The 64,762-nt window shown below is 54.5% G+C and overlaps 3 protein-coding genes across 4 annotated transcripts; 2 read left to right on the top strand and 1 right to left on the bottom strand.

The window, feature by feature from the left end:
* The first annotated feature begins 8,033 nt into the window (after positions 1-8,033).
* Positions 8,034-21,751, top strand: HHATL (hedgehog acyltransferase like). Its single transcript, XM_061997263.1, has 11 exons — positions 8,034-8,166; positions 9,089-9,156; positions 9,822-9,935; positions 10,086-10,280; positions 11,147-11,356; positions 15,770-15,941; positions 17,637-17,781; positions 18,147-18,182; positions 18,704-18,905; positions 20,358-20,499; positions 21,630-21,751. The coding sequence occupies exons 1-11, from the start codon at positions 8,061-8,063 to the stop codon at positions 21,749-21,751; spliced, it is 1,512 nt and encodes a 503-aa protein (XP_061853247.1). The 5' UTR covers positions 8,034-8,060.
* A 5,361-nt stretch (positions 21,752-27,112) lies between these two features.
* KLHL40 (kelch like family member 40) lies at positions 27,113-36,468 on the top strand. The gene is made up of 6 exons (XM_010201336.2): positions 27,113-28,258; positions 31,706-31,866; positions 33,302-33,409; positions 34,722-34,907; positions 35,257-35,403; positions 36,357-36,468. The coding sequence occupies exons 1-6, from the start codon at positions 27,113-27,115 to the stop codon at positions 36,466-36,468; spliced, it is 1,860 nt and encodes a 619-aa protein (XP_010199638.2).
* A 4,349-nt stretch (positions 36,469-40,817) lies between these two features.
* On the bottom strand, positions 40,818-63,532 carry ZBTB47 (zinc finger and BTB domain containing 47). 2 transcript variants are annotated; one of them, XM_061997211.1, is made up of 6 exons: positions 63,105-63,532; positions 50,794-52,155; positions 46,511-46,658; positions 45,903-46,018; positions 44,517-44,661; positions 40,818-44,364 (listed from the first exon to the last, which is right to left on the bottom strand). In XM_061997211.1, the coding sequence occupies exons 1-6, from the start codon at positions 63,105-63,107 to the stop codon at positions 43,997-43,999; spliced, it is 2,142 nt and encodes a 713-aa protein (XP_061853195.1). In that variant the 5' UTR covers positions 63,108-63,532; the 3' UTR covers positions 40,818-43,996. The 2 variants fall into 2 exon arrangements, with proteins under 2 accessions (XP_061853195.1, XP_061853196.1); XM_061997212.1 differs by lacking the exon at positions 63,105-63,532 and adding an exon at positions 56,874-56,951.
* Between the last annotated feature and the right edge of the window lie 1,230 nt (positions 63,533-64,762).

The following is a 64,762-nucleotide window of genomic DNA, read 5'->3' as shown; positions in this document are numbered from 1 at the left end:
AGAGTCCTGCTTTCATCAGTACACTGATACCTGCCTGTCTCAGGCTTTCTGTAGTACCCAGGTGCTGAGGGAGTGGATGAGCCTGACCTCTGAATATCTGCAAGTGAACTTTGGGGAGGGGTGAGGGGGGACTCCACTCACCATTCCAGCCTCTTGCTTTGAACATACTGGCAGTAGAGTTTTCTGAAACCCAGTGGAGTTTCCACTGAGAAGGTAGGCAGTGCAGATGACCCCTGCAGTCAGCCAGACCTGCCTTCTGTTCAGCTCATTCCTTGCTATCCAGGTTCTGAATTCCCTGTTTCTGTCTCTCTACTCACCCCTCTGGCTGGGAAGCAATGCCAACAGGACATACAGGCAGGTCCTCACTGCAGGGCTGGAGGGACTTCTTGAGATGCTGAGAGCCCTTGGATCTCTCTCCTTTTCTCTTGCAGCATAGTGAGAACACCAAGTGCAAGCTAATAAAGCATTAAGCTGCAGCCTGCCAGCAGCCAGCCAGCCCTGGGGACTGTGAGCAAATGCAGAGCCTGTCCTTTTTCCATAGTGCTGCTTTGTTTCTTGGTTCAAACTCTTGAAAGCTCTTCTTTTTCTGCTTTGCTCTGTCAGCCTCTCTTTGTGCTTGTGCAGTTTGTCAGACTTTAACCCCAGGCAGCACTGGGGTGAAGTGGGTTTGTGGACAGGCAAGTGGCTGCTCCCTTCCCCTGAACAGGGGCTTCTTGCCTCCTGATTCCATTCCTGCCTCCATAGGGTAGAGGGAAAGGAGGGTGGGAGGTGCTCCAGGTATGGTGAGAGTGGTGTCACTCCTGTCTTCTTCCTGCTTGGGATCACAGAATCATAGAATGGGGGGGTTGGAAGGGACCTTTAGAGATCATCCAGTCCAACCCCCCTTCCAAAGCAGCTCCCACCTAGACCAGGTCACACAGGAACGTGCCCAGGTGGGTTTGGAAGACTTCCAGAGAAGGAACCTCCACACCCTCCCTGGGCAACTTGTTCCAGTGCTCTGTAAAAGAATCCAGGATGTGTCTCTTCACACTTTTAGGGACATGAAGGAGAGAGGGGATCACTCTGAAAAGCTGCCTGAGCAGTGGTGGGGATGTGACACAGTGGCTGCTAAACTCTGTCTAGTGGGTTGCAGCTGGAGATTCTCATTTCACCCAGGCAGAAGTGGGAGAATCTGGGATATTGTGTCCAGCCCTGGGCCCCTCAGTTGCAGAAGGACAGGGAGCTGCTGGAGAGAGTTCAGTGCAGGGCCACAGAGATGATGGAGTGGAGCATCTGCCTTGTGATGAAAGGCTGAGGGAGCTGGGGCTCTGGAGCTTGGAGAAGAGGAGCCTGAGGGGTGAACTCATTCATGGTTACAAATCCATCAAGGGTGGATGTGAGGAGGATGGAGCCAGGCTGTGCTCAGTGATGGCCAGTGATAGGACAAGAAGCAAAGGGGACAAGCTGGAACAGAAGAGGCTCCAAAGAAACATGAGGAAAAACCTCTTCCCTGTTGAGGTGAGGGAGCCCTGCAGGGGCTGCCCAGATGGGCTGTGGAGGCTCCTTCTCTGCAGACATCCCAACCCAGCTGGATGAGTCCCTGTGTGCCCTGCTCTAGGTGGTGCTGCTCTGGCAGGGGGGTTGCACTGCATGAGCTTTCCAGGTCCCTTCCAACACTTAAGATTCTGTGCTTGTGTGATCTGCTGTCCTCTGTGACACAACAAAGCACTGCAGACCATTCCCAGTCCCCAGCAGAAGGGCAGCCCGTGAAACGCAGCGAGTAGCCTGGGAGTGCTGCATGTTACAGATCACATATGGCTCACCAGCACGTGCTGCAAACCTCTTAAGTGCTGCAACACCCATTTCTTTCAGCATATGCTTGTTTGGGGTTGCACAGAAGCATTTTCTCCTTTTTTCCTGCACAACCACAGAGCAGCACTGGCTGCTTTGACAGAAGAAAGGAAGACACTGTAAAACAGTTGATTTAGAGAGCCCATAGGAAGGAACTGTTTCTCCTGGAAACATGCAATCTGTCTCCCATCATAGAGCACTGAACACAAAGCAAAACATCCAGACCTTCTCAGTTTTCACCTTAGTTTTGAATCACATTCACTCTGCCCTTCCCCAGAGTGACCCACCTCTGAAGGCTCCCCACGCTGGCCCTGGTAGCAGCCACTGCCCCGCTTTTCAAGGTGTCAGACTCATTTTCTCCCAGTGCAGATCGTTTTGTTGCTGAATGTGAGTAACCCTGACAGGGCTTGGAAGCAGCAGCCCTGCTTCTGCTGGCTGCAGCAGCCCTTTGTCCTCCAGCCCATCCCTCAGACAATACAAACAAGGAAAACAGTTTTCTCACTGCCTGCAAAAAACCCCTCAGCCTCTGGTTCTCACCCACAGGATCCCTCCAGCACGTTTCATGGGCTGCTTGGAGCTACAGCATTTCTTTTAGGGATGTATCTGAGCTTAGTCTGAAGCTTCCACAACCCCCTGCTTTCCTTGAAAGTTTGTTCCTGTGGGTAATTACCCATTGAGGGTCTCATTTAATTCCTCTGGCCTCAGTTTGCAGCTAGTGTCCTCAGTGCTGTGGGTAGCCAGCATTTCCTCACTGGCACAGCCTTCATTCAGCACAGAGTCATGGCACTTTTCATAAGCTCTGAGTTTTTCTCAGCCTCTCCTTGTAGCTGATGGTGACAGGCCAGTGGGGCCAATCCCCTGCACAGGGTTTGGGATGAGTTAAGCTGTGAAGAACAGAATGAATGTCATTTTGCTGTAAGTATTTGAGGCTGTGGATACTCCTTGTGAGGATCTGGCCAGTTTAAGGGGTGTTAAGAACAGGAGCCTAAGGCTGGCTCCTGCCCTGGAGATGGGCAGAGCACTTCCACAAAGCACCTGAGGGATGCATCTCATTTGTCAAGCACAGCTGAACTGCTGGGAATAAATAACCTGTGATGAATTGCCATAGCTTTGCAGGAGGCATCTACCTGCAAAGAGGAGGCTTGGCAAGAGTGTGGCATCCCAAAGGGGCTGTAACATAAAGTAAGTGGCATTAGTGCAGTTAAATATAGAGTAGCAACCCAGCGAGCTGTAGGAGGAGCAGCCAAAGGGTCAAAGCCCTTCCCACTGAAACATCTCCGGTCTGGAGCCCTGGCTTGGGGCTGTGGGTGGCTCCTGCCCTTCCCCAGGCTCCAGAGTGCAAAAGAGGAGCCAGATTTCAGTGCCCCAGCTGGGTGAAGTGGGGAGGGAGGCGCTGGCAAACGCTTGGCTGAGCCCTCGGGCGGCCGCAGCTGCTCCTGCCCTGCAAGGCACAGAGCCCCTGCCCACAGCCCTCCCCGGCATGACAGGAGGAATGAGCTTCAGCTTTACATGGAAATACACTCTAGCAGAGCCCCCGTGCTCTAAATTAAGCCCTGACTGAGCCAAGAGGGCTATTGGGTTTCTCCCCTCCTCCTCTGCCCTGCAGGCGACAATCCTCCTCTGTGGGAGAGGGGCCAGGCTCCTTCCACCCCAGCTCTGACCTAACTGGGGCCCTTTCTCAGGAAAGGGAGAGGATGATGATGAGAAGTGGAAGGCAGTGGGCTCTGACCTGAGGCTGGGGTGGGTTGTCCCTGCTAGGTGGGGAGGAGCTTGCTTCAGCATCCTTGCCCAGGGCAGCAGAAGGCGAGGTTGGGGTGTGCCGTGGGGGACAGGCAGAGTCATTCTGAGGGTGCTGGGAGGGTTCAGAGGGTGACCTTGGCTGTGTGGAGGGATGGATGGAGCACACTCTCCTCTCCTGAGCCATGCTGCCAGCAGCCAGGTTCCTGCTGAGGTCCTGGTGGTGTTGGCACTGGAAGGCTGAGGAGGCAACCTATGAAACAAGCCATGGGGGACTGGCACCTGAACATAGGCCAGCTGCATGGCCAAGGAGGCCAGTGGCATTCAGTGTGACCTGCAGGCCCAGGGCAGTGCCTGTCCCCTGTGCTGGGCCCTGGGGAGGCTGCAGCTCCAGGGCTGTGTCAGTGCTGGGCCCCTCACTCACTGCCACAGGGACACTGAGGGGCTGCAGCGTGGCCAGAGCCGGGCACAGAGCTGGGGAAAGGGCTGGAGCACAAGGGGCTGGGGAGGGGCTGAGGGAATGGGGGAGTTCAGCCTGGAGAAGAGGAGCCTGAGGGGAGACAGGAGCACTCTCTGACACTCCCTGACAGGAGGCTGCAGTGGGAGGGTCTGTCAGGACAAGAGGAAACAGCCTCAAGTTGCACCACAGGAGGTTTGGATTGGAGATGAGGAGCAATTTCTCCCCTGAGAGGGGTGTCAGCCCCTGTGCCAGGCTGCCCAGGGAGCTGGGGGAGTGCCCAACCCTGGAGGGATCCCAAAGCCGTGGGGCTGAGGTGCTGAGGGGTCAGTGCTGGGCTGGGCAGGGTGAGGGCAGGGCTGGGACTCAATGATCCTAAAGATCTTCTCCAACCACAATGTTTGTGTGATCCCCAGCATGGGCACCCCTTGGGTCAGCCCAGCTTTGCTGCTGCACTGGCCATGAACAAAAAAGGCTTTTTAGCATCATTTTTAAGCTGGTGTCCATAGAGAAGGGCTCATAAACAGCCTTGGTGATGGCTGTGTGAGCAACAGTTTCAGCACTTAAGGAGCCACTTTAAAGTCCAATCCCCTGCTCAAGCAGGTTCCTCTCCATCAGGGGCACAGGAACGTGTCCAGGTGGGGTTGGAAACCTCGTGAGAAGGAGCCCCCACAGCCTCCCTGGGCAGCCTGGGCCAGGGCTCCCTCACCTCAGCACTGGAAGAGTTTTTCCTTATGTTTGAGTGGAACTGTTTGTGTTCCAGCTTGTGCCTGTTACCCCTTGTCCTGGCACTGGGCACTGCAGAACACAGACTGGCTCCATCCTCTCAATGCCTGTCCCTTAGGCATTTGTGTTAATGAGATCCCAGCTCAGCCTTCCCCAGGCTGACCAGCCCCAGGTCCTGCAGCCTTTCCTCCTCACACAGATGCTCCAGAACCCTCAGCATCTTGGTGGCCCTGCACTGGCCTCTCTCCAGCAGTTCCCTGTCCCTCTTGAGCTGGAGAGCCCAGCACTGGACACAGGACTCCAGCAGAGGCCTCAGCAGGGCAGAGCAGAGCAGAGGGGCAGCAGAACCTCTCCCCATGCTGGTCTCTGCAGGAACCAAGCCCAGCCCCAATCCCTTCCCTCTGTGTGCTGGAGGCGCAGCAAGCCCCGCTGTGGCCATGGGGCTGGAGGCAACACAGATCCTGTTTGTGGGGACATGAGGGGTGCCAGGGGAGCTGCAGGGAGCAGGGCCCTGAGGGTCACAGCCCCATGGTGCTGCTCTCCCCACGTGGCATTGGCAGCCAGAGAGCTCCACTTGCATTTCTCTTCTGAAACCCCCAGTAATGAGGGATGGAAGCACAGTGTAGCCCCAGGGCTGGTGGTGTTTCGCTCCTGAGGCTCTGGGAGCTGTGCTGACAAACCTCAGTTAGCTGTAATTTACAGATATTATAAAGAGGAACAAAATCCTGCTCTTGCTTTGGAATTGATTTTTAATGGCAGCAGCACTGCCTCCTCCCTCAGCTCAGGGGATGCCTCTGGGTTTATTGCCCCAGTGCTGCTGCTTTATGATGAAGGGGCCGCTCGTGGCTCCCAGCTGGATGAAACGATCCTTTGCATCTCAAACATTTGGGGGGTTGCTGGGTGTTGTAGCCCATGAGCTGAGGCCCCTCTGCAGTGTCTGAGCAGGAAGGTGGTGGGGTTCAACAACAGGCTCTGTCCCAGTGAGACATGGAATGAACTGGAGATGATGGGTGGGGATGCTGCAGCCTCCTGGCTGCTTGCAACTGCTGTGTGCTCAGGGAAAGTGTTTGTGGGAGCAGAAAGGGTTCTCATAAACCCACACAGAGTCCTTGAGCTTGGGAAAAACCTTTAAGATGATGGAGTCCAACTGCTGCCCCAGCACTGCCCAGCCCAGCACTACCCCATGGCCCTCAGCACCTCAGCCCCATGGCTTTGGGATCCCTGCAGAAACAGTTCTGCCTCAGCTCCAGCCTCAACCTCCCCGGGGCAACTTGAAGCCATTTCCAGCCCCTTCCCCAGCTCCAGTGCCTGGCTCTGGACACACAAGATGTTCCCTAAGCCCAGAACATAACTTGTCTCAGCTCAGAGTGGACAATCCACAGAGGGAGTTACAGAATCTAGTGCCATTTGCCTCGTTTCTCTCCCCTGACCCTACAGGCAGCCCAGGAGCTGCTTGGGGACATGCACCCCAGCATGAGCTCTCCCCACATCTGAGGGGTTTGGTGGAAAGAGCTTGGTACAGGACATGAAGACAGGCCTGGTGCTGCATTGGCTTGCTCTTGGCTGAGTTACATTTGCCTACCCCCTAATAAGAGAGACCACAACCCAACCCAGCCCCTTGCTGCCTCCTGTTTTGGCTGCAGATGCCAAAAGCAGAGAAGGAGGCTCTGCAGATGGATTGCAGAGATGTTGCCAGGGAGGACCTGCCCCTTTGTGCTCCTTGCCTCAGTTTCCCCATCCCCTCACAATGACATCTGCCTCCTGTCTCACACAAAGTGATGGGGGTTACCCCTTCCCTGACCCCCCACCCCGGGAGGGGGCTGGAGGGAGCTGCCGCGCCCCGAGGCTCCCACGGCCAGCCCTGGGCCAAGCTCCCTGGCCCGGGGTGAGCTTTGGCAGGTCCTCTCCGGCAGCTGCCGTGACAGACAGCTCCTGAACCAGCCCCCCTCTGCAGTGCTGCTCTAAAATAAAACTACCTCCCTCCTGCTCCGCTCCGCTCCCAGCCAAACTTCCTCCAGGGGCAGGCTGGGGGGGGAACGGGACGGCAGCCCAAAAATACACCCGCCCGACCCCCTTCCCATCCCCAAAGCCGGGCTGAGAGATGCTGTAGAATAAGCCAACGGCGCCCAAAATCCTTTTCACCCCCCTGCTCCCCGCTCCCGCCGCGGTGCCGGGCGCTGGATCCCGCGGGGCTCAAGGTCAGTACCGGGGATGGTGCGGGGATGGTGCGGGGATGGGGGACGGACGGCACACCGCAGCTCCAGCGCTTCTCATCGCCTTGGCTGGTCCCGCCGCCCGGCCTGGGGAGGGGGGATCCGGGGGAGCGCCTGTGTGCGTGTGCAGATGCTGCTGGAGCCGGGGGGGCTGTGCTGGGGACCCCTCCGTGCGCCCGACTGAGCAACGAGGGAGCAACCCGGCGTTGTACAGTTGAGAAGCCTTGAGCCTCCAGCCTTGAGAAGCGTGGAAAAGGGGGGGTGGAAAAAGCTTCTTAAAGATGGGGGCACCCCGCACGGCTGCTGCCAGCCCCCGCAGGGGATGTTCGGAGCGGGGAGGGGATGCCCCGGGTGTGCCGTTCCCTCCTCAGCCCCAGCCCTGAGCGGCTGCGGACACGCAGCGAGAGGCTGCAGAGCTCGGGAGGGGGGAGCGGGAGAGCTGGGAGGCACGTCACGCCGGGGTTAATTAGCCTTAGCAAGGAGTAATTAGCCCAGAGTTAATTGCGGGGCTGGGCGCCCGCATCCCCCGAGCCCCGCGGGTGATGCTGGGGGGGCTCAAGTGGGGGGGTCTCAGGGGTCATGGTGGGGAACGGTTTGGGACCACCGGGATTGAGGAGTCCCCTGAGAGCTCAAGGTTGGGCAAAAGCCCAGCAGAAGGTGAGCAGCAGCCCAGGGAAGAGAAGGGGCATCCCCCATCACGTCCCCTTCAGCACCTGCAGCTTGGTGCTCTATCCTGGATCCCCTCCAAGGATCAGAGACCCCATCCCAGGGCACTGGCATCCCAGAGCATCTTACTGGATGCATCTTACTGGGACGAGAGAGCCCTTTATCAGGACCACCTGGCTGAGCTGCCCCAAAACCTGTCTCCTGCAGCAGGATTCAGCAGCAACTTCTTTCCCCACCCTTGAGTTCAGCCCCAGGTGTTGCCATTCATTCAGCTGCCAGCATTTAAGGAAGCCTATAAAACAGCTGTGGAGGAGCAGAAGCAGTTTGGGGGTGTTTGAGAGGTAGAAGGTGAGCTCTTAGCTCTGTTTTTCTGCCTTTTCTCCTTTCCCAGGTCTGGATCCTGGACAGCACTGGGGTGATAACCTGCAGCCATGGGGGTTAAAGCAATGCTCCCCAGCTACGAGCTGGGGTTTTATGCTCTGGTGGTGACATGTGCTGTGGTGTACAGTGGCAGTGAGATCTTTGGAGCATCCAGAGGTAACACTCCCCATTGCTCAGAGGGGCCCCAGGAGGGGTGTAAGGTGGCTGCTTTTAGAGCTCTCAATACCCCCAGCAGCTCTCTGGCTGGATGGGGTGAGGGGAGCTGGCAGAGAACAGCTTGGGAATCCTTTGCAAGGTCCCAAAGGATTGTTTTTGTTGCCTCATTGGCCCCTTATCCCCATTTCCGTGGCTCAGGGTAAGAGGCTGTGGCACATCACAGTTGTCCAGCCAGTGCCAGAATGTGCAGCCACCTTGTCTACACAGGGCTGGTTCCCAGCTGTCTTGTCTGCAAGCCTAAAAACTTCATGAGGCAGAGGGGTGATGGAATCATAGACTCGTTGTGGTTGGAAAAGACCTTTAAGCTCGAGTCCAGTTCCTCCTCTCACCTTGACAAACCCAGCACTACCCCATGGCCCTCAGCACCTCAGCCCCATGGCTTTGGGATCCCTCCAGGGCTGGGCACTCCCCCAGCTCCCTGGGCAGCCTGGCACAGGGGCTGACACCCCTCTCAGGGAAACAGTTCTGCCTCAGCTCCAACCTCAACCTCCCCTGGGGCAGCTTGAGGCCGTTTCCCCTTGTCATGTCATTCAGTACTGGAGAGACTGACCCTCACCTGGCCACAACATCCTGTCAAGGAGCTGCAGAGAGTGATCATCTCTCCTCAGCCTCCTCCAGCCTGAACTCCCCCAGGGCTCTCAGCTGCTCCCCATCAGACATTCCCCAGAGCCCAGAGTCCCTGGGATGTCTGCTGCAGAAAGGCTTTGCTGGACGTTCCCGACTCCTATGGCTGTCCGTGGGAATCCAGCACGTTTGGGATGGGGTGGTTAAGCCCTGATGGCTCATCACCACAGGGAGGAAGGCTCCTTGCCTTGCCAAAACCTGAGCCCTTTCTCTCCCTGTGCCTGTGTTTCTCTTGCAGACAGCATGAACAGAAAGGCGTTTCGGGATGGCATAAAGCCGGGCTGGCACTACTTTGGCAGGAAGATGGTAAGGGAGGGTCTTTGCCAGCTCCTGCTGCTGTGGTTGCTGCTCATGGCAGGAGAAGCAGAGCTGGTTTTTCTGCTGCTGACACACATTTGTAAATTCCATGTGACTTGTATTTTTTGTCCCTAAAGAGCTAAAGGAGAACATCAGCCCTGCAGTGCTGTGGATGCTCTGTGTTGTGCACACCCAGATGAGCCACCTCTGCCCGTCTCTCCTGGGGGGTTTATCTTAGGATCCCAGAGTGGAAGAGGGGGTTGGAAGGGCCCTGCAGAGCTCATCCAGCTAAAGCAGGTTCCCCTTGCTCAGGGGCACAGGAATGTGTCCAGGTGGGTTGGAAACCTCCTGAGAAGGAGCCTCCACACCCTCCCTGGGCAGCCTGGGCCAGGGCTCCCTCACCTCGGCACCAAACGAGCTTCTCCTCTTGTTCCAGTGGCACTGCCTGTGTTCCACCTTATCCTTTGTCCTGTCCCTGGGCACTACAGAAAGCAGTGCCACCCCATCCTCCTGACACCCACCCTTTAGGTGTTGATAAGTCCTGATGAGATCAAACCCATCTAAAGAGCCCTTGGGTGGAAAACAGGAGGAAAACGCTTTGGAAGTGATGTGGTTTCCCCTGCAGAGGGGTGCTGGGGGCTGGGGACACTGAGGTGCCTGTGCTGCCCCCACAGGACGTGGCTGACTTTGAGTGGGTGATGTGGTTCACCTCCTTCAGGAACGTCATCATCTTCGCCCTCTCGGGACACGTCCTGTTCGGCAAGATCTGCTCCATGACGCTGCCACAGGTGAGCCAGGCACGTGGGGGATGCATTCTAAAGCACCAGGGTGAGCTGGGATCCGTGCAAGGGGGCTCAAGGGCTGCTCTAGGATGAGGGGAGCAGGGTTGGGGGCTTTCACCAAGCTGACCAGGGGTTGGGGCCGCTCTCTTCTCGCAGCACCGGGCCGTGGTGTACATGGTGTACGGGCTCATGGCTGTGCTGGGCAGCATGGGGCTCGTCTACCTGATGATCATCCTCTCCCACTGCCTCATCCTCTACTCTGTGGCACTGGCCAAGCAGAAGTGGCTCTGCTACGTGGCTGGGCTCTGCTGTCTTGCTTCCTTCAAGGTGGAGCCATTCAGCATTTGGCAGGTAGGTACTGTCTCGTTTCCAGCCCACTCATATCCATCTCCTGGGTTTTACCTCAAAGAAAGGCTCCTGGGGCACCCCCAGACCCTGGGAACTTCTCCTGGGTATGTCAGATCTCCCACAGAGTTTGGGAGGGAGGGGACTGTTGTGCTGCTGTGCTTGGGAACAATCCCATGGGGCTATGTTGTGTTTTGGTGGCTTCACATTGGGCCAGAGCTCAGGACACCCGAGTCCTCCTGCTGCTCAGCAGCTGCTTGTCAGCCCAGCGAGGTGTGGTCCTGCCCCGTGCCTCAGTTTCCCCATCTACAACAGCATTGGGATGGGTTCAGCCATGCCCATGTCTCTCTTGGGTCCCTGCCCACTTGTAACCTCTTCCATGTAACCAGTGACAGGACAAGAGGAAACAGCCTCAGGTAGCACCAGGGGAGGTTTAGATTGGAGATGAGGAAGAACTTTCTCCCTGGGAAGATTTAGACAGTCCCAGGCAGCCCAAGGACAGAGATGCCTCTCCTTGCCTGCTGCTTACCTCCTGAAACACGTTCCCCTCCATTGTGCTTTCCTTCACTCCCTGGGGAGGGTCATGCCCTTGTGACAGGGTGACATTCCCAGCCCACATCAAAGCCTGTATGGCCCACAGCTGCTTGGTGAAGACTTGGCCAAGAGGATTTACCACTTCCCAACCCCTCTGGGACACAGAAGCCAGCAGGGAAATCAAGACCCAGTTTTCTCTTTCCAGCAGCAAGGCTCACTAGCTCCAGGGACAATGAGAGCGTAACCAGAGGCTGCCCCAGGGCTAATGTCCATCCCAAAGTGAGGGAGCAGAGAAATGACACCACATTCCCCATGGTAACTCTTCATTTCTCACTCAGAGCGGGTTTGTAACGGGAGCTTTTGATCTTCAAGATGTCCTGTTCTACGGCGGAAGCAGCTTCACCATCATGCGCTGCATGAGCTTTGCACTCGAGAGCTCGGAGAGGAAAGAGGGCATCTACTCCATCTTCGACCTCCTCAAGTACAACTTCTACCTCCCCTTCTTCTTCTTTGGGCCTGTCATGACTTTTGACCAGTTCCATGCCCAGGTGAGTGCTCCTGAGGCGAGGCTGGAGCAGGACCTCTCCCTGTCTTTGTTGGGTTTGATGCCTACAGGACCCCACCTTCCACCTCAGCGAAGGTGCAAAGGGTTGTAGAGCTTCTTGTGGCCACCTAGAGCCTGTGGGCATCATCTGGGCTGAGCAGTGGTGCTGTCATTTTTGAAGGGGTGAAGTTTTGACCTTCCCTTTTGGGTTTTGACCTTCCCTTTTGGGTCTGGGGCCATTTCCACTCATGAGTTCCAAAGGGAAGACATTGCTGTGGTGAAACGTTGGGGTCCATCTCTGCTCCCAAGCCACGAGTGACAGGACAAGAGGAAAGGGCCTCAAGTTACACCAGGGGAGGTTGAGATTGGAGCTGAGGAAGAGCTTTTTCCCTGAGAGGGTTGTCAGCCCCTGTGCCAGGCTGCCCAGGGAGCTGGGGGAGTCACACAGCAAGGGCAGTCTCGCGTTTCCATCCAACTGGCTCACCCAAGGAGCAAGAATTGCTGGGGATGGTCCTTGTGTCTTAAGAGGAAGCTATTTCTCTAGAAGTAAGAAAGACTGGGTGGAAAGCTGTGTCTCAGCAGCCAGGGGCTCCCTCTGCTCTCCCTGGTGCTCCAAGTCTTTGCCTGTATCACACAGAGCCAAGGGAGCAGACTCCAAACAGCTCTGGAAAGCAGCAGCAGCAGCCTGGGCTGGGACCAGCCCATCTCTGAGGCAGTTTCACAGCCAAAGACCAAGCAAAACAGCAGTGCTGCTCTCTCCCTTCTCTTTCTATCTTCAGCATCCTTTTACATCAATGCTCAGCCTTGGTCATCAAAGAAAACAGGTCCCTACTTGCTAAGGGAAGGACCTGCTGCTTGGTCAGCAATGGTGCTGGGTGGGATTACCACCACCCCTCTTTCCTTTTAACGAGCAGCTTCCTTGCTGGTTCATCCACCTGGGGAGTTAACAGCCTCATGCTGCATTTTGAAAGGAACAAGATCCCTTGGGTCTTGCAGGATCTGTTGAAAAGGACTTGTAGAGAGCATTTGATTGCAAGATCAGCCCTGGTGTCCCCCCACAGGGGATGCTTGTGGTGCAGTGAGTGTGAGCAGCCCATTCTCAGAAGACAAGCACCAGGGATGGCCAAGCTGCTGGTGGGCTCTTCTCCCCATGCTGCTGGGAGAAGTGGTTCATCCTGAGGGTTCATCTTTCCAGTTGTGTGAGGCTGAAGGATGGGCAGGGCTCCAGCAGCCCCACTGTCCAAGCACCTCTGGAGGGGATACAGCTCCCTGGGGTGCCCTCCTCACCCTATATTCCTCTTCCTACCCCAATTCCATCAGCCTTTCCCTACAAAACAGGCAGGTTTGGCTTCTCCTCACACTGCAGTCATGTATCTGTAAACCAGAGAGTTAAACTCACATCTCCAAGACCTGAACTCTCACCTCTCCTACAAGATCTGGAGGGGGGTTATTTCCTGCTCCTTTGCAGTTTAACGATTAAACTAATGAACAATTCCCCTCTCTGCTGCTTAAAACACTCACCCCAAAGGCTTCTAGAAGAGGGAAGTCCCCAGTCCCCTTGACATGCTCCAGCCAGGGGTCCTGTCTTGGCCTGGCCACCACTGCCATCTCCTGGCTAGATGCCCTCCTGCACTGCTCGAGCTGCAGGGAATTGCAGAGAATTCCTAGTTGTCCCAGCAGCAATTCTAGGGGCAGGCAGATGGAGATTGGCCCAGTTAGGGAATGGGGCTTTCTGGTTCTTACTGGTGTTACCTGCTGGTGGAGCCCCTGTGTGATGGGAACTCATCTATACCAGCCCCATTTGAGCTGAAAAGCATCTTCCTTACTAGGATCAAGGGAACCAATTCACTTCAGTGGGGCTGGAAGTGTTGGGAGGACAGCCCTGATGCCAAGGGGATGGTGGCAAGGGCAAGAACAAACAGCCTCAAGGTGAACCAGGGGAGGTTTAGGTTGGAGATTGGGAACAATTTCTTCCCTGAAAGCCCTGGCACAGGCTGCCCAGGGACATGGTTGAGTCCTTATCCTTGGAGGGATTCCAAAGATGTGTAGATGTGGCACAAATGGTTGGACTTCATCTTAAAGGTCCCTTCCAAATGAAGCAATTCTGTGAAAGGGGGGGGGCTCTGTGTCCTCTCCATGCCACAGTCTGTCCTCCCTTGGCTTCCCCTCCAGCTCAGGCTCCAGTAGCCTCTTTGTATCCTTAAAGCACTTGGCATATAACAGATGTGAAAGGATCTGGCAGAGGCTTTAATTCTCAGGAATCATCTGGCTCTGACAAGGGGGCTGGTGCAGCAGCCTGGGGATTATGTTGAGGGAGCTCCCACCTCTCGCAGGGAATAAAGGGAAAGTAATAAACATAAGAGGATTTTGCATCCAGCAGCAGTTTTTACAGCAGTGCAGGGAAGCAAGGACACCAGGCTGCCCAGTGTAATCCTGAAAGCTTGCTCTGATTACTTCTTGTGTTACAACACCCAGAGGCATGGCAGCTCCTGCAGGCAGAGCCCCTCCCCTCCTGTACAAGGCACAGCAGAGACAGATTCCACATCCATCACATCCCAGTCCACCCAGGGAGCAGCTCTCATGGAATCACACAATGGTAGGGGTTGGAAGGGACCTTTAGAGATCAACCCCCTAGTCCAACCCCCTGCTACAGCAGGTTCCCCTGGCTCAGGGGCACAGGAATGTGTCCAGGTGGGTTGGGAAACCTCCCAGGAAGGAGCCTCCCCTCAGTCTCCTCTTCTCCAGACTAAACAGCCCCAGGTCCCGCAGCCTTTCCTCAGAAGGAAGATGCTCCAGTCCCCTCAGCATCTTGGTGTCCCTGCACTGGCCTCTCTCCAGCAGTTCCCTGTCTCTCTGCAGCTGGAGAGCCCAGCACTGGGCACAGGGCTCCAGCTGAGGCCTCAGCAGGGCAGAGCAGAGGGGCAGCACACCCTCCCTGGCCCTGCTGCCCACACTCTGCTGGATGCCCCCAGGCTGCCATTGGCTTCTTGCCCACCAGCCCACACTGCTGCTCATGTTTCTCTGCTGCCCACCAGCACTGCCAGGTCCCTCTCCTGGAGCTGCTCTCCAGCAGGTCCCCCCCAGCCTGTGCTGGGGCAGGGGCTTGTTCATCCCCAGCTGCAGGACTCTGCCCTTGCCCTTGGTGACCCTCAGCAGGTTCCTCTCTGCTCAACTCTCCCTTTCATTTACAGTAAGAGTCTACAGCAGAAGCTCCAGATATCACCATTCACCCTCCTCCCAAATGACCTAAAATACACCTCTGTCCCTGGCAGAGCTGTCAGATGGGATTCCAGCCCCGTTCCCAGCCTCCCCTTGGGCTGCAGGCTGTGCCACTCTGTGCTTGTGAGGGATATGGGCACTTTCTCCACCCTCCTTAATGACCTGTTACTCTTGACCAAAGCTGACTTTCTGAACATGTTCCAGCAGAAAGAGCCTCAGCCCCAGCTCCTTGGTCAGGGCAGTTTTCATCCCACCTGAGGTCTCTGAAGTACAGCCAAGACCTGTCACTGCTGTGTCACACCATGAACCTGCTCTGCTGGAGACCTGTGATGGGCACAGCTTTTGCTTTTTGCCTGGAAGGGTGATCCAGGAGCCACTGGTAGGAGTTAAAATGACTCACTGGTCAGATGTTAGAATCCCATTGTGCAAAATGGAGATGAATGCAGACTTTCTAAAACTGAAGAGCTGTGTGAGTGCTGAGGCCACACACTGCAGGGTGCCAAAGCACTGGGAGCTCTCATGCAAAACCAGAGGTAAAGGCAACTCTTGTAAGAAGGGGGAGGTAACTGTCCTTCCTGAAGTTAACAAGAGACAGCACCTGAGTGCAGATAAGAGGGTTGTAAATCACCCTGGGTTGAAACAGAGAAAGGAGCAAGACCTCAGCCTAGACAGCCTCAAATATCACTGTTGGGTGAAGCCTTCACAAGAGGGGAGGGGAATTTAGATTGCCAGGGTCCAGTAACCCAGAGATTCTTGCTTCAGGAGTGCTCTCCTAAGAGGGAATCCAGCTCAAGCTGTAATAAACTCTGCCAGAACCCAAAGCCTGAGCTCTTCTTTGCAGTCAGGGCTGAGATCGGATGCAGCTGCAGCCAGACTCCTGTCAGAAGGAGTTTAGAAGGCAAAAGGGGATCTGTCTGAACCTCACAAGTCAGTGAGAGAAGCCTTGTTGGAAATGTCTGCAGCAGGCACGTTGCTGCTGGGGCAGGGGAGCTGGGGGGATGCCGTGGCTGTGTCCTGCTCCTCACCTCACCTAGTCCCTGGAGTCATCTTTAATCAACAGAGATGTGGGTCAGGTAGCCCATGGTGTGATATCTAGAGGAGAACATTGAGTCCCCATTTGGAGCTTGACCATTTCTCTGGATGGAGGAACGTGCTGCTCAGCCTCAGCCCAGCCCTTTGTGCTTTGCCATCCCGTCAGGTGAGCACCCGAGAGCTGAGGCGCAAAGACGACGAGATGAGGGACATCCGTGCCCGTGCCCTTCTCCACGTGGGAGCCATCCTTGCTGTGGACATCTTCTTCCACTTCTTCTACATCCTCACCCTCCCTTCTGACCTGAAGTTTATGAGCCGCCTCTCGGACTGGTCCTTGGGTGAGTGGCCGTGCTTGGGCGTGCTCACACCTGTACTCAGCCCCAAGGCAGTGGGGAGTGACTCACATCTCCATCCCTCCCTCCATCCATCCCTCCATCCCCACTGGGAGGCTTTGACAATGCCTGTGTTGGACAGGTTTGAGCAAAACCCCTCACTCAGGCAGCCCTGGAAAGCTGATGGTGCTGGTCTGACATTCTCAGCATAAACTCTTTATGCCAGGGTTTAAGAGACTGAGCATCAAGCCTTTGCCTGGAATGGAAAGGAGCTCAGCACCTCTCAAAAAAATGAGCCCTCACGCTGCTGCAAAAGGCACATCTGGTATCTGAGCTGCCTTCACAGGTTCTCACCCTTGGTGGGTGTTTGTGATCCACTGAAATGGCCCCGGGGCAGCAGCTCAGGGGAGTTGTAGCTGCTGCCTTCAGCTGCCAGTTGGAGGTTGCAAAGAAGGTGAAGTCTTCTTGGAGGCTGGCAGGGAAGAGGCAGGACACAGCTAACAAGGTGCAGCAGGGCAAAGTCTGACTGCATGTAAGGAAGGTTTTTGTCATAGAGTGGTCAGACACTGGAACAAGGGGCCAGAGGGGTTATAGATTCTCCAGACAGGTGCAGAGCAACTTCAGCTCCGTTTAAAGTTGGCCATTTTCTGGCCCCTAGAAGCCAAACTCCCAGGGTGAATCGTGGTAACAGTGCTGGCATTCAGCTGGCAGCTGTATGGAGGATTTCAGCTGGCCAAATGCACATCTGATGGCACCACTTGAGATGCCTTAGGGCACCTGGCATCCTCACTGGAAGAGGACGAGTGTGGGCTGGAGAAGCTCAGTGTCCCTCCAGAGTGGCAGCTGGAGAAAATGCTAATGCAGCTGGAATGGCACTGGCAGTGATTTAGGGTGCCCCAAGAGACCTGGGTGGACTGGGCAACAGATGCTACTCCAAGAGGGAGCTGAGCCCCTCTGCAGGCTCTCCTGCTCTGCCTGGTCCATGCTGGGAGCTCAGGCACTGTGCACATTGTGACACTTAATCTGTGAGCTGAATGTCACCAAGAAGGGGGCAATTAAAAGCCATGTAGCTGAGGTTCTGAGGGCCATGGGTTAGTGATGGGCTTGGCAGGCTGAGGTGAAGGGTTGAGCTCCATGATCTTAAAGGTCTTTTCCAACTGAAACGATCCTATGGTTCATTTTAGCTCCTGTTTGCACAGAAATTGGCAATCCTTGCTTTGTTCCTGCAGGATTTGCTTCCAGTGTCAGACACCTCTCCAACTGGGACACAGCTTTTGGCCCTGGCTTTGCATCACATCTCTGGCCACGAGCAGCTGAGGTGGGGGAGGCATTTTGATGGAGGTGTCAATAAAACCTCAGAGCTCAGAGTTGAGAGCTGTGATGACTTCATTGTAGGTTTACAAGCCTTAGAGGGAAGGAGTAATCTTGCACTGGAAGGAATGAGATCTGTGTGATTTCGTTGCTTGGATTACTAAGATAAATAGTTTGCTTCCAAATTCCCCCAAAAGATATTATCCTTTGTGCAAGCTTCTTACAAAGCTACTCAGCTCTAACAGCTGATCCAAGACAGTGTAGACTGTCGTCTAGATGTGATGCTTGTTGCAATGAACTACACTCTCCTGTGGGACATGACCCCCAAAGTCCTGAAGGTTGTTCATCCTGTGCTCCTCTTCCCTCACCTGACTCTCGTTTTTGCTCCAGCTGGCCTGGCCTACTCCAATTTGGTGTATGACTGGGTGAAAGCTGCTGTCATGTTTGGGGTGATCAACACCATGGCCAGACTGGACCACTTGGACCCACCCCAGCCCCCCAAATGCATCACCATGCTCTACGTCTTCGCAGAAACGTGAGTAAGCCCGTGTGCATCAAGGCAGAGAGGCTGTGTTTAACCTGGAGGAGATGTGGGCAGAGGGGGAGGGGGTCTGGCTCTGCTGCTGAGCAGTTGGCCTATGAGTTGGAGATGACCTACACTGAACAGTCTATCCTGAGCCTACAGTCTAGACCTGGCTGTAGCTCAGGGAAATACTCTTGGGTAGGATGCAATAGATAAAGAGAGAGGCTGCAGCAGCATCAAGTGTGTGAAGGAGCCTGGGGAGCTGCTGTGGAGGAGGTTTCTTGCCAGGGGACTGGGGGTCTTCTCTGTCTGACTGCTGTGTGGAAGGGTGTCATTGCACTGTGTGCTTTAACATGCTTCTATCATCTCTCTTTCAGGCATTTTGACAGAGGGATTAATGACTGGCTGTGCAAGTAAGTGTCTAATCAACTGTGTCTAGTCTGGTTCTGGGTCTTCTCTTTCATCACATACAGATGAAGCACCAAATGCTGTTCATCCCAAAGCTAAGGTGTCCTCTCTTCTGGGTGAATCCCACTATGGCCTGAAGTCATGTTCAGTCTGCTTATCCCTCAGGTCATTGAATGAAAACTGCTCCACCAAAAAGTGCAACAACCCCCCAGGCTGGGAATAAGAGAGTCCTAAGGCAGAAATCCCTTGAAGTGTGGTGGGTTTAGCATTCCTTTACCTGCAAGAGGGTGGAAAGATGGTATTTTGTCCTCAAGGGGCTCTGGGTTTGTGAGGAACACAAGCCACAGGCAGCTGGGCAGCAGCAGCACTCAGCTTGTTGCTACAACACGTCAGCCAAAGCATCCTTCCTGACTGAGGGATGATTGAGCTACCTGTGAGGAGCTTGTGGTGGGTGAATGTGGGGTGAGGAGCTCCAAAGGGGTCTCCTTGACTGCAGGGAGCACTGACCCCTTTCCTTGTCGGTTAGGTACGTGTATGATCACCTTGGAGAGAACCACGACAACATCATGAAGGAGCTCGTGGCCTCCGTCGCCACCTTTGCTGTCACCACGTTGTGGCTGGGGCCCTGTGAGATCGTTTACATCTGGTCTGTCTTCAACTGCTTTGGCCTCAACTTTGAGCTCTGGGTGCAGAAATTCTTCCAGCTGGAGCCCTTTGCCAAACTGGAGGTGAGGAGCAAGTGGGTGGGGGAAGGTGAATGGGTCAGGGACCAAATTCTGGTGCTGGCAAAGCTCCACGACTGTAGGGAGCTCAAACTTGGTTATGTCAGTGAGATCCATTTCCAACTGAGACTGGAGAAAATCCCTGATGAAGCCAGGCCTCCTGCATGGAGACCTCTCTCCTGTGCCCTTTAACACCCTTGTGATCAGCCACTTGGGGTGCAAGGGAAGCGCAGTCGTGGTGCTCCTTCGCTTAAGGACATGGATTAGTGGTGGCCATGGCAGTGATGACTTAATGGTTGGACTTGATCTTAAAGGTCTTTTCCAACCTCAGAGATGCTGTGGTTTTGTGCTCTGTGTCACCTACCCAGAGCAAACTCCCACCTGCCTATAAGATGCTTCGTGGGAAATGTAGGTTGGATGTGGAGCTTTCAGAGGAGAAACAGAGGTCCAGGAGAACCAGGAGTGCAGCCTCGGTGAGGCATCAAAGTACCCCAGGTGGGCACAACGTCTGAGATCTGTCCTGGGGAAAATTTATACATTCCCATATGGAAATCACTTTCTGTTCTGCAAAAGGCCTTGCCATCCTGAGTGGCTCTGATCAGACCTGTGACAAAAGCAGATGTTTAGGTACTAAGATGCACTATCCAAACATTCGGTGCCCTGTCTCTGTTTGGGATCAAGGTGCCTCAGGGACAGGGTGGGAGAAAAGCTTAGCAAACTCCATCCTAGAGACAGTTATGTTGCTCCTTTGTTTTGCCCAGTCTGGAGACCCTAAAATGGTTCAGTAAAGACCCTTTTTTGATTAAAAACTTCAGAGAGCAATCCCTCCATTTGCTCTCCTTGTTGAACTTCTAATCAGATTAGAGCAGTCCCAGGCAGTGAGATCTTCCCTGGGGCACCACAGTTCTCAGCACTAAGTGGCCTGGGGATTCATCATACTCTTTGAAGATTGCTATAAACCTCTTCCTTGCTCCACTCACAGCAGCTGCTCCTGAGGATTATGTGTCAGTGGCAATCTCACTCTGCTGCTCTCACTGGTTTTCAGCTCTTTTCTTTCTTAAACAATTTCTCCCAGGAGCTGGGAATGATTTGCACAAAGGGCAATATACATCCTGGTGTACAAGAGCATTCAGCTGCCTTGAGGAAGGGGTTTCCCAAGGCAACAGAGGAAGAAAGCAGTACTCAGCCGTTACAATTAGCATGAAAGGCTGTGTAACAACTTCTCTCTCCCCGTGGGACTTTGAAACACCAACCCAGAGCCCCAAATGCATCTTGAGTCCAGCAGCAGAGCACAGAGCAGAAGGTTTACCTCATTCTTGTGTTTCTTCATCCCAGAGACACTAAAGGCTGCTCTGGCTTTTGCCTGCCCCTCTGGGATCCCAGCTGGGGTTGGAGCACTGCATCTCCTTTGCTCACAGCCCCGTTTTCCCTCACTGTCTGCTCCTCTCCCCTCCACAGGCCAAACTGCCAGCGGCCATGTCTCGGCGGATCAGGGCAGCTTTTGGGGCCATGAACTTCTGGGCCATCGTCCTTTACAACATCCTGGCCCTCAACAGCCTGGAGTTTGCACTGCTGGTGACCAAGAGGCTCCTCCTGACGGGTAAGGGGCTGCCAGCCTCACTCAGGGACCCTTGTCTTGGTGCTGGTAGGAGAGCTGACAACTGGCGTGTTGCGTGGCTGCTCCCCACGTGCTTAACTCTCACACAAAAGGTGCAGACAGGGCTTTCTTAGCTCCAACCCTCCTCATGTGAGCTCTCTGGGGTATGAGCTGCCTCCCAGGTGTGCTTGTACATCCTTGTAGCCATACACAGGTCATGCTCACCCTCTCAATGTGGACTGAGTCCCTGGCTGGGAAACGGTCTCCGTGCTGGGGAAAAAGGGATTTACCCATCCTACCTCCTCTCCTTTTGCTTTAGCAGTTCCTCCTGTGTCAGTCTCAAGGTGACAGGTACAAATCCTCATGCTACAGTCTTACCTGTACATTTGTAATGAGGGGATGGTGACCCTGTTTTGAAGTCTTCTTGAGCAGGGTATAAATAGCCATCAGGAGCCCACGTCCTTCCGCTCTCTCTGGGACAGGGCTGGCGTAGGAAGGGGATAATGTGATGCTGTGGGCTCAGTGTGCCAGGAGTGCCTGCCCTCTGAGCTAGCTGCCTTTTGCTGGTTGCATTATTCATTTCAGAGGTCCTGTTTTAGCACATACAAAGCCTGTGTCTCCCCTCTGCTGTGGATACCGGCCTCGTGGTTACGAACGTCATCAGACCCTTCCTAAGGGGAAAGAGATCTCCTGGCTGCCTGTGACAAAACCTTGTGTTCCCTGGGTGCACAGTGTCCCCATGAGGCACGGGACAAGGCTGGGGTTGATCCTCAGCATCAGCAGGGCACAAAGCTTCCAGAAGGTCCCAGTGCTGAACAACAATGGACGTGGGCAGGTTAAATGGGCAGAAAGTCAATCCACCAAGTCTTGGGGAGCAGTTTTGGGGGTAAGAGAGTGCTCAAAGCCACTCCAGCACATCCCTGATGCCTGGGTGGGCTCAGGCACAGCTTCATCTAAAGTCTGACACTGGGCATTTCTCTCTGTGAAGCTGTAAGTCTGGATCCAGAAGGGAAAATGTCATTGCTTGTTTGGAGCTCCCAAACCCACCTGAGAAGCAGCAGTGCTGGAGAAGAGCTGATCTCATTAGGCAAGCAGCCACACCAAGATGACCCATGTCTCCCTCCATCTTCTAGGTTTCCCTGTCAGCACTTTGTCCATCTGGTTCATCACCTACTGCGGAGTGCAGCTCATCAAAGAGCGGGAGCGCCTCGTGGCCATCGAGGAGGAGAAGAGTGACAAAGCAAAGGTGGAGTAGAGAGACAGAGGGATCTGTAGGCTTGTCCCAAAGCCTCATCTCCCTTCCAGCTGCTGCTGCCAGACTCCAAGCACTCCTGACAATCAGACTGCTGTAGCTCACCCGTGTAGAAGTCACCTGGAAGGCACAGGTCAGCCCTTGCTGCAAGACACAGTGGATGTTTCACAGGCTCCCTGTGCATGGCAGACTGCTGAGGTAGGCTCTCAGGACATTAATGCCAGAAAGAGCTATCCCCATCATTTTCCTGACTCCTCTGATCTCATGCAGGCCTAAAGATTTCACACCCTGCTTCCCATAGCACTTGGTCCACCAGCGCTCGCCTCTCCCACGGGACCTGCGGCCCGAGTCTCTCAGAGGAGGTTCTCCAAGTCTCATGGCTGGAGGTTTTATGATGGGCCAGACACACAGCTATGAGAAAAGGGTAAGCTCGTGCTGAGCCTGCTCTGAGCAAGACCCTCTCCAAGTCTTTTCCAGCCCAAGCATCCCACTCCTCCTTCACCACAAGCAATGGTTCAGCATCCACTGTCAAGTGTTCAGCACCTACGGGTGTGCAGTGAGGACTGTACCATGGCCCAGCACAAGAGGACAACAAATAAATAGTACAGTGTTCATAGCAAAGGGAAGGAGGAGCAGGAATGGCACAGTGAAGGGTCATTGTCTCCCCAGCAGTGTCAGCAGTATGGAGCAATAGCTCTGTGACGGGGTCCCTTCAGTGCTAAATGTCTTGGGAAGATGCTTTAGTGCCACCAGCAGTGTAGCTAATGAGAGTGCCAGAGCCATACCTGCTTCACAGGCATTGCCATCAGCTACAGATTGCCTGGGGAGCTGGCATGCTGAAGAAACACAACCCATGGCTCACAACTACTTGGCTCCCAAGTCCCAGTTCGGACCCAAAGGCCCCTCTGCTGCTGGGTGTGAGACTGATGTGGTCACCGCGACCATCCTGCTGTGACATGTGTCCTGGGACTCTAAATCCTGCTGATGTTCCTTTTGCACACTGTGGACAAAGGTTTCAGCTCACATTCCTGCCCAAGGCTGAAGAACAGAAGATGCTGAACCCAACTCTTGCACATCTCTATCCATCCATCCTTCTGCTCAACTGACTTTGGGCACACACAGCCTAAGCCTGTAATGAATGAGCACACACACACACATCCAACCAAAGGAGAAAGACCCTGAATGAAGGGCAGTGACTTGGGTCTGGGTGGTAAGATGGAAAGCCCATGATAGCCTCCTTTGAGAAGAAGCCTTTGGGACATTGCACAGGGAATAAATGTACATGGTGCCTTGGGGAAAAGAAGAGTTAATACCTGAAAGAACAGCTCTGGCTCCCTTGCACTTTAGAGCACCTTTCAGTGGCCTTATGTCTGAGTTGTGTTGATGTTGGGTGAGGGCAGAATGCTGACCACTCTGCAATGTGGGTTGAGATGCTTGGTGCTGTTGTGTTCTGGCTTCCCTGTGGATGAAAGAGGATCAGTTCCTAGCCAGCTTTCAGCTCTGCCAAAGTAATTGGTGAAGTCTCTGATGAATGTCATTTGTTTATGCAGGAAATAAATGTTGGGCATCTGTGGTGTCTGTGGCTCATCGCTGCTGTAACGCAAGGGACGCCCTGGGCAATGCCTTGCCATCAGAGCCAGGAGCCACAGGGATCTGTTGGTAGGGTCCTCCCCTCCCACCTCTAATAGTGACATGTGATGTCGTCAGGTTGAATGGAAACTCACCCTAGTGGCATCACCAGAGTGGAGGCTTGGCTGCATCTTGATTCATACTCACCTTTATTTAGACTCTGCCTTCATGCTTATGAAATCTCAAGAGCCATCAGGCTGTCATCCATGGAGTCTTGGAGTTAGAAGCTGTGTTGGTTTTATTTCTTGGAGCCTGACCAAAAATGCTGGAAGTAAGGGCAGGTGTTGTGCTTTGGTGGCATCTCCAGTCACGTCCCCAAAACCTCTTCAGTTGCCAGGCATGTCACTTTTTTAACACAGCTCTTCTGCCTTTGTCAAATGTTCCTCAGCATCTCCATTACTTCAGGTTTGCTCTTTGGCACGACAACAGCTATGGCATGATGGGCTTCCTTCTGGGGTAAGCTTCACCTCTTCTCCTCCACACGGGTGTCCCCACACAGCTGAAGCCACCCTGAGCTGCCAAGACCAAGAGCTCTGTCTCTGTGGGTGACTCAGCTCAGGTCCCTGGCTGCCTGGGAGCACAGGGTCACCCGCTTCCCAGTGTCCAAGTGTCCAAGAGGCCAGTGACTCTGCACTGCCTTCTTGACTTGGATACTCCAGGAGAGAAAATAACCCATTCACTAAGGATCTAAATTTACCCAGCAGCTGCATCTTCTGGAGCTGCCAGAAGGAGCTAATCTTAGACACCCTTTGCCTGACGTTATCCTCTCAGCTCTCGCTGCTGTTACAAGCCCAGAGGGCTTGGTGGGCCAGGAGCACCCAAGTGGTACCATCTCAACCAGCTCAGCCCTGGGCAGGAGACACACAGCCTCTGTAGAAAGGCATTTATCTACTGCTCATCTCTCTCTTGTGGAAGAGAATCTCGTCTAATCTGGTTATTGCTTGCCTCAGTAAAACTCAGAAGCCACAGACTCGGTGATCACTTGGGAGCTCCTCTGGGGAGGGATGGGCTGCAGCTTCACTTTAGCAGTGGCACCTCATGGCACGAGGAATAGGGAAGCAAAACTCAGATGGCAGCATAGCAAAGAGGAAAACAAGCCAGGGCTCAAGGGAGATTAAAGGCAGATGGAGGGGGTGGGAAATCCCAGCCAGCAGCATGACAATCAGGATTAAACCTGGGAGAGTGCAGAGCTAATGCAGAGTGAGGGGAGAGGGAAGGATGAGGTTGTCCAGCCCCAGATGTCTGGAAGCAGAGAGAAACATTTCTGAAGTTCAACTCAGAACTCAGCCCTCATCTGATTCTGTCACGGAAAAGCTTGTGATGTGAACTCCAAAACGGCCTCGTGATCATTTCCCTGCTCTACTGGTACCTCCCAGATGCTGCTGGAAGCTCACCGGTACAGAAGGGCTTCACACCAGCAGAGCTCCCTCTTTCACTTAGGCAGGTAACCATCCTGGCACAAAGCACCTTTACAAACACATCCATGCTGGGATACAGGGTTGTGTGGCTTTAAATGCAGCCAGAAGAGTGGCTGATATCTTTGCACAGACTTAATGAAGTCATTAATTACATCTGTGCTGCCACTGAATGTCAGGCAGCCCAGAGGGGCCATAGGAACGGAGATAAAACAGATTCATGGCTAAGTTTTACTATAGGTGTAAATAATTCCAGCTACTCTGCTCAGCCCCATCTGCCAAAGACTAATTTTCTTCTTTGTGAGCTCCATGGGAAGGGCTGGACCTGAGTTGGCTGTTTGAGGACCCATGGGGCTTCCTGGATGTCTGTGGGCATGCAAGCAGGACACAAGACCCACTGGAGACCTCAGCCTTCCTGGAGCATCAGCTCAAGGCCAGGCAAGTTGTCCTGGATTGTCCAGGTTGGCTCTAGGTTTCAACATGATGGTGTTGAATCTCCATTGACCTTAGCAGGAGACTCTCAACTTAGAAGAAGAAGGTAACCTGTGTTTAGATGTATTAATCTGTGAGTTGAAGCTCAGTGTTGTGCTCTCTTTGCTTGTCCTGACTTAGACCCTCTCTCTGTCACCAAGATGTGGAGCTGTCGTGGTTTTACCCAGCCAGCAATGAAGCACAACAGTCTCTTCCTCGCTGCCCATCCACCCTCATCTTCCTTTCTTCAAGGGCTCAGCTCACTGCTCCCCATTTCTCTACCTTCTCCCACTTCAGCAGCTCAAGGGGACAGGGAATGGGGGATGTGGTCAGTCTCTGACAGATGGGCTCTGCTGCTTCTCTCTTCTCAGAGGAGGATGACTGCTCACATTCTTCCCCTGCTCCCATATGGGGTCCCTCCCCTGGGACACAGCCCTTAATGAACTTCTCTGGTGTGGGTTGTTCCCAGCAGCTGCGGCTTCTGGGAGAGTTTCAAGCAACTTCTTACAGGAGGCATCTTTACAGCCCCTTGCCAGAAATGACTCCATGTCAAACCATGGCAGGAGGAGATGGACTTGTTAGTGACAAGGTGTGCAGAGACTGTGACATCTGGGCCCACACACAGACTGCAGGCAAAGAGAGGAGTCTCTTGCCAGGCTCCTCGAGTCTCCTCCTTTAGTGAGACTTTAAGTAACTTTGAGCGTGGGTCTCATATCCCATGAGTGTAAATGAATAGAATCATAGAGTAATTTCTGTTGGAAAAGGCCTTTAAGATCATGGAGTCCAACCCCTCCCCTCACCCTGCCCAGCCCAGCACTACCCTCAGCACCTCAGCTCCACGGCTTTGGGATCCCTGCAGGGCTGGGCACTCCCCCAGCTCCCTGGGCAGCCTGGCACAGGGGCTGACACCCCTCTCAGGGAAACAGTTCTTAGCTCCAACCTCAACCTCCCACAACTTGAGGCCATTTCCTTTTGTCCTATCATTCATTACTGGAGAGATCAACCCCCACCTTGCTGCAGGTCCCTTTCAGGGAGCTGTGTAGAGGGATCAGTCTCTTCTCAGCCTGCTCTTCTCCAGGAAGCTGGAGTAGAGCTCTCTCTTCACTTTCTGTGTCTTTCCAGACCCCTGAAAAGTGACTCCAGAGGAGAATAAAGGACAAAGCAGTGCAGAGGAGCAGCCCTGGGAGCGGGCTGGCTGGGACTGGAGATGCCACAAAGCCCACACAAGACACTCTCGTTGCATCTTTCCAGCTTTGACTTCACCGTCTGTTTTTAGCACAGCAGAGGGTTCATCACTCCAGAGCAGCCTGTTTGGCAGTGTCAGGAGCAGGTCCCAGCCTCCCCATTCATGACCCAGAAGGCAGATTGGGATGTTTGATTCAGCTGGAGGCTGCTTCCCAACCGCGACGGCCGAGCCGATGGGTCTCACGCGTCTCCCGTCACAGGACGGCGGCGAAAGCTCCCGCCGTGACTCACGGGCTGCCAGATCCTTCCTGAAGCATCAAGGATGGAAGTACAGCTGTTCCCCCATCCCCCCCTCCCTTCCTCCTCGCCCAATGTGTCATATTAAAGGGTGATCGGCTTACACACGCCACGGTGTGGATTCCTTCCGCTCCGTAACGCTGTGGCTCTGGCTATATAAAGCTCGACCCTGGGAACTGAAATACACAGACAGCTGCGACCGTAGCAAGTGTTTCACATTCCCAGTGTGCTGGCAGTCTGGAAGCAAGGGAGACCCACGAGCCCTGCTTTGAGTAAGTTTCTTTACCAGGAGCTCAGGTAGAGATCTATTACTAAACACACCTATCTATAAAAGGACTGGGGGAAACGGGAGCGCTTACTGTTCGCCATGGGCTTGCCTTTCGATCAAGTGGAAGAACTGCGCCTCTACCAGCAAACCCTCCTCCAGGATGGGCTCAAAGACATGTTGGACCACAAAAAGTTTCTGGACTGCGTCTTGAAAGTCAAAGGGAAGGAGTTTCCCTGCCATCGGCTGGTGCTGGCAGCCTGCAGCCCCTACTTCCGAGCCATGTTCCTCTCGGACATGGAAGAGAGCAAGAAGAGGGAGATCAGTTTGGAAGACGTCGATCCAGACGTCATGGGCAAGATCCTCCATTACATCTACACCTCCGAGCTGGAGATCACAGAGCAGAACGTGCAGGACATTTTCTCGGTGGCCAACATGTTCCAGATCCCTTCCATCTTCACGGTGTGCGTGTCCTTCCTGCAGAAGCGCCTCTGCCTCAGCAACTGCTTGGCCATCTTCAGGCTGGGCTTGATGCTGGACTGCGCCCGGCTGGCCGTGGCCGCTCGGGATTTCATCTGCGATCGCTTCGCGCTGCTGACTCGGGACGAGGAGTTCTACCAGCTCTCCCCCGATGAGCTCATCGCCGTCATCTCCAGCGACTCCCTCAACGTCGAGAAGGAGGAGACGGTGTTCGAGGTAGTGATGAAGTGGGTGGGGACCAAGGACCGCGAGAGCCGGCAGAAGGCTTTGCCTGTCGTCTTCGAAAGCATCCGCTTCCGCCTCATGCCCGGCGACTACATCAAGGAGCACGTGGAGAAGCACGCCGTGGTCAAGTCCAGCCCGGAGCTGCTCAAGAAGCTGCAGATGGTGAAGGATGCCCAGAAAGGCAAATTCACCGTGGTGAAGAAGAAGAAAGTGAAGAGGAGCGGTGAGAAGCAAGCCAAGGACAGCGTTGTCAATGGAGAAGTAGACGAGGAGGAAGAGACAGAGGAGGACGGTCTCCCGGGGATCTTAAACGACACCATGCGCTTTGGGATGTTCCTCCAGGACCTTATTTTCATGGTGAGCGACAGTGGGGCGGTGGCCTACGATCCCACTGCCAACGAGTGCTATTTTGCCTCCATGTCTACTCAAATCCCAAAGAACCACATCAGCCTGGTAACCAAAGAGAACCAGATCTTCATTGTCGGGGGACTGTACTACAACGAGGACAGCAAAGAGGATCCCATGAGCTCCTACTTCCTACAGGTACCAGCTTCATCTTGCTTTTGTTTCTCTGAGCCCTCTGGAGCATCACCAGTCTTAAGCTTCTGTGTGATGCCAGTAACAGTCATGTGGTGTTAAAATGGAAGTTGTCAATGGAGGGGAAACATCTGAGTGGCTTTACTAGAGGTTCTTCCACCTATATTTTTGAGGCAGGTCCCACCAAGGGGGAGGTTCTGGTAATTGAGGAAGGAGGCTTGAAGGAATAGGTGATAGCAATAAGCCTTCTTGATCCAAAATAGAGGAACCACTTTGAACAGTGCATTTGGTAGGACACACTAACAGGAAGGTCAGTGGCATCAGGTCTGGGTCCCACTTTGCATTCTTTACATTCCCTCGTTTCGAACCCCCAGCAAAACCCACGAGTAATTCTGTCAGGTGCCAACAAAGGAACAGCAACAGCTACACCCCAAGGACAAACACCCCAAGGACACAGGGTATGTCCCTACCTACCGACACCTGCCCCATTTCTGGTGCTTGTCCCTGGAAGTGTGCTAGTCCCAGCTCAGGGTCTCTCTGTAAGAACCCCCAAAACCCTCTGTTCCTCTCCCCATACCCAGGAATCCTTTTGTTCTTCTCCCATGGCTCACATGTCTTCTGGGAACAAGACAATAACATGCCCAGGAAGAAAGAATTAAGTAAAGGTAGTTCCCAAGCTGAGACACACAGCCTTGATCCCTCCCTTGCCTCATTGCATGGGTAGGGCTGTACATCCTGTGTGGAGGAACCATGCTTGTCCTTACCTGGAAAGGATCAGGTTTTGGAGGCTTTGGAGACCACATGAACCCTGTGGATCAAGTAGTGAGCAGGAAGAAGCTCTAGAGAGAGCAGGATAGTGAGGGGAGGCAGTGGGAGTGTAGGGGATGTGCTGCTTGAGGTACAGCCCTTCACAGGGGACAACAGAGGACAGCAGTGGATGTGGCCAGCTCCACTTACTTGTGCAGAGCAGGTAGATGGGCTTTGCATTCAGCCCAAACCTATGCCTAAAGAGCAATGCTCCACAGTCTAGTTGCTGGCTGGGCAAGGTAAGAGGTGATGGAGTACTAGAGCAGAGGTCCTGAGAGGTCCCAAAACATTCACTTCAGGAGACATTCAACATTTGACTGCACAAAGCCCTGGCAACCTGCTGTAACTCCAAAGCTGCACCTGCCTGAGCACAGGGGGTTGGATGAAAGACCTTTGAAGGTCCCTTCAACCTAAATTAATCTGTGATTCTGAGCTGCAAACAGCAAGGTTGCTATACTCAGCTCACAGTTTGCCACTGACTCAGTAGCAAATGCCTCGAGCATCACGTGGCTGTTTTTAGCTCCCCACAAGGAAGGGGCTGTGGTCCCCCCACAGCTCACTGTGGCATGAGAGGTGCAGACAAGGCCCAGGGCTGGAAAGTGCCATCACCTTGCAAAGGTGTCATTTGTTGCCATCAGTGTCCCTACACGTCTCATGGTTTCTGTATGAGCAAGATCTGAGCCTTTTCACAGCTGAAACCTCACACAGCTGGAGCCAGGCAGCTCTAGGGTGGATCTTTGAATCACTATGTCAGTGCAGCAGCATCTTGCATGTTCTGGCTGTTTCTGGCCTCCCTGATTTCACATTCCTCCTGCAGAAGCCAGGACAGTTAGGTCAGGGGGAGTTTAGACATAAAGACAGGCACCAAGATATAAGAATGCTGATAAATCCCAAATTGTGTCAGGAACAAAATGATTGCCCTGGTATGTCAGATGCAAAAGGGTATCCTTCATTTGTCACCCCTAAGATTTATGACCTGAGAACAATGCTGAATTCATCACCAGGCAGGAACCATCCTGGTGACTGAGCTGCTCCAGCTTGCACTATAAATAACTCATCTATGTGGACCACAGCTTACAAAGAGACAATAAGCACAGGCATCCAGCTGAGGCCCTGTCTTTGGAGGCAACCCAGCAAGCTGAAGCTCTTTGGCCTGAGCCCATAGCAAACAGTGCTTCAGGCAATGCTGCATGACACAGTCCCACCAAACTGGCTGCAAGATGTCACTCCTTCCTCTGCTACCAAACTGCATCACATGTTTTTGGCCCAGTTTAACAGTTCCCATCAAGCCATGGTGCCCAGAGAGCCCCTAGCCTCATAATTCACATCTGACTTGTCTGGAGGGAAGTGAGGCAATGCCTTGATCTGCAGATGTCCAAGGGTCTGCAAGGATATAGCCTTGTGATCAGGTAATGCTGTATGGATGAGTTTCTCTTCTATCAGATGTGGCACTTTGGTCAGCAAGAAGAGCTCTGGTCTTTGCAGGACTGTCTCAAGTTGTGTTGTACCATACTGGGTAGGTATTGCACAAACAGCCTTTGTGCAGGCAGGCACAGACGTTTCATCTCACAAACTCTCACACACCGAGGTTGTACAGGACAACTTTGCTTTCTGGAGAAGCAGAGGAGGAACAGGGCAAGTGATCATTTGCCAGAAAGGAGAATCAATTGGAAAAGAAGGGGTTCACACAGAATTACAGACTCTTAAGGGGAGGAAGGGACCTGGGAAGCTCATCCAGTGCAACCCCCCTGCCAGAGCAGCACCACCTAGAGCAGGGCACAAAGGGACTCATCCAGATGGGTTTGGGATGTCTCCAGAGGAGGAGCCTCCACAGCCCATCTGGGCAGCCCCTGCCAGTGCTCCCTCACCTCAACATTGCCTCTTCTGTTCCAGCTTGTCCCCATTGCCCCTTGTCCTATCCTTGGCCATCCCTGAGCACAGCCTGGCTCCATCCTCCTGACACTCACCCTTGATGGATTTGTAGCATGAATGAGCTCAGCCCTCAGTCTCCTCCAATCTGCAGAGCCCCAGCTCCCTCAGCCTTTCAGCACAAGGCAGATGCTCCACTCCAGCATCTATGTGGCCCTGCACTGAGCTCTCTCCAGCAGCTCCCTGTCCTTCTGCAACTGAGGGGCCCAGAGCTGGACACAATATCCCAGATGTGGTCTCATTAGGCAGAGTAGAATGAGTTGTGTAGCCAACATTGCCAACACCACACTGTTACCTGACAGAGATGGGAAATACTGGGATGAAATACTGTGGCATGTGCTACATCTGAAGAGTTTCAGGCAAAACTAATATCTTCAGCTCCTCCAGTCCCAGAACTACCCAATATAGGTCCAACATGGGACTTTCATCCAAAGATGACCAAGCTTGTTCCAAGTCAAGGCTTTGGTGCAGAGCAGAACGTGTTCATGCTGGAGCATCTCTGCTCTTGTCACAAAAACATACATCATATGATATATGACTTGGCTTTGCACAAAGATCTCCCACCCTGCACCAGCTGGTAAGGCCCAGGCACTGCAGAAAGTGCCTGCTGGGGTGACCAAGCTGCACATGGGAATGGACTTTGACTTCAGCATCTGCACCCTGATTTTAGCTAAGCAGGTGGGCAGCACACACTAATGAGCATGTGTTTCCTTTCAGTACGACCACCTGGATGCAGACTGGCTGGGCATGCCCCCCTTGCCCTCCCCTCGCTGCCTCTTTGGCCTGGGAGAGGCAGAAAACTCCATCTTTGTGGTTGGAGGGAAAGAACTGAAAGAAGGAGAGAAGACCTTGGATTCGGTGCTGTGCTATGACAGGCTGTAAGTGCTCGGTGGGAGGTGTTTTACAGGAGAAGGTGAAGCAGCTGCTGTGCAAAATGACCCCAGGGAATGAAAGGTTTTAGAGACAGGTTTCAAACTCCACAATCTAGATGCGGGGACCACTGGGACTGTCTCAAGCCATACCCTGGGGCTCTGAGCTGTCTCTCCCCAGCTGCTTTGTTTATTGCAATTGAACCTCCCAGAGGTGGAAGCAATAATGGGGATATTATGTTATCAGTAGATGTTTCTGTGAGACCTTTTTAGGGGAGTTTTTCCCTCTGCTCCTGCCCTTTGACAGCAGGTTCAGCCACATTCACCAGGAGTGTGTTTGAACAGGAAAGTTTGTTGTGAAGCTGTGGCACTGAAGGACCCATCCTGATTGATATCAGGCTTAATACCTGATTGTGTATGGACAGTGGGCTCTTTGCTTGGTCTGTATTTAGATGTCTGTGCTTCAAAGTCTTCAAAGTTTTATAGGCAGAGACTTGACAGCTTCATTCCCACAGAACAGGGCATTCATCTGCCTCTGCAGGCTCTGGGGACAGCTGTGTCTGCCCCTGCTCAGTGCTCAGGGGGTGGTTTGAATGCCAGGTTGAAGCTGGTAGAGATGTGATCAGAACCACTTATATTTCCAGCAGTATTTAGGTCAACATTTCAACTGTAACAAACCTGGAGAGGGCAAACTGCTGGTCTGTGGGATCAAATATTTGCCCAGAGTGCCCGGACAGTTAGAAAACAGAGCCCAGGCAACTCAGGTCAAATAAAGGTTGGGTCTCAGGGCTATGTCCTACTTGTATGAAAACTGGGGATGAATCCCAGCTATGTGGACATGAACAGCCACTTCTTGAGAAACTGGGAAGCCCTACTTGGGTACCAGTTTGGGGTTTCCAAAGCCTTATAGCCACATCTTCTGCTCAACTGCCCCACACCTAACTCAGAGGCTTCAACACAGCCCTGCACTGCAAAACATGGACATACCCACCTCCATGGCTCCTTGCTTATTGTTAGCTGACCAAAGCTCCTCAAAGTAGAAGGTGATGGCCAAAAAAGCAGCTTGTCCTCAGGTTCTTGTCTCATTGGTTTTAGCTCTGGCTTCCCATCGTGCGGAAATCTCTGTCTTGTTTGTGATCAGCTGGTAACGCCTCTAAATAAGGTGAGGTCCTGGGAGAAGTGGAGATGTGTATCCACAAAGCTCAGGGGTAGGGGATGCTGCAGAAAATGATGAATATTAACATAAAAACTCCACATATTTTATTTCCCCCTGGTTTGAGGCTCAGGGAGTTTCATGGATGAGCCCCATCCCATTGACAAACAGCCCTGGTTTTGAGACTGAGTGCGGATCTGTGCTCACCCCTACGTCTGGAAAGTGCCATGTACCCTAGGCCTCAGCTAGAGAGCTCTAAACCCTTTTGCTTGCCATCTTTCTCTGACCCAGGTCCTTCAAGTGGGGTGAAGCTGATCCCCTTCCCTACTCGGTCTACGGGCACGCGGTGGTATCGCACAAGGACCTCGTCTACGTCCTCGGCGGCAAAGGGAGCGACAAGTGAGTCAACAAAGCAGGAGACATTCAGGGAGTCAGCCCCCAAACTGAACTGGGAGAGCATGAGTTGGTGCCTCCCCAAGCTGGGTGTGATGGCTGAAGGAGGGTTGGATGGAGGGGAGGGAGGTGAGACGTGGATTCTTCCCTCTCGGCTCGCCTGTGCTCACATCCCCTTTTGCTCACAATACACAAATGTTGCACAGATTGTGAGAGGCACTGAAGAGCAAGAAGCCCCTTCACTTTAAGGGTGTCCTGTGGTGGAGCACTGTGGTCCTAGGAGTTGAATCTAGATGACTATGGGCAATAGGAGTGGAAAAGCCTCATCAAACCTAACCCTCATCCCGCCCTCCTGTAGGAAAGGGGCTCAGCAGGAAAAGCCTCTCTCAGGGAGCACTGCTGTGATTGCCTTGTGAGGCAGAAGTGTGACTGTTTGCAGAGCAAACATGCCATAATCCAGCAAAGTTAGGTCCTGCTCTGAAAGGATTATGGCCTGGAAAGTGTGAGTGTGCATACATTCCCTCACCTTACACTGCTGTCCTGGGGAATGGGCATGTCACTGATGATATTTATAGAATCATAAGATTGTTGTGGTTGGAAAAGATCTTTAAGAGAATTGAGTCCAACTCCTCCCCTCACCCTGCCCAGCCCAGCACTACCCTCAGCACCTCAGCCCCACGGCTTTGGGATCCCTGCAGGGCTGGGCACTCCCCCAGCTCCCTGGGCAGCCTGGCACAGGGACTCACACCCCTCTCAGGGAAACAGTTCTGCCTCAGCTCCAATCTCAACCTCCCCTGAGGCCATTTCCTTTTGTCCTGTCCCTCGTTACTTGGGAGCAGAGACTGACCCCTCACCTCACTACAATCCCCTGTCAGGAGGTCATTTAGCAGCATCAAGTTGGGTCAGGAGCACTGAAACACCGTCTCAGTGGCTTTGTGCGAGGTCCTGAGAGGCAGTTAGCTGCATGGACCCTTATCCAGCGGTGTGAGTAGAATGTCAAGCTTCTAGGACTCCTATGCAAAGCAGGCACAGCAGGAGGGGATATGTTGCACACACAAATGATGCCTCTAGGCACGAGGTTAGAATTATTTTGGTTGTAAAAGACCTTTAAGATGGAGCCCAATCACTCACCTCACGCTGCCAGGCCCATCACTAACCCATCCCTCAGTGCACACCCCAGCAGAGGCACTCATGCTGATGTGGAGGAGCAAACCCCATCCTAGACACCCCACATTCCTCCCAGCAGGCATCCCCAAACTCCTCCAGCGCACCTCGGCCTGCAACCGAGCCTCCTTTTCTCCCTCATCTCTCTCTCTAGGAAGTGCCTGAAGAAGATGTGTGTCTACAACCCTTCCAAGTTCGAGTGGAAGGAGCTTGCTCCCATGAGAACTGCTCGCTCTCTGTTCGGAGCCACCGTGCACAAGGACAAAATCTACGTGGCAGCTGGCGTGACCGACTCGGGCCTGACCAACTCGGTGGAGGTCTACGACATTGCCACCAATAAGTAGGTACCTTTGGGCCAGAGTTACATAAGGAGCAGCTGCAGGGGTGTATTAAACCACTTCTTGGCCTCTCTCCAGCAGTTCCTCTGTGAAACTGGGGAGCCCAGAACTGGACACAGGCCTCCAGATGAGGCCTCAGCAGGGCCGAGCAGAGGGGGAGAACTTCCCTTGACCTCAGTATACTGCAGAATGCCACTGGCCTTCCTGGCCACGATGGCCAGGAGTGAAACAGATGCCTCTAAACCAAAGTGTGAGCCCATCCCATGCAGACCTCCACCAGGCAGACTGTCAGCAGTGAGCGCGGTGGGGTGGGCAGGGTGCCCTGACGCGTGTCCTCTCTGGCCGTGGCAGGTGGGACGGCTTCACGGAGTTCCCGCAGGAGCGCAGCTCGGTCAGCCTGCTGAGCTTGGCCGGGGTGCTCTACCTCCTTGGAGGGTTTGCCACCGTGGAGACCGAGTCAGGAGAGCTCGTGCCGACGGAGCTGAACGACGTTTGGAGGTGACAGTCGACCCCGGGGCTGCCTGAGGGAGCATGGGGGGATGTTAGAGAGAGCTGCCGAGGGAGCAGATGGTTTCTGTCTGTCTTGGATGTTGTTGGCCCAGCACAAGGCTGAAGGCTCAGGGCAGGGTCTCTGGGTGAGGATCATAGAACCATAGAACAGGGGGGGTTGGAAGAGGCCTGTAGAGATAACTCAGTCTCACCCCCCGCTAAAGCAGGTTCCCTTTGCTCAGGGGGCACAGGAACATATCCAGGAGGGTTTGGAAACCTGAGAAGGAGCCTCCACACACTCCCTGGGCCGCCTGGGCTCCCTCACCCTTACAGCAAAGAAGTTTATTGTGTTACTGGGGTTTGCCCTGTGCTGTGTTGGAGGCCACATGCAGGGATCTCTCCCAGCCTCATGTAGCAACCTACCAGGGAAAACCTGCTCCCTTAGCTTTGTTGCTGCATGGACATTTTGCCTGGAGCTGGTTCCAGAGCTCCCCTTTGGCATGAAGCAGCACGTGTGCAATGCCTCCTCACCCTGGGAGGTGGTTTCCAGTGCTCAGGCTGGAAATTAGAGAGCCTCCTGTGCAGGCAGAGAAGAGGGCAGAAAGCACTTTCTGGTAGCTGCTAATAGAGCCGCTCGTCCTTCACATCTGTGGCTCTAGAGCACCCTCAGCAGGCACCCACTGGCCCTCACCCTGGGTGTTCAGGCTTGGTGCCATCAAGCCCTTTCCCAGTGCAAAAATACACCTTCCCCTGCCAGACCACACGCTGATATCCATATCCCTTATCCTGGCACTGCAAACCAGAGCACACCAGCGCTGACAGCCCTCTTGCAGCTCCCACCGCTCCTTTGCGGCCAAAGAATGCTTGTGGCACATCTCTACCCACCACCACAGAGAGCAGCTGAAGAGAGGGAGAGGAGATGCTTTCCTCACCATAACTGTGTGCCTGTCTCTCCCCCCCAGATACGATGAAGAGCAGAAGAAGTGGGAAGGGGTCCTGCGGGAGATCCAGTACGCCTCGGGTGCCACGTTCCTCCCCGTGCGCCTCAACGTGCTGCGCCTCACCAAGATGTAGCAAGGAGGGATTCGGGTCTTTTCCCACATGGGTCTGGGGCAAGGAGGGATGGGGAGGGGGAGGTGAGGCCATGCTTATCAGCTCAGAGATGTGGCATCTGGATACTGGGCGTTGGGTCTGTGATTGGCACGTTTTTACTTAGTCAAAGCAGGGGAAGTTCTCTTGAAGCCCTGTGGGAAGTTGAAGATGCTCACAAGATGACTAGAGAAGGGATCTGGAGTCTGCAAGGAGCTGGGGTAGACTGAGAAGCACAGAGCAATGAGATGTTCTAGTCTCATAGACAGGGCAGAAAGATCATTCACTTGTTCTGTTTCTTTCTGCATGTTCCTCCCCAGCTTCTCACCTGCTGTTGAACCTCCCCAACCAAGAGCAGAGGCACAAAGTGAGTCCCAAGGGAATAAAACGACATTCCTCAGGGAAAGAGGTCTATAAAGTATTTCCCCACCTAAGGCAGCTGTGAACATAGTGCTAGAGCCCACCTCAGAAAGGAAAGAGAAGGGTCAAAGTGACACAGGAGAGACCTGAAGGGGGGCTTTGATGAGTTCCTGAGTGATGAGGGTTGTTGGGATGAGACAAAGGAAAGAGCACGTGAGCATGGGGAGCAGAAACGCTTTGGAAGTTGCAATGAAAAGAAAATAGTCTCAGTTCTTGGCATCCACCTTGTCTTTGGACTGGAGAGAGGCTGGGAGCTAAGGTCTGCATGAGGGGAAGAGTCATGCAAGCAGTAGGCACGGGCAGAGGAGACCAAGCACACTCACCTCTAGCCTTTGGGGCTCCTCATCTTCAATCACAGATCACAATGTCCTTACCTCTGGCTGGACAAGGGCTGTTTTTCAGGGAAAGGTTTTGTATTTATGCTGTTTCTCTCATTTTTAATGTTCTGACCTTCTTCTTTTGTAAGAGTACCCCAGTTTGCTGAGGACATGGAGATCTCAGGTGGATTTGGCTCCAAGAGAGCTTCCCACTGAGGAAAAATGCTTTCCATCTTTTCCCTTTGTTACAGTGATCCATAATGATGTTTTGATAGAAACTTCCTGGCAGCAGGACAAAGATCTGTTAGAGCAAAATCTGATGCCCACACCATCTGACAGGTGGTTCCTTTCAAAATAAACTCTCAGGCTGCTTCAGAAGGAGTCCCCTGTGTTTGTACGTGGATAGAGACACAACTGAACCTCCACAGCAGCCAACCAGAAGGACCAAGCAAGGGTTGTGATAAGCACAAGCAGCCCCACAGAGAGCCACAGCAGAGCCCCAGCTTCCATTCTTCTTATTCCCCCCCCTTTTAGGGAGCCAAAACTTCAGCATTCGTATCCTTACAGCTGCACACCTGCATGGTTCCATGAATCCCATGAAGAGGGGTGGTGAGGATAAAAAGAGAAATACAAACCTTGCACAATAATGCCCTCAAAGTGGCATGAAAACGATGGTACCAAAAAAAACCCACCCCATCTCTCATTTGCCTGGCTCAAAATGCAGCCCTGGAGAAACTAAAACATGTTTGGAAGGAAAGACAATTTGACACGAGTAAAGGAACCAGAGTCTTGCCCTGGTTTCATTTTAAGGGTTTATAAAAGTGAGAGGATAATCTCCTTAGAGGACAATCACATCAGAACACTCATGAAATGTCTTCACAGGAAAAATAAATCCAAGGTGACTGGCTGTCACAAAATGGCTTAAGGGGGGGAAAAAAGGCAACAAAACCCTTTGAAACAATCAAGTGTGTGAAAAATGCAGTGAAATAAAATCACCTCCTTTCTACCCAGCCCTGCAGAAACTCCTGTGGATGACTCCCAAGCTAATTGAGGCTGAATCTACCTAATGTAGGACAGCTTGTGTGGCAGAAAAGAAACATGAAGGAGGGGAAAAAAGGCAATCCCATAGAATAACAAGGTATTACACGTCATTTCTTGTGGTCCTGCCTGGGGCTGGACCCCAACACCTTTGCTTCAGCTCCTCTTGGATGCAGAACAGAAAGCTGTCAACCAACACTTGGTCTTAAGAGAGGGTTAATTCCACCCCCTGCCACTGTCTCTTGGCTCTCCTAGGGGAAGTCTGAGCCCTCTGAGGTCAACAGGGAATGCTGCTGAGCCTGGATGACCTGTTATGGTGTGGTTCCTCGATAACAGCTTGAGAAGTGGCGATTAAAGCTGGTTCCCATCCTCAGGCACTCACCTCACAGCTGTCTGTCAGGAGTAGAGTTAACCAGAGCTTAGGACTCCCACGTGGCTCACATCTATTATAAAGCTGTGGGAGATGCCACCACTGGCACTGGGCAAGAAACCTTAAAAGGAAAAACAGCTGGTACAAAAGGACCCAGAAAAGTTTGGAACATCTCGTTGCTTGAGCAACAAAGGTCAAATGTCAGCATGTGCAAGTCGGGCTTGGCCCAAGGAAGGCCCAGAGATGCTCACCACCACCTCACCAAGAGGCTGCTTCAGTCCAAAGGCAATCACAGGTCAGAACTGCCAAGAGGAACCCTCAGAGAAGCATCCTTCCTCACTGCTGCCTGGCCTTCTCCTGGCTTACATGCACACAGGACCCTCCATGGGTATGTTCTCCAGGCAACAGCAGCAGCAGCAAAGCAGCAGCTACATCCCAAGGGTGGGGGGAAAAATCATGTCCTCCAACTAGAGATTCCCAGTATCAATGCTAATGCTTGCTGGTGAGATTCCTCCTGCTCCATTTTAAATCAGCAAAGGCCCTGGGTGCTTCTGGATGGTTTCTCCATTATCTATAGAGGAGCTTGGGGAGCCTCAGCTCATAGCTCACACAAAACTCATGGAGCCAGTACCTCAGCTCTCACCACCTCCAGCACCTTCAGGGCTGCAAGCACCAAACCCCTTCCTCTATCCAAACATCACTCTTCCCTTAACAGTCATCCTCCAGCATGTCTTGTCTCACATGCACACCAAACCCAACACCAAGGCTGCATCTGTGAAGCAACAGCAGCAGTCACCATGCCACAGGAAAGCCCAGCCTGCTGGGCTCCCACTCCTCATGCAATTGCCTGACCAGAGCTTTTCATAATAGGAACAACAACAACAACAAAATCCAACCAGAACAAAAAGCAAAGCTAAATTCAGGTAACAAAGAAAGTGGTGGAGCTTTAGGCTTTCTTTTATAAAAGACAAATCGTTTATTGATTCAGTCCTTCCACTTGCAACCTCTTTGGTAACAGTCAACACTTCCAGACTGGGAGAATGCACTGGAAAGGCCCCATTCTGACCTCTCACCACTTTAAAGAGCCCAACAGCCCCTGACGTGCCTCCGTGAGAGGCCAAAAGCAGGTTTCAAAGCATGGCCAAGGGCCTGGTCCCTAGAGACAACCCTGAAGAGCCCACCATGGCTCATCTTGCTCAGGAGTGGCCAGAGAGCAGCCCCAGCTCCCCCAGGCAGAAGATGGCTTGGGATGGGGATGCACACTGGGCCCTCGGTGCCAAGGCTGACTGTGAGCTGAGCGCTGGCAGGCAGCTTCCATCCACCTCTTGCCTGCTGGAGACTTGCCTGTTGCACGTGGTAGGCCATGACTTGGCCAAGTTGGCCTCATGCTGATGGACTAACCCAACCATCTCGGCCTCCCCCTCATCACACCACCCCAAAGAGAGTTACCTGCTGTACTTGGAGTTAAAGATAAACATATATTGATTACACATGGTCATTTAAAAAACCAACCAAACAAAAAGGTAGCAATAATTATAATAATTATAATAATACATTTCCTAGAACATCACTCAGGGTGCCTGTGAAAAGCAGCCCAAGCTCCCCCTCCCCTCCCCACCTTCCCTTCTCTATACAGAATAAAGTGCTTCGTTTAGTTTGTTCACACTAGCAGAGCCACCGATACGCTATGGACTTGGCATGTTTGGGCAACTGATACTGAATGGCAGAAAACAGGTAAAGAGCCAAACACCAGGCTTGAAGAAACCAGTTTGGAGGCCAGTGCTTGGGGTTTTCATTCATTTCCTTCAAGTTCCGTGCTACTGAGGTTGTTCTTCATCCTGCTTCTTGAATCCTTTTTAGTACGTGTTTTGTTTTGCGGACCCAGCTCCCACCGTGGTTCCTTGGCACTGGGCAGGGCTGTGTGTGGGGAAGCTCCTCTCCATCCGTGTGAACAAAGGGCATCTGTCCATCTGTCCTTCCCTCTCGACTTCAGGTAAACCAAGAGTTTCATCAGTGGAGTTGTCTAGCAGCGGATGCTCGTCTCTATTGCACTGTCACAGCCGTTCCCACTCACTGGCTGGCCATCCATCCCTTCACCCACCCACCCATCCATTCACCCACCCACCCACCCATCCATTCACCCACCCACTCATCCATCCATTCACCCACCCACCCATCCTCACCCTCCCACTGCGCTGGGGTTATGGCTGTGGTCCAAAGGGCCAGCTCTGCCTCACGGACGTTATGAGGCCGACTGGTCTGTGCTACCAGGCTCCTGGGATATAGAAACCAAAACAAATGACCTTCCCCACATGAGTCCCTCCCTCCCCAGAGTTCAAATGAAGTGTGTGTGTGTGAGGGGGAAGATTCAAACACAAGACAGGCGTGGGGTTCAGGGTCGTCAGCCGAACGTTGCATCGTGACGCGCGTAATGGAAATCAAAGCCCCTCCCCACCCCTGGGGCCTGTCAAAGGAGGGATGTGAGAGATTAAGGTGCAAGAGTTAAAACAAAAACAACATAAAAAGCTTGAAAATGAAGGACTCAGCTCCCTCACCTCCTGCCTTGTCCATCCCAGCGGGGCCAAGAGGGATGGACGCGGGACAAGACACTGCGGGAGCGACTCGTTTGAGCTCTGAGTCCATCAACGAAAACCAGACATGAAGAGACAAACTGGGGCTGAGGAAAAGGGCTCAGAGGCCATGGAGGGCTCCTGGGAACTGCCCAGGCTTTGGAAGGGAGGGAGCAGCAGGGATCTGGTTCTCCAAAGTGCTGTGTGCGTGGTCACATCTCAGCGTCTCCACGTGGCTCTACCAGCAGGCTCTCGAAGCGGATGGGACGCAGCTGGGATCAGTCACTGGGCCTTCTGCTGCTCTTCTAACCTCAGTGAGGTGCTCTCATCTCACAGTGACATCCAAGAGGGACAGGTCCTCAATGGGAGAGGATGAACTGGGAAAGGGACAGGGAAAGCCACCTCCAGGTGAGCGGTACAAGGGAGCACATGTTGACGTGGGTGTTGACCTGGGGGCAGAAGTCCACCAGCTAGGCAAGCTGATGGGCTCCATCACAGAAGACCATAAGGGCAAGGTAAGCCCTCCTTGGAGTGCAGGGCTCCCAATCCCATCTCAAGAGGGAGTGTGAGGGAAAAGAAGCAGAAGGGAGCCTGAGGAGATGGGATCTGGGAAGGCAGCGGAGGAGGAGACAGCATGGACCTCCAACTTGTCCAAGGGTATCACTGAATGCTTCTCTAAAGCAGTCATCTTCCAGTCTGGGTCATGGTCCCTTCAGAAAGCCAACAGCCCCAAAAGCATCCCTCATGGGTGTGTCTGAAGGCTCTGCACCATCCCAATGAGCCTCAGGGTCACGGAGGAAGGAGAGCAGAGAAGCCTTTGGTACACATCTGAAAAGGTCAATGTGGTGAGGCAGCTCTGCCATAGCATCTTCCTTTTACTCAAAGCAGATGGAAATGAGAGTGAGCTCACTGGCACTGATTGCAGTGCTGTGAGTCCAGAGGGTCCCAGCTAACACGAGGATGAAAAGCAACTGGTTGCTCCAACGTGTCAACATCCACAAGAGCAGCCAGCTTGCCAGAGATGTCAGCCACGAGGCACCGCTCAGCAGGAGGGGACACCAGCCACCTGACCCATCACCTCAAATTGCACTCAGGAGAACAGAAGCTCCCCTCTCCTGTCCCTACCAAGCCAATGCTCCTGCATGGACCCAGTCAGCAAAGCTGATCCCACCTCTGGATGGGACAATCTCATCACTGCCTCAGTGCTTTGCTGATTTGGTCCAGGAGGCAACACAGCAAGACTTCCTGCAGAGCCTGATGTGGCTCACTGTCCCCTCACCCTATCACCCAGCACGAGATGCAAATGAGAAAGAGCTCCTGCAACCCACTCAACACTCTCTCTTGTCTACCTACAGCCCTGTTCACCACCTCCTCCATGACCTGACCCACATCTGCAGTGCTGGTCTCAAGAGTGCACTCACCCCTCTGCCTGTGGCAGATGCTCTGCAGCCCCTGCAGCATTCCCAGCCCCAAAGGGGACACTTCCCCAGGCAGACAATCCACACAACCATGATCAGGCCAAGACAAGACATCCTGGGGCAGAGCACAAGAGACTCAGCCTGGACCCCTGCATCCAACAGAAAGCTGCCAGCAAAGCTGCCTTCTCCTCCTCCACCAGCATGAAGCCGGCCTCAGTAAGTGAAACCAGTTCAACAAAGTGACCAGAGAAGCACTAACCAACGCCAAGAGGCATCAACAAAACAATCACAGTCCTTCCTGGTCCCCTCTGCCCCCCTTAAACCAGAGCAGAGCAATGATGCCAACCCCACGGGGAGAGGTGCCGCTTGGGAGAGCGATGCAGGCAGTGAGCTGGAGGATGGGACACGGTCACCAGGCTGAACAGGGTCCTGCTTTAGCTCTCAACTTTGCAGCAGGACCCAAGCTGGAGCTCAGCCATCACTCAGGGGTTTCTTCAGATTGTTTAAGGCACTATTCTGGGATGACTTTGCCGAGAAACAGCAGTGTCCTGCTCCTCTGCCCCAGGCCACCCTCCTGCCGGCCCCGAGGCCAAGTGGAGCTCTCCCAGCGACACCTCCCGGACTTCAGAGCATTCCCAGGAGCTCAGCTCCTGCTGGGATGAGCAGAAAGGGCCCTCCAGAGCCCAGCTCCCTTAGGGCACCCCAACAACGAACCGTCAGCAAGCTGCCAATGCCCCGAGACTGTGTTTGTGCTTTCACCTACCAAGGAAGAAAACCCATCAGGGGGAAGGAAGACGCAGCGAGGGCAGCGAAGGAGCACACGGTGACAGCTTTCCAACGGGGACATCTGCTCCCCAAGGGTCACAGGGCTGACAGGGGCTCCTCCACAGTCACCCACCTCTCAACCTCTTGGGAAAAGAGCCTGAATTGAAAGACCAGCTTTACAGTACAGGGATTCAAGCACCACAAGCTAGATTTCATCTGGTTATAAATACCCCAGCGGTGGGAGGCGTTCACCGGGCACACGAGAGGGGTGAACTCCACTCCTGGCCAAGCGTGGGTGGCATCCTGCTCCTCTGAGCCCCACCAGCACCCTGCCACGAGGATGAAACCGAGAGCGATGCCTTTCACCTACACCCTCACGGACGGACGGCGCTTCCCCTCCCTCTACCACGTTCTTCACGGTGGGGGAGAAGAACCCCGCTCCCCCTCTCCACAGAGAACACCAGGTGAGAAAGGAGGGGAAATGCATCAAAACAACCCCAAAACGAGGAGGAAAGGGGGGGCAGAGAGCAAGCGAAGCCTTGGCTCCCCGGGGAGGGGAGGTGTCCCCAAAGGGCAGAGCAGTCCGTGCGGGCACACGGCCGGGGCGGGGGGCACCTAGTTGTTGTTCGAATTGATCCTCCCCGCGGGAAACAGGGGAGGGGGTGGCGGTAGGTGAGGAGGAGGAGGGAGGCTCTGTGGGAGGGGATGAAGCAGCGGCAGGGGCAGAGGGGACACGCCGGGGCCTGGGGGCAGCGGGGCCGGGCTGGTGGCGGGTTGCGGGGCAGCCGTGTCCAAAGCCAAAGGGTTGGTGACGCGGAAACACTTCTCCTTGTGGGCCTTGAGCATGTTGGAGAAGCGGAAGCGCTGGCCGCAGACGTCGCAGGGGTACGGCTTCTCGCCCGTGTGCGTCCGCCGGTGCCGCTTCATGTTGGGCCGGCTGGTGAAGCTCTTCCCGCAGATCTCACAGATGTAGGGCTTCTCTCCTAAAGAGCAAGGGGAGGGGAGGGGAAACACGTGGAGCCAAGCGACTCGAAGCGTCTCCCACGCGACCTCACGCCGCCGTTCCCCCAAAGGCGCCGCTGTCCCTCCCCATCCCACCGGCTCTTCGCCCCTCGCAGGAGCCGGGAGCTCTCACCCGTGTGTGTCTTCATGTGCTCGTCGAAGTACTGCTTCATGTTGAAGTCCTTGCCACACCACTGGCACATGAACTGCTTGTGGCCGATGTGGATGCTCATGTGGGAGCGCAGCTGGTACTTGTACTGGAAGCGCTCGTTGCAGTTCTGTGGGGGTCAGAGCGGGGTGAGCTGTGGATGAGCGCCCGAAACGCCCTCCTCACTGCCCCCAGATCACCGGCACGCCACAGAACTGCAGAAATCACCTTCCCCCCACACACCAAAAGAAGCCAAAGAAATGGCTTTCTGGGATGTATCCAGCCTGGTTTGCAGGCTGGGGTGGGATGGCAGGTCCAGGCACTGCAGGGACAGATTCATCGTGAGGTTGGTGGGATCTTCAAACCAGAAGAGGATGCAAGAGCACCCATCTGGAAGAGGATGGGAGCATCCCTACAGCTCACAGAACAGTAGAGCTTGGAAGGGCCCTTTAGAGATCATCTAGTCCAGCTCAACCCCCTGCTAAAGCAGGTTCCCCTCACTCAGGTCACACAGGAAGGTGTCCAGGTGGGCTTGGAAACCTCCTGAGAAGGAGCCTCCACATCCTCCCCGGGCAGCCTGGGCCAGGGCTCCCTCATCCTCACAGTAGTTTCTCCTCCTGTTCCAGTGGAACTTTTTGTGTTCCAGCTTGTGCCAGTTACCCTTTGTCCTGCCACTGGGCACTGCAGAAAAAAGGCTCATCCCATCCTCCTGACACCCAGTCTTTAAGTACTTGTTAATGAAATCCCCTCTCAGTCTCTTCTCTTCTCCAGACTCAACAGCCCCAGGTCCCGCAGCCTTTCCTCAGAAGGAAGATGCTCCAGTCCCCTCAGCATCTTGGTGGCCTTGTGCTAGACTCTCTCCAGCAGTTCCCTGTCTCTGCAGCTGGGGAGCCCAGCACTGGGCACAGGGCTCCAGCTGAGGCCTCAGCAGGGCAGAGCAGAGGGGCAGCACAACCTCCCTGGCCCTGCTGCCAGACTCTGCTGGATGCCCCCAGGCTGCCGTTGGCTTCTTGCCCACCAGCCCACACTGCTGCTCATGTTTCTTTGCTGCCCACCAGCACTGCCAGGTCCCTCTCCTGGAGCTGCTCTCCAGCAGGTCCCCCCTAGCCTGTGCTGGGGCAGGGGCTTGTTCCTGCCCAGCTGCAGGACTCTGCCTTTGCCCTTGTCAGCTCTGCTGACACCAAGCACGGAGAAAGCCCCAAGAAGGGCCGTGGGTTAGTGGCAGCTGTGCCAGTGCTGGGTTAATGGTTGGACTCGATGCCATTCAAGGTCTTTTCCAACCTCAATGACTCTGTGGTTCTGTGTCACCCCAGATCAGCAGTTTGGTCCCTCGTTTGAGCAGATGCAGGTTGGGGCAACACAGGACCTCACCTCGCATTTAAAAGGCTTCTCCCCAGAGTGCTGGAGCGAATGGACCTTGAGGGACATGCTGCGCTTGAAGGACTTCCCGCAGGTCTCGCAGGTGAACGGCATGTCCTTGGTGTGAGCTGCAGTGGAGAGGAGCGGGGTCAGGGCCCTGCCTGTGCCTCCAGCACCCACCTCCCCACGGCACTGCTGCTGCTCCCAACCCCAGCCAACCCAAAGTCATGTGGGGAAGATGGACAGCAGCAGCATTTCAGGCACTCCCCCGACTGCCTGACAAAACCTCCTTGTTTTGCATCTCTGAAAAGTCCTCCTTTACAAGGGAAGGATGGTTACACCTCAGACCTTCCTTTGACTCCTTCTGAGGTCTTCTTATGGTTAAATACCATAAATGAGATTCCCCTAGCACCACATCTGAGTGCTCCAAACCCAGACATACAACCAGCATTAAACCCCAGGCCTTTGTGTTGATGTAAGACAGCTCACCCAAGACTAAGCCCAGCTCTCAACTCCAAATAAGACAGTGACCAAAAAAAACCCCAAACCCCTTCCAAAAAAGGGTGGGTGAGCACCCCTAATGAGATGGCACCCGTGGCCCTGGTGCCTCCCACACTCACCAACCATGTGTTTGCGTACGTGGGCCATGGTGTAGAACTTCTTCTCACAGATCTCGCAGGAGAACTTCTTCTCAGCGTAGCCGTGGACAATCTTGTTGTGCTCATGGAGGGACCAGAGCTTCTTGAACCCCTTCCCACATGTCACACACTGCAAGGAGAGAGGGGATGGGTAAAGAACAAGGGCAACTTGCAAAGGCACCACCAGTACTTTTGTTTTACACCAAAAACCATAATCATCAGTGAGTCACAGACCTTGGCACTCCAAAAACTGAACTTCATATCCATCACATGACAGTGGCCCTGGGGAGGCTGCAGCTCCAGGGCTGTGCTCAGTGCTGGGCCCCTCACTCACTGCCACAGGGACACTGAGGGGCTTCAGCGTGGCCAGAACCAGGCACAGAGCTGGGGAAAGGGCTGGAGCACAAGGGTGCTGGGGAGGGGCTGAGGGAATGGGGGTGTTGAGCCTGGAGAAGAGGAGCCTCAGGGGAGACAGCAGCACTCTCTGCTACTCCCTGAAACTTTCCAAGTAACAAGTGACAGGAGAAGAAGAAACAGCCTCAAGTTGCCCCAGGGGAGGTTGAGGTTGGAGCTGAGGCAGAACTGTTTCCCTGAGAGGGGTGTCAGCCCCTGTGCCAGGCTGCCCAGGGAGCTGGGGGAGTGCCCAGCCCTGGAGATATTGCAAAGTTGAGATGCTGAGGGCCATGGCTTAGTGGTGGCCCTGGCAGTGTGAGGTGAGGGGTTGGACTCGTGATGTTAAAGGTCTTTTCCAATCAAAACAATTCTATGACTTCCCAGGGAAGGATGTGGCATCTCCATGAACAGCTGTCCTAGGACTTCCATCAACAGCAGCTCACACAGCAAGTCTCTATCCCCAGCTGGGGATTTTATTCTTGCACACAATTAAGCTGTCACACAAAAAAAACCCCAACTCTTTGTGCACTAGAAGGCTACAAAGAATGTAAGAACAAGGAGAAGCCCAAGCCAGGGCAGCACAACTTCAGTCTTCAGCAGATGTCAAGGACAGTTTAGTGCTTAAAGAGTGCTAACATACCCAAACAGATCAAAACACACCTAAAAAAGACTCCATCAGCAGGAAAAGCTGCAGCTTCAGTGTGAGATCTGCTTGAAGCATGTGAGCTCAGCCTGGTGCACATGGAACCAGGGGAGGTCCATCCAGGAATCTACAGCTGGGGTGCAGTGATGGCAGACAGCACTCGGCCAAGGACCCTGCCATGGCTCTGTCTTTCCTCCAAGGGTCAAAGCTTTCCCCTTTATCTCATCCTCCTCTCAGGCAACAGGGATAAAACCACCCCTTCTCCTCACAGACATATGCCTTGGGGGCATGTTGCAACAGCTGAGCAATACCAGCAAGTCTGGAGAGAGATGCCTCCAGCTTCTCCTCCTGCCCAGAGGAACAGATGCTCATTGATGGGCTTCAACCAACCTTTGCACCGAATGAGGCTGTGATACTGCAGAGGACACACCATTATGCCACAGACTCACACTGTCTCTCCATATATTCAGGCAAAATTAGGGTCACAGAGGCATTCCCAACACTCATCACCTTGCCAGGCTTGAATATCAACATGGGGACTCCTCTGAGTATTCCCTAAGCACAAATTTCCACGGATCAGAACCAGCTTTATCTCAGCTTAAAGAGACATCTCAGGGCCTGATATCAAAGACACATCAATATCCATTTTCTGCACTTGAGAAAGGCTGCAGGGGAATTTTAAAATGAAAGGTAGAGGGAAAGCAGCAGATGTAGGCTGGGACCAAGCACCCTGCAGGGCCGAGCTCTGTGGCCTCAGTTACTGCAGAGAAGTGTCACTCCAAAATGTGGAAGTAACGTAGGAATGAGGGGAGAAAAATGAGAAGATAATTCTTGTAGCTTAACAGAGAAACCATCCTGAAGCTGTCCAAAACCCCCCCCCCCCCAGAGTTTGAGAAACAAGCCAATAAGGCAAAGGACAAATCACTTTTCTGGCCTTGAGGGCAGGACATAGGTTGTGGTGTCTGCAGGGACGTGGATAGCAAAGGGAAATGGTCACAGGGAGCAAGATGAAGCCAAACACCTAAAGCAATGGATGCATTTGGGGGATAAAATAGGGAAAGCAAGCTGCAGAGGTGAACAGGGTAAGAGAGGTGGTGCCTCCACGGAGCTGGTTCAAAACCAAAGACATAAAGACTGTCCATTTTAGCTGTAGAGTTGAAAATAATCCCATTGCACCCAGCTATGTACATCCATGGGGTACTGATAAAGATATCCAGTGCTATCAGAGCAAATGGAGTGAATCTGGCTACTTGTACAACTCAGCTCGACTACAGGAGCAGGTTTCTGTGGATGCAGGTCACCACACAGGCAGCTGTGGTTGATCTTACTCAGAAATGACCTGGACAAGGGAAAAAAGCCCACCCCACAGAGCAATGAGGCGTCAGCCCCATGTTATGCATCAGGAAAGCAGGTGGGGCTGACAAAAATCCAGAGGAAACTCGTTTTTAATGGCATAGGATGGCTGACAGGGTCTGAAACAGCCACCACCATGCAGGCACTGCAACTGCATCCACTCTGGCAAAAAGCAACCCAAGAAGGCATTTGTCAGGTAGATGCTGCAAAGGCATAGAAGGCTCCTTCACACGCTCAAGCCATGACTGCTCCTGCCTCCCTACTCCCTGCACACCCCAGAGCTGAGATCTGCTTTGTCCCTCCCATTTCATTTGGGGTGCCACTGACTCCAGTAGCACTTGAGTTGCGTTGCCTTCGCCTAGGAGAGCTGCACAATCATTTAAAAGCCACTCATGGTGGGGAGGATGGTGAGTGAAGCTCTGCAGAAGTTGGGGTTTTTCAATTAGCGCTGTGAGCATCACGCTGAACAGCTCATCAGGGATCAGGAGCTGGGGTTGGAGGGGTCTGTGGGAACACAGAGGCTTGCTGCTCGGATGGGGTGCCAACCTCCCTCCCCAAAACCTCACTGCTTTAAACGGGGTCAGTTTGCAAAGGCAGCACCTCCTCAGCATCAGGTGAAGGAGACACCAAGCCTGAGCTTTGCACAGATGTCAAAAGCCTTCTGAAATTTGCTATCAGGCAAGCTGAAGAGCACAAAAGGCAGATTAAAAACGTTTTAACTTGTGTCAGCAAATCTTTGAATTAAGCTCAATTGGTTTCAGCCTGGGTGGGAACAGTTGAGTGTGTCTCCATCGGGGGCTCGCTCTGTTTTATCCAGATTAACTGAACAAACTCAAAGACAAATCACTCCTCAAAAAATTGCTCCATGTTTCCACCCAGCTGGCCAAGGAGAAACCACAGGCCCCTGGCACAAATCCTCTGGATTTACACCACGCTGGGACCCTCCTGAGCCTGAATGCGAGTCGTGGGTTGAAGTAAGGTTCCCTCTGCCTGCCACAGGCCAAACCCAACATCAAAAATGTTATCTGAGCATGAGTGTAGCTGGGTGGGATGTCCTCTGTGGTGGGTAGGACAGGCCTGGGGATGTGTGGCTTGAGAGCTGTCTGACAGAAAAGGATCTGGGGGTGCTAATTGACAGGGGCTGAAGATGAGGCAGCAGCATGCCCAGGGGAGCAAGAAGGCCAGTGGCATCCTGGCTGCGACCAGCAGTGAGGTGGCAGCAGGAGCAGGGCAGGGATTGTCCCCTGTGCTGGGCCCTGGGGAGGCTTCAGCTCCAGGGCTGTGCTCAGTGTTGGGCCCCTCACTCACTGCCACAGGGACACTGAGGGGCTGCAGCGTGGACAGAGCTGGGGAAGGGGCTGGAGAGGGGCTGAGGGAATGGGGGTGTTGAGCCTGGAGAAGAGGAGCCTGAGGGGAGACAGCAGCACTCTCTGTAACAACCTGGAGGCTGCAGTGAGATGGAGTCAGTCTCTTTTTTCCAGTAATGAATGACAAGACAAGGGGAAATGGCCTCAAGTTGCCCCAGGGGAGGTTGAGGCTGGAGCTGAGGCAGAGCTGTTTCCTTGAGAGGGGTGTCAGCCCCTGTGCCAGGCTGCCCAGGGAGCTGGGGGAGTGCCCAGCCCTGGAGAGACCCCAAAGCCGTGGGGCTGAGGTGCTGAGGGCCATGGGGCAGTGCTGGGCTGGGCAGGGTGAGGGGAAGGGTTGAACTCAATGACCTTAAAAGGCCCAATCCCACACTCTGTTCTCCTGGCAGGACGCTGCTCCTTTGGTGGGATTTCCCCACCCCAGTGAGACGCCCATCCCCAGCAGGACGCTCCACCCCGGCTCAGGGATGCCATGCCCCTTCCCCGGTGGGATGTCCCCGGGGCTGGCTCACCTGGATGTTCTTCTCACAGTCGGTCTGGTGGTGCAGCAGCAGCTCGCTCTCCAGCAGGAAGCGCTTGCCACACTTGTCGCAGATCTGCATGCGGCTGTGGGTCACGTTCATGTGCTTCTCCAGGTACCAGCGGTTGTTGAACACCCGCGGGCACTTCTTGCACGGGTAGTGCTGCTTCTCCTCCAGCTTCACCTTCTGGCCCAAACTGTCCTGCTCTTTTTTCCTCTTCCTCCCTCGCTGGCCTTCCTCTTCCTCCTCCTCCTCCTCCTCCACCTTGGCCATCTCCTGGGAGCGGGTTGCCACGGTGGGTTTGGTGGCTTTGGCCGCCCGGGCGCCTCTGCGGGGCTGCGCGGCCTTTTCCCTTTTCGCCTCCGACGCGTCTTCGTCGTCGTCGTCGTCGTCCTCTTCTTCCGTCGTCTCCTCCAGGTCTTCCTCCTCGCTGTGCTCCTCCTCTTCCTCCTCTGCATCCTCCTCCTCTTCCTCCTCCTCCTCTCCCTCCTCGTTCTCCTCCTCCCCGTCCTCCTCCGCGTCGCGCCCATCGCCCTCGGGCCTCCCCATCACGGCCGCCTCGCCGGCGGCCGCTTTCCCCTCCGTGCCCTTGGAGACGTTGAGGGTCTGGTTGTTGAGGTTCACCTCCACGATGATCTGCTCCCGGTTGTACGAGCCCTGGCCGTCCAGGTCCTCCTCCGACTCCTCGCCTTCCATCTTACACACGGCGCCCGCGCCGCCATCCTTCTCCTCCTTGTAGTACTGCTTGGCCTGCCCCGCGGGCAGAGCCCCGCCGCCCGTCCCGTCCTCCACCCGCACCGAGTAGGGGTCGGTGCCCTCCCGGGCGTAGATTTTGGGGTGGGGGGCATCCACCTCCTGCTTGATCTCGCAGTAGTAGGGCGGGGGCCCGGCGCAGCCCTCGGCGGGCAGGGCCATGTCGGCGGCCAGGCTGAGCGAGCGGGTGTCCAGCAGGTCCTGGCAGGAAGAGGCGATGTTGTTCATCTGCAGCACAGCGGCCGCGTTCAGCACGTCCTGCACATTGCAGGAGTTCACCAGCAGCTTGGAGGTGTAGATGAAGTTGAGGATCTGCTGGAGGCCTTGCGAGGTGAGGGCCTCCAGAGAGAGCTCTACGCGCTGCAGCTGCTTGTTCTGGGTGAAGAGGGAGTGGAAGAACTGGCTGTAGGCTGCCAGAACGCCTTTGTGCGCCGGGAAGATGCTCTTGTGCTGCACCAGCACGATGTCCACGTCGCACAGGTCCGGCTGAAAGAGGCGTTGCTCGTTCAGTCTGTCCATCAAACACGTGAAGTGGAGGGCTACATCCTCCACCAAGGAGTACTCGGCCGAAGGGTAGTCAGTCGTTTTTTCGACTATCAGCTGTGGGGAAGAAGGAGATAAAATCATCCAAGGGGGCTCTTTCTGCAGGAGAACACCCGCCCCGCCGTGCCACCCGTCCCCTGCCCACGCTTCCCAAGGTGGAGATGCCAGCTGAAGAAGCCCCACTGTCAGCCCCAGCTTGGAGATGCCAACCTGAAAGCTCCACCACCAGACTCAGCTTCAAAACACCAGGGAACTCCACCACTAGCCCCAGCTTAGAGATGCCAACCGAAACGCCCCTCCACCAGGCCCACCTCGGAGACCTCCAACCAAGAAGCTCCTACTTGAGACCAGGAGACACAACCAAGGAGGAGAAAGGACAGGCTGAGGCCACACAAACACCCACTGACATCCCTTCAGCCTGGGTAGGAGGGCACTGTGGCTACCCCATCACCAAGGAGGCCCAAGGCCTGGCTCAGCTGTCCACGTAGGAGAGGAGATGCCTCACCCTCCTGAACCAGATGGGAGACTCCAGAGGGGTGCATTGGCCCAATGCAAAGCACCAGCTGAGGTTTAACCCCTTAAATAGAAGGAAATGAGGATTTTAAACCTCCCTGCTCCAGCAGATAATTAGAGAATCCACAACCTCTTCTAAGAGGAGCCAAACTGCACCACGTGCTCTGCCTCACGCCAGCAGCTCATGCGCCAGCTGGATCCCCCGGCGTGATTTGTGCTCGTGTTTGAGGCCCGTTTCACATCGCCTGGGGAAAGGCAACACCTGGAAAAATTCAGAGGGGGGAGCAGCAGCCCCAGGCTGCGCCTGCCAACGCTCCCCAGGCTGCGGTTGCTGGGTGTTTCGTTCAGCTTACGTGCGTTTGGCACCACACAGAGCGCCCCTGAGCCTCCAGCAGCTCACCCAGGAGGGGTTTGTCAGCTGCATCCCAAATTCAAGGGGATATCCCAGGCTCCAAACCCCTTACCCTGGACTCAGAGAATCTCAGAATGGTGGGGGTTGGAAAAGGGATCTTTAGAGCTCATCCAATCCTCTATATGCTAAAGCAAGTTCCCCTCGATCGGGTCACACGGGAACACATCCAGTTGGGTTTTGAAACCCTCCAGAGAAGGAGACTCCACACCTCCCTTGGGAAGTTTGTTCTAGTGCTCCATCATCACCTTCAAAGTAGCTTTTCCTTATGTTCAAGTGCAACTTGAACACCCAAATCCATGGATGGAGACAGATGGGGCCACACAAACACTCTCTTTCCCCACCACTGTGAACCATGGAGGGTTCAACCCAACGGGTTTATCCTCCACCTCCTGCTCCAAAAATAAGTGCTTCTCAGCTCCCATGGTTTTTGTTCTGGGCCAAGTGGCAGCTCTTGATCAACACAAATTCCAGCAAGACACGTTTTGTTTGTCTCTTTTTTTTTTGTGAGCCAAAGGCAAAAGCACACACACAAATGCTTAAACAATAAAAAGGGTGTTTTCTTCTGTTTTCTCAATAAGTCAACCCCCCCCCCCCCACACACACACAACCCCCTTCCCCCTCCCTGCTCAGATTATTCATTTTCACTGAATTTCTGGTCTGCCACCAACCCACCCAGACAGCTTTGTCTGATCCCAGCAGCCCCAGCAAAACGCTCCTATCTGGGGGGAAAAAAATCAGCTCTTCTCCAAAGCCTTGGCTCTGCATCCTGGAGCTGGGCAAAAGAAGAGAGGACTTTACTCATTTCTGTATAGACAGATCTATAAATCATAGGATCACAGAATGGTGGGGGTTGGAAGGGACCTTTAGAGATCATCCAGTCCAACCCCCCTGCAGAAGCAGGTCAACCTAGATCAGGTCGCATAGGAACATGTACATAAATAGACACACGCTCTTTACATATGTATGTTAGAAGATGCTGCACCCCAGCTGGAACATCCATCCATCCATCCATCCATGCATCCATCCCCCATTCTCTAAGCCTCACAAGTGCCAAGGACATTTCAACGAGAGGAACACGGCTGGCTCAGCCCCCTCCCCTCCCTGAGCACACAGAAGATAAATAACGATACAATAAATATCGACCAGAGACAGCGAGCCTGCAGTGGAGCTGCTTGCACTCTGCCAGGGGCTCCCACAGCTTTAGCTAAGAAACAAACACTGAAGGAATTTGGGGGGTTGTTTCCTCCTGGGATCCATCTCCCCTCGCTCTCCACAGGGCTGCCCCGAGCTTGGTGCAGAGGAACGGGTGCAAAACTAAAGGAATTGGGTCTCGCTTCTGCCTGGGCAAACAACAGCTGGGGTTTGGGGTCTGCTGGGGTTTTATTTTGCTTCAGATTCAGGGTTTTTTTGGCAAAAGAGGGCTGACCCCTCACCCAGCACTGGGGCTTGCCAGGCAGCTCTAATCAGTCCCAGCAGCGGCGAGGACAATGCGTGTCTTGGCCGCGTCCCGGCGGTGACTTCAGCCCGGGCTTGTCAGCGGGAGGCTTTTGCTCTTTATTGCTATCAGATGCTTTTCATGAGTTCGCCCAGAGCTGGAGCCCCAGCTGAGACAAGAGGCACCCGCCGGGGGGACATCCCAGAAGCAGACCCCAGCTTGCCCCAAAATCCCCTGGCGGCGGCTGCCGTCCCTGCGGCTCCCCTGGAAAGGAGAAGCCCGGTGAACTGGGATTGATGGGAGGGTTATAACCACGAGCCTTCCTCTGGGAAAACGAAGATCTCTCTACAAAACAGCTCTAGATTTCAAATCACTGCTTTGAAACAGGCATAGTTTTAAAAACACCGATCTAGAAGCACGGAATCGTTTCAGTTAGAAAAGCTCTTTGAGATCATTGAGTCCAATTCACCTCCTTTCACCCTGCCAAGCCCACCTCTAGCCCACAGCCCTCAGCACCTCAGCTATGTGTCCTTTACATGTCTCCAGGGATGATAAAACAACGTTAAAAATCACCACTTTGGTCTTTCCCACCATCATCACCTTGGCTTTCTGGGTTGGTTTAATCCCAAAAGCAGCCCTGGAAGCACTGGAACAGGCTGCCCAGGGAGGGTGTGCAGGCTCCTTCCTTGGAGGTCTTCAAGACCCACCTGGACACATTCCTGTGTGGCCTGATTTGGGTGGGACTTGCTTTGGCAGGGGGGGTTGGACTGGATGAGCTCTAAAGGTCCCTTCCAACCCTACCATTCTGTGATTCTATGATTCAATACAGTACTGCAGGACCAGTCATCCATCTCATCTCCATCCCCAGGCTGGGTTTAGGGTGCTGAGTGCATCAAACCCTAAAACTACTGCCACACACCCTCCAAATCTATGATAAGTATCAGAGAGCAGCATGGCCATGAAGTGCCCACCCCTTGAGACAGCCTCCAGACAGCCTCTCCGCTATGTCATCACTCTCCTCCTCTACTTTAAGGGTGTTTTCAAACAATCCTGCCAATGTCCCATCCCAAAACAGGCAGTGGGGTGGGAGGGGAGCTGGAGGATGTGAGGGGGGACCAAGGGATGCAGATCAGCCGAGTCCTGATGGTGAGAGATGGGAGGAAGAGCGACAGGGAACGGCAAGAGAAGGAGATGCTGATGCTCCTTGGACCAGGAAGCCTCTCTCCAGCAAAACCACCACAAGTCCTGCTATAGGAGATGGAGGCTGAGCACAGCCCTCTCTCTTTCCACCCTCTTCTCACCCCTGTGTGCCTCAGTTTCCCTGGTCAGCTGCAGCAGCACCTCACCACCTCCCCTGATGGGAGGCTGCTGCTGGATTTAAACCACTGTGCTAAGATAAAATGCCGTTTATCTTGGCAAGGATCAAGAGTCAGAACCCTAAGTGCTCCTGCATCTCTGAACCCAAGGGACCAGTAGGTTGAGTCACCCTGGATGTAATAAATACTCAAATCTGCAGGCTCCTAGAAGACCATGTCTGACACTCACTGCCCTCTCTATTTATTTAGAGCCCTGTCTATCACCCTCATCGCTGGAGCATCGAGGAACACAAATACCTCTCTCCTGCATTAGCAGAAAGGACAGGGCTTGGGGAGCAGAAAAAGCACATTTAGGTGGCCACAAGCTCCTGCTTCTCACCAGGCAGGGAGGCCAGACAGTTTCTCACAAAGCAGTTTCCACTCAGCACAAAATTTGGGGACTTCCTTAAGACTTTTCACCCCCACCCAAACCTCCCAGGAAACAACAGCAAACTGCTTTCCTCTCTCACTTGCAGCCACCCAAAGGTTTACCATTGACCTCCAGCATCCAACTTGAATTAAGGAAAAGGGCTTGAATAAGTAGCTAAACACCACATTAGCACTTGCTCCTCGGCAGAAAAAAACAAACCCAGCCCATGTCCTATTCTCAGTTTGAACTCTGCTGCGTTTCAGGGCTGAAACTACATCATGCCAAAGCTTGACCTCGCTAAGGGAAGAGACAAATGCTGCAGGAAAATGATTGTACAGATTAATTCCAACGATGCAGGCGGATCATCGGAGATCCCAAAGTCACACAACACTTTCAGTTTGAACCCTCAGCCCCTGACCATTTGCCCTCTGCTTTCAAGACTCTTGGATGAAGCCTTCAGCCTTTTCTCTCTGTCCTTTTGAGGCCATACAGGGCTTTTGTTTTTAAAGGATGATGCGATGCTCACGTCTTCTCAGGACTCCCAAAACCCAGGATGCACCAGGATGAAGCTGCTCCAGGCCCAGCAGTGCTGCCTGGGCTGTAACATCGCCAAAACCACCCATTTTTGGGCTGAAAGCCAGCAGCGGGGTCAAACACATCCCAAGGCATCTTGCTTTGCCCACCACCTACCTTGGATGGCTCTGCTTGCAGTATCCTCCCCGGGACACCTCTCCCACGGGTGCTTTGTCAATAGGACAGTGCCTGAGCAGTGCAGGGGGAAGGAGGAGTGGTAGGGGGAGGGTTTTTTTTGCTTCTCCAACGGGTGTTTTTATTTAATTAGGGGAGGGTTGTCCGGAAAAACAAGCAGGAAAGGAAAACAATGGCTCGGCCACAGCCCCGCCTGGCCAGGCGCCGGCCCACACGGCCCCAAGCGCCCACCGCCGCATCCTGCCCTCCTGAGCGTGGTCCCAGCCCAGCTCCAGAGGCAGGGCATGGCCATGGCCTCTAGGATGGAGGTGATACCATCCAAAGTGGTGGGTTTCCACCTTGAAGCTGCCCAAAATTAGAGCCATGTGCAGGCTTTGGGGAGATGGAGCGAGGGCAAGGCGCTCGGCGATGCTCCTGGAGCCTGGCCCTCAAAGAATATCTCCCAGTCTCCACACAAGCAAAGAACAGCATTAGCCCTGTCTGGGGGACAGATTGATGCTTCCCAGGCTTTTCTATCTTTTTCCTTCCCTTTGGTTGTTTTCTTCTTTACAGTAAGACCCAGCATTTACAGGCTTTGGCTCCAGGATGCTTTTCCAGCGAGCAGCCGGGGAAGCTGGCGGCAGCATTCAGCACAAGGGAATGGGGACAAATCGTTCCCCCATCCCTCTCCCCTTGCAGCCAAGTCTCTGCACATGGGGAAAAGGTTCATTCAGGCTTTTCTTGTAACACCACAGCTGTCTGCAGCTCGGGGAGAACAGGGCCACGAGGTGGGATGAGCAATGCAAGGCTCTGCTGCACAGCCCACAAAGGGTTAACGGCTGTTTGGTCTCATTTCTATATCTCCTAATTTTTTACCCCCCCCCCCACCAGCTGCTCTGGGTGTCTTTCTCCTCTTCTTCTGCACACATGAGCTGCAATGATGTCTTGCAAGGACAGATGGACGGGCCAACCCTGCCATCACCCAAAGCAGTGCAGGGAGAGAGGCTGCAAAGCTGCTCCCAGTGGATGCCACCACCATGATGGCATCGGGGACACCATCCCTCTGCTCCACCAAGGGTGATGGCAGAGAGCACTGCCAAGCCCTGAGATCTGCTCAGTAACCTCAGCATCACTCCCAACACGTGCCAAGGGGAGCAAACAGCCTCTGCTGCAAAAATACTGAGGGCTCAGTGCAGTACTGCATTATTCTCAGTCCAGGACATGCTCCAGTCCCTCTGCTCTGGAGGGAGAGAGGAGGCACTGAAGCCAGGCTGGATGCAGCCCTCCCTTCGCCTGTGTCCCCTCAGTCAGAGGCAAAAGGGCTTTCACATAGTAACAGAATCGTTTCAGTTGGAAAAGAGGTTTAAGATCATCAAGTCCCAGCCCTTCCCTCACCCTGCCCAGCCCAGCACTACCCCACGGCCCTCAGCACCTCAGCTCCACAGCTTTGGGATCCCTGCAGGGCTGGGCACTGCCCCAGCTCCCTGGGCAGCCTGGCACAGGGCTGACACCCCTCTCAGGGAAACAGTTCTGCCTCAGCTCCAACTCAAACCACCTCTGGGGCAACTTGAGGTTGTCCTATCACTTGTTACTGAAGAGACCAACCCCCATCTCACCACAACTCCCTTGCAGGTAGCTGCAGAGTGCTCCTGTCTCCCCTCAGCTTCTTTGTATGCAGCTCAGCCAGGTCCAACACAGGGTGCAACCCCAGATGTGCCCGTGGGAAGGTCTGGGGTTAAAACCCCACGGAAGACACCGCTGGCTTTCGGCACAGACAGCTTCCTCCTGGCAAATGCCACTGGAGCAGCCAAGCCATGGGGTCCCTGCCAGTGCCTGGCACAGCTCGTTGACACAAGGCTGATGGAGATGTCCTCAGCCAAGCCATGACGGGCGGGATGCTGCTCCCTGCCCTGCCCGGGGGGATGCGGGACCTCCCGCAGAGTGCAGCCCACTGGGACACAGACAGGCACACAGACACACTGGCCCCCTCCCTCCCCTGCCCGAGAAAAACATGCAGAGGGAAGATGGAGGGAGGAAACGAGGACAAAACCCAACGCTGACCTCTCCAGCCGGGCTGGCGGCCAAGCAGCCGCGCCAGGGCCCGGCCCCGCTGCCTGCCCGGCCAGGAGCCCAGCAGCATCTCCTGGGGGTCCCAGAGCTACCCAGGGAGGGGATGCATGCAGCAGAGGCCGTGCACCGAGCCCCACACGGCTTGTAAGACCCCCCAGGAACCCCAAATTCGGAGCAGGGAGTGTGGAGCAGTGCCCCAGGGCAGGCGCCGTGACGCCTGTGGGCAGCCTGAAGCCATCGTGTCCCACGGCCTGGGAGAGGCTGAGATCCCCAGAAAGCCCAGTGGATGGTGCTGGAGTCTCCTCCCACGTGCTGCTGGATCACACTGCAGAGTCACCCTGCCCAGCACCACGGGGATGCCACCATGACCTTCCAGGTGGGCACACGGCACCTTCTCTGGGAAAGCCACCTTCCCTGGAGAAGCCACCACGACCTTCCAGGTGGGCCCACAGTGCAGGAAGCCACTTTTGACCTTCCAGGTGAGTTCACAGTGCCTCGCACCTTCCCTGGGGAAGACACCATGACCTTTCAGGTGAGCCCACAGCATCTGGCACCCTCCCTGGAGAAGCCACCATTGACCTTGCAGGTCAGCCCACAGCACCTGGCACCTTCCCTGGGAAAGCCACTTTTGACTTTCCAGGTGGGTCCACAGTACCTGGCACCTTCTCTGGACAAGCCACCTTCCCTGGGGAAGCCACCATAACCTTCCAGGTGGGTCTACAGCATCTGAGACCTTCTCTGGTGAAGCCGCCACAACCTTCCAGATGGGTCTACAGCATCTGGGACCTTCTCTGGTGAAGCCACCACAACGTTCCAGGTGGGTCTACAGCATCTGGGACCTTCTCTGGTGAAGCCACCACAACCTTCCAGGTGGGCCCACAGCGAGACAGACGATGACACCTCCAAGGTTTGCCCCACACCCACCTCCCATCACACCCTAAACCCACAGCATTTTCTAACCCAACTCCAGACCACAAAATTGCCAGAGAGGTCCAAGGTTGAGCCTCTCCCAGCATCCTGGGCAGGGCTTTCCCTCCTGGAGCAGCTCCTCCAAACCCTGGCACTGCCCCTGGCAGTGGCCTCAACATCCAGCTCCACCCTACAATGAACCTTGAGTGGAGCTCTTTGGGAAGCATGGCCTGTTGTCCTCTGTCCCAGCCATCCTCCCTGCCCAGCACTCCAACATCTTTACCAATGCACACTAACATGGCTCACAGCTGCCCAGCAAACCCAGCAGCTCGGGGAGCAGGGCTGTGACTCGGACAGAGCGTTAGCAGCCCTGGCTCCAGGCAACAGATAGAGAGTCATAAAAACAATAATTACAGTAAATTGCCTTTTGGTTTTAATTAAGTCCTCTCCCCATCACATCTGCACCACCACAGCCAGTCTTTCCCCATATGGAGAGCCCAGAATCACAGAATCGTTACTGCTGGAAAAGACCTTGAAGATCGTCGAGTCCATCCCCAAATCTCACAGAGCAAAGCCCACAGCTAAAGTAAACTATGTCCCTCAGTACTCCATCTACATGGCTTCTGAATATCTCCAGGGATGGGGACTCCACCAGCTCCCAGGGCAGCCTGTTCTGATGCTTGTCAACTCTCTTGGTGACAAAGTTCTTCCTAAGTTCTTCCCAATATCCCAAATCAGCCCAAGTGTCACCATCAGGAGAGGCAGCCAGAGCACCGAAGCTGGCTGAAGAGGAGACAACAGCCCTAAAGGACAATGAGAAGTCCTCAGGTGTCCCCATGCTGGGAACCCACCCTGCCCTGCAAATACCCCTTCAGCAATGCAACACAAGGAAACAAGAGAGGAAAAACCAGGGGCAGGGGGCACAGAACCTGGCCCTGAGCTCACCCTCCCCACCGGCAGCTGCTCCTCCAGCCTCACAGGGTGCACGTCAGGGACATCCAGCATGCAAATCATGCTGGGGACCCGGGGATCCCCCTTTTTGGGAGCCACACAAAGGTGGCAGCACAATAAAAAGTACCCCTCTTGCTTTTCCCAGAGAGCACTTTCTCATGGCCCACCTGAAAAGGCTGAAAGGCAGCAGCACGGGAGAGCCCTCAGCTTCCTCCCCCAGCCCAAGGGAGGATGGATGGGGAGATCAGCAAACTCTTCAAAAACCCTCTCATGTTTTGACACATTCAGTTCATCCACAAAAGGATTTCCCCCACCCTTTCCCCTTCAGCAGAAAAACCCACCGTGAAATGAACCAATATTTAACGGACTCGAAGCCCACCTCCTGCTTCTCCCTCCCTCCCCTTCACAAAGACACCTCCAAGGGTGGCACAGGGTTATTTTTATGAAGGGGATGACATGTCTCTTCTCTCCTTCAGGCACAAGGGAGGACCACAAGGCCGTTTATCTCCCCCGACTCCGGTGTGTGCTGCCGGGGAGGAATCCGCAGAACAAAGCTGGGCCGTGAAGCCACGTCAGGCAGCAAAAAGGGACCCTCTGGCTACCCTACAGTGATGTTTAGCCCAGCTGGCAGCCTCCAGCATCAGAGTCCAGAAGGTTTGCACCCAGCAACGTTTCACCCCAAGATCCAGAAATTAAACACTTTAAATCCAAGGAGGATGGTGGGGTTTTTTTTGCTGAGCAGAGCAGATTTTGTCCTGGGTCGTGGGCAAGGAAGGTTTCACTCCCAACTTTTCCCCTTCACCTCAGAGGGCTGAAGGCATCTCCAGCCTCACCTCAGGGCATCAAACACCGAGCAGGTGCCTCCCCATCCCCCAGCATCCCTCCGCAGGGGTGGTTTTGGCAGGGATTTGGCAGCACGGGCAGCCAGCACGAACCCAAACCCAGCTCTGTTACCCCCATATCACAGCCCTGGTGGTGCTGAGCCTCAGACACCATCCCAAACACCGGCTCAGCACTTATTTCCTCAAGCTTGCACTTTCCTCCCCTTTCCCAAAAGCAGCTTAAAACACCTCCCGGGGTGTTATCCACAGGCACCGAGCCACCCCAACCCCTTCGCTCGGAGGGACGGGGGAGGGAGGAATCAGCTGGGCCCCGGGGGTCACGGCAGCCCCATCGCCGGGGATCCCCCGGGGCTCGCAGGCCTGTTCTCTGCGACTCAAACCACCCCTCCCACCCCCAAAAAGAAAAGTCCAGCGGCTGCTAAAATAGGTCAGTGCCGCAGGGGAGAGAGAGGCCGGTCTGTGCGGCTGCCGGAGCGGGGTGCGATGCCGGACCCAGCCCCCTCCCTCCCGCCGCCATTCCCGCGCTGGCGGGCTGAGGGCAGCACCCCCACACCCCCCTCCCCCGGGAAAACAGGGCCCAGGGCTGCAGCTAAACCGGGAGGGGAACGGGGATTGGCGAGGAATTAGCAAAATGAAGGAGTCATCCGGGGAACAAAAAGGGCCGAGGAAGCGGCAGCCGGCCCCTGCGCTCCCCGCAGCCGCCCAATCCTCCGGCCTGGCAGACAGCGAGGCCATAAAAGTTTCCCCCCCCGCCCAGCCCAGCTCCCACCTCCCCCCGCAGCCTCCAAACCGTCCCGGTCACCCCCGAGACGGAGCGCTGAGGGACTGCGGGGGGAAGGCTCCCACCCCATAAACCTCAGGGGTGGCAGGGGAGAAGGTGTCAGGCCCTGCTGCACACTCCAACCCCCCTCCCCGCACCCCAAAACCGCCTCCATCACCACACTCCAACCCCCCCTCCCCGCACCCCAAAACCGCCTCCATCACCACACTCCAACCCCCCCTCCCCGCACCCCAAAACCGCCTCCATCACCCCCCCAAACATCACCCCGGCGGCGAGGACGAGCCCAGCCGCCCCCTCGGCCCCTCACCCCCTGCAAAAAGGCTCCGTGCGGGGGGGGAGCATTTTAAATGCCGTTTTCACCAAACACAACACCTTTCCCCCACCACCCCGCACAAGAGGACCTCCTTCCCCCCCCCCAAAACAGGTTTGCGGTGGGAACAGCGTCCCACTGCACGGCTGGGCTGCGCTGTGGGTACCCCGCTCCCTGCAGCCCCCTCCCCAGGCGAGGATGCCGCATGCTCCCCCATGCAAACCCCCCCCATCCCATCCCCCATCCCTCTCCACCGCCAACGCGAGGATTTGGGCAAGTTTCGGAGGCCTTTGCAAAGTCAGCAAAGCCCCGGGAAGGCGAAGCGAGGACGTGGGGGGTGGATAAAAGCGAAGGGGGGATGCAATCCCTACCATTTTGATGCAAAGGTCTCCGCGCCCAGGAGTCCCGGTCCTCCTCCGCTTGCCTGGGGTTTTTGCTCTCCATGAAAAAGCCAGAGATGTCGGGTTGGGTGGTTTGCTGGGTCGGGTGCTGCTTTGGGGTTTTGGGTTTTTTTCCTTCTTTCTCTCTCTTTTTTTTTTTGCTTTTAATTTTTTTGGAGCTGCGGGGAGAGAGGGGGCAGGGACGGGAATTACTGCGGTGCCGCTGCCAGCTCTGCTTGCATCCCCCGGCCCTCTTTGCCTTTATTTTTCCTTCTTTTTCTCCTTTGTTTTTGTTTCTCCTCGCTTTTTTCCTCTCTTGTTTTTTTTTTTCCCTTCTTTCTTTTCCTTCTTTCCCCCCCTCCGTGTGTGTGTGTGTGTTTTGCTCTCCTCCTCTTCACCTCATCCTGCCCATCGCCATGTTCGCCCGTGTTCGGCAGACGGAGGAATGCGGAGCTGCCGACAGCCCCAGGGCCGCTGATTGGAGCCGCCGCATCACGATGGGGCCGCGGCTGCCCCCTTTAAAGGGACAGGATCCCCTCCTCGCCTCTCCCCCCACAGCCTTCACCCTCCCCACGCGAGACGCCTCCCACCTGCTGCTCTCACACCCCTCGCCATCCTCTCACCCACCGGCCCCACATCCCCGCGGGAGCATCCTCTGTGCCCTGCCCGTGTGTGCGGGGAAACTGAGGCACGTGGAGACCTCACCACACACCCCCCCACTGAAGGGTTTGGGGTAACGCCTGGAGAAAGATGATAGGTGAGGGAGGATGTGGAGGCTCCTCTGGAGGTCTTCAAGACCCACCTGATCTAGGTGGGAGCTGCTTTAGCAGGGGGTTTGGTCTGGATGATCTCTAAAGGTCCCTTCCAACCCCCACCATTCTGTGACTCTCTGATCCCCCAAGGGCAAAGGGAGTTGGGAGGATGCAGGGTTTGGTTTTAGGATGGGGGTGCTGGTGGGTGGCTGTGCTGCCCAACACACACACACACATCCCACCCCCAAACCCCAGCATGGGACATGTGGGACACAGCCAACCTTCAACCCCTCCAAGAAAACTGTAAAGCAAGGCTTTGTCCCCAGCTCTGCTTCCTGCTGCTGAGCTTCCAGCATCCCAACACCTCCCAGCCTCCCATCAGGAGCTGGGGTCACCCCAAAACCCTCATGCTGGGGGGCTGAGAGGGCAAAACTGGAGATGTGGGGAGGCTCTGTGCAGGGTCCCGGGGTGCTCCCGCACCTCTGACACTGGGACAGGCTCCACCAGGGCAGGAGAAGACCCACGAGGTGCCCAGCTGAGGGATGTGACCACCTCTGAGAGCCCCTCCACTCATGCAGACACCATCCAAAGTGCCAAAGGGATTCCCTTCTACCACCCTAAAAACAGAGGGAGGAAGACAATGGGCATCAGCCACGTGACAGCAGGGCTGGAGGTGTCCCAGGGGCTGCTCCATCTTCATCCCACCTTCCCAGCCCCTTTCCCTTCCCTCCCCTCTGCCTTTTGCAGACACAACGTGCTCTCATGTCTTGCACTTGTTTAGACTCTGCTCTGGTTGCTGTGTGCAGTAACTTCTTCCAGATGTGTCTGGCCCTTTGCATAATGTCGCCGTGGCCACGTCCTCCCTGGGCTGCCTCTGCTTCATACATTCTTTATTTC

The sequence above is a fragment of the Colius striatus genome, chromosome 5 (genome assembly GCF_028858725.1).
Source record: "Colius striatus isolate bColStr4 chromosome 5, bColStr4.1.hap1, whole genome shotgun sequence".
In the NCBI taxonomy this organism is placed as follows: Eukaryota; Metazoa; Chordata; class Aves; order Coliiformes; family Coliidae; genus Colius; species Colius striatus.
The sequence above is the reverse complement of the archived record's forward strand: the minus strand, read 5'-3'. Positions and strand labels throughout refer to the sequence as shown.

Coding starts and splice junctions, on each gene's coding strand:
- KLHL40 (XM_010201336.2), top strand. CDS start 27,113: ATGGGCTTGCCTTTCGATCAAGTGGAAGAACTGCGCCTCTACCAGCAA. Junction 31,867..33,301: donor GTGCTGTGCTATGACAGGCT/GTAAGTGCTCGG, acceptor TCTCTGACCCAG/GTCCTTCAAGTGGGGTGAAG. Junction 33,410..34,721: donor GGCGGCAAAGGGAGCGACAA/GTGAGTCAACAA, acceptor CTCTCTCTCTAG/GAAGTGCCTGAAGAAGATGT.
- ZBTB47 (XM_061997211.1), bottom strand. Junction 44,662..45,902: donor AGAAGCCTTTTAAATGCGAG/GTGAGGTCCTGT, acceptor TGACCCCCACAG/AACTGCAACGAGCGCTTCCA. Junction 44,365..44,516: donor GCACATGAAGACACACACGG/GTGAGAGCTCCC, acceptor CTTGCTCTTTAG/GAGAGAAGCCCTACATCTGT.
- HHATL (XM_061997263.1), top strand. CDS start 8,061: ATGGGGGTTAAAGCAATGCTCCCCAGCTACGAGCTGGGGTTTTATGCT. Junction 8,167..9,088: donor GATCTTTGGAGCATCCAGAG/GTAACACTCCCC, acceptor TTTCTCTTGCAG/ACAGCATGAACAGAAAGGCG. Junction 20,500..21,629: donor CAAGAGGCTCCTCCTGACGG/GTAAGGGGCTGC, acceptor TCCATCTTCTAG/GTTTCCCTGTCAGCACTTTG.